The sequence below is a fragment of the Lethenteron reissneri genome, chromosome 53, assembly GCF_015708825.2.
Source record: "Lethenteron reissneri isolate LAM-NWPU_2019-01 chromosome 53, ASM1570882v1, whole genome shotgun sequence".
In the NCBI taxonomy this organism is placed as follows: Eukaryota; Metazoa; Chordata; class Hyperoartia; order Petromyzontiformes; family Petromyzontidae; genus Lethenteron; species Lethenteron reissneri.
Window position 1 is genome coordinate 11334731 of NC_083831.1, and position 72089 is coordinate 11406819.

Sequence of the window (72089 nt, forward strand, 5' to 3'; positions counted from 1 at the left end):
TACTAACATGTGTAGTAGATACTACATGTGTAGCTACGCATGTGTAGTACTACATGTGTAGCTACTGCATGTGTAGCTACATGTGTAGCTACTACATGTAGTAGCTACTACATGTGCAGCTACTACATGTGTAGTAGCTACTTGTACTACGAGGATAATCCGACATTGGTACCACCCATCACTAACTACCTCCTCCGATTCGTGGCAGGTATAAACCACGATATCATCCTCCACGTTCTCCTCTGAACCTCCAAGTGCTTGCCCCCCACGTGGCCAAGATAATCCCTCGATAGAAGCTGCGTGCCTCTATAAAGTACTGAAAGACCAATGACCCCCCCCCCCCACCATCACTTACACAGCAGCCTGATGATTGATGAGTGTTGGAGGTAATTATGACAGTGATTTCAGATAAAACGGTAATAATTACCAGGTTAACACCTTTATTGAGTAATGATTATGAAGATGAGTGATGATCGTGATCACACCACTATCAATGAGCATACTAATTGATCAGTGAGGATTGGCAGTTAAAATAAGTGACGATTACGATGATAACGTATGATGATCATCATAATCAGTGAAGATCATAACAGTGATCATGATCATAATCAGTGAAGGTCATAACAGTGATTATGATCATAAGTGATCATAACAGTGATCATGATCATAATCAGTGAAGGTCATAACAGTGATCATGATCATAAGTGATCATAACGGTGTTTATGATCATAATCAGTGAAGGTCATAACAGTGATCATGATCATAAGTGATCATAACAGTGATCATGATCATAAGTGATCATAACAGTGATCATGATCATAAGTGATCATAACGGTGATTATGATCATGACCGTGATTATATAATTATGATCATAACCAGTGATGACGATTACGTCACTGACGAGGATGGTGGTGGTAGTAGTGATGGTGGTGGTAGTGGTGATGGTGGTGGTAGTGGTGGTGGTAGTGGTGATGGTGGTGGTGATGGTGGTAGTGATGGTGGTAGTGGTGGTGGTAGTGGTGGTGATGATGGTAGTGGTGGTGGTGATAGTGGTGGTGGTGATAGTGGTGGTGGTGATGGTAGTAGTAGTAGTAATGGTGGTAGTAGTGGTGATGGTGGTAGTGGGTGTAGTGGTGATGATGGTGGTGGTTGTAGTGTTAGTGGTGGTGATGGTGGTGGTGGTAGTGGTGATGGTGGTAGTGATGGTAGTGGTGGTGATGATGGTGTTAGTGGTGATGGTGTAGTAGTGGTGATGGTGGTAGTGGTGGTGATGATGGTGGTAGTGGTGGTGATGATGGTGGTAGTGGTGGTGATGATGGTGGTAGTGGTGTGTGATGGTGTTAGTGGTGATGGTGGTGGTGATGGTAGTAGTAGTGGTAATGGTGGTAGTAGTGGTGATGGTAGTAGTGGTGATGGTGGTAGTGGTGGTGGTGGCAGTGGTGGTGATGGTTGTGGAGGTGGTGATGGTGGTAGTAGTGGTGATGGTGGTAGTTGTGGTGGTGGCAGTGGTGGTGATGGTAGTAGTAGTGGTAATGGTGGTAGTAGTGGTGATGGTGGTATGGTGTTAGTGGTGGTGGTGATAGTGGTGTGATGGTAGTGGTGATGGTGGTAGTGATGGTGTTTGTGATGGTAGTGATGGTAGTGGTGGTTGCTGTGGCGCAGTTATTTCCACTGCACTCCCCACCCCATCCCGGGCCCCCTTCCATCGTTGCTGCCCCCCACTACCTCCCCCCCACTACCTCCCCCCCACTACCTCCCCCCCACTACCTCCCCCCCACTACCACCCCCCCACTACCACCCCCCCACTACCTCCCCCCACTACCACCCCCCCACTACCTCCCCCCCACTACCACCCCCCACTACCACCCCCCCACTACCTCCCCCCCACTACCTCCCCCCCACTACCACCCCCCCACTACCTCCCCCCCACTACCACCCCCCACTACCACCCCCCACTACCACCCCCCCACTACCACCCCCACTACCCCCCCCCACTACACCCCCCACATACCACCCCCACTACCACCCCCCCACTACCACCCCCACTACCACCCCCCACTACCACCCCCCCACTACCACCCCCCCACTACCACCCCCCCACTTACCCGACCACTTGGAGGAAGCCCCCGCGAGACGGTTGAACATGAACATGGTGGCTCAGAGTGGGGAGAGAGCGCGAGGCGTCAGCGAGCTACAGAGTTGTGGTCGTGGTGGTGGCCGTGGTGGTCGTCGTGGTGGTGGTGCAATAGGCCGTAGTGGGTTGACACTGGGAGTGGCGGGGGGAGGGGCCAGGGGGAGATGGGAGGGGCCAGGAGAGATGGGAGGGGCCAGGGGGAGATGGGAGGGGGGAGATGGAGGGGCCAGGGGAGATGGGAGGGGCCAGGGGGGAGATGGGAGGGGAGATGGGAGGGGGGAGATGGGAGGGCCAGGGGAGATGGGAGGCGATTGCCGGTTCCGATCCCTCCCCCTTACCCCCTAACCCCTCCCCCTCGCCCCCCCTCCCCCTTACTCCCCATTCACTCGTCACCCGCATGATGTGTGTACACGTGTTTGTGTTGCGTGTTGGGGGAGCGGTGGCGCACTGGTTAGCGCGCCGTGCTGCGCTGCAGGAGCAGACGGTGGCTATGAGATGTTAACTACCTCGCCTGGTGTACAGGAGGTCGTGGGTTCGATCCCGACCCTCACGCCTGCTGCTGCTGTGTATTTGGAGTTTGCGTGTCTCTCTCATCATCATCATCACGGTGGCTAGGAGATGTTGACTACCTCGCCTGGTGTACAGGAGGTCGTGGGTTCGATCCTGACCCTCACGCCTGCTGCTGTATATTTGGAGTTTGCGTGTCTCTCTCATCATCATCATCACGGTGGCTAGGAGATGTTGACTACCTCGCCTGGTGTACAGGAGGTCGTGGGTTCGATCCTGACCCTCACGCCTGCTGCTGTATATTTGGAGTTTGCGTGTCTCTCTCTCTCTCATCATCATCATCACGGTGGCTAGGAGATGTTAACTACCTCGCCTGGTGTGCAGGAGGTGGTGGGTTCGATCCCGACCCTGATGCCTGCTGCTGTATATTTGGAGTTTGCGTGTCTCTCTCTCTCCCTGTGATCGCGTAGATTTTTCTCCGGGTCCTCCGGTTTTCCCCCTCCACATTTAGAATCAACACCACGCGTTTTAGATTAGTTGGCTACTGCATTAAATATCCACGTGATAAGCCACCACTCCGTTGAGCTATCTTTTGTGACGGGGCCTTGCCTGGTCAAATTAAATTTTTTTAAACATTTTTTTACATTTTATTTTGAACAGTTACAGCGAATATCCAAACCGGTCCTCTGGGCTTCCCCTAGGTCGACTCAGCCCTAGCAACGACGGTCACTGCATCATCGTGCGCTTTCAAATGCGCTTTTGCGGCCGTCTGGAACGCTCTTCCTTACGATATTAGGCAATCACTGAGAACGATGCACATTGAAACCATCAACATTTAGATTTAAACTTGATTTGGAGCTTTCGTGACTGCAGGAATTATTATTTGGTTCTTTCGGTAAAGTCACGTATAAAGATAAAATAATAAATAAAATACTAGCATACGACGTTTCGATTGCAACACAAGCAATCATCATCAGGTATAAATGAAATAGAAACACAAATCTAGTATACTTAGAAATGTAATGTTAGTAGTAGTATACTTAGAAATGTATGTAACACAGGGTGTTGACTGTTATGTTATCCGACTCTCTGTTGTATTACATTACATTTTCTAAGTATACTAGATTTGTGTTTCTATTTCATTTATACCTGATGATGATTGCTTGTGTTGCAATCGAAACGTCGTATGGTAGTATTTTATTTATTCTTTTTTTCTTTATACGTGACTTTACCGAAAGAACCAAAGAGTATTTCGATTTAAAACTAATTTCTTTAGAGCAGTGTGCAGTGACCATCAGCACTGGGGAGACAAAGGCGGCCGAGCGTGGTGCTGGGTCATCCACACCATCCTGCGCTGTGCCGGCCCCTGTAATTCGCAAAGCGCAACAGTCTGTGGCGGGCCACACGGGGGGGGGGGGAGCTTTGTGTGGGTGACAGGGAACGAGACCACACCCTTGCCATGACTCATGCCCAGTGATGAGAGCCTTTGTGTATGCGCATGGCTGTGTGTGTGTGTGGTTGTGTGTGGGCTGTGTGTGTCTCTGTGTGTGTGTGGCTGTGTGTGTGTGTGGCTGTGTGTGTGTGTGGCTGTGTGTGTGTGGCTGTGTGTGTGTGGCTGTGTGTGTGTGTGGCTGTGTGTGTGTGTCTGTGTGTGTGTGGCTGTGTGTGGGTGTGGCTGTGTGTGTGTGTCTGTGTGGGTGTGGCTGTGTGTGTGTGACTGTGTGTGTCTCTGTGGCTAGGTGCTCGCTAACAGCACTTGCCCCTACAGTCTGTTAAGGCTAAACGGGGGATCTTTGTCTCTGTGGCTGAACACTGAGCCGGCACGCGGCCGACCACCTGGGTTCGAATCCACGTTGCAGCAGTGGCGTTGCGGCGAACTTATCAGCTTCGGGCACGGTGGGGGGCACGGGGGGGGGGGGCCACGGGGGGGGGCACGGTGGGGGCACGGGGGGGGCACGGGGGAAGGCACGGTGGGGGGGGAATCTGGGGACCCCCCCCCCCCGCCCATTATTTTATATGCGCAATTTTCGGAAGCCAAATTAAATGAATTTTTTTTTAAAAAGTGGAATGGTAAATGATAGCATTTTCGTGAACGTAATTTAAACCGCGTTATAAATAGGTGTTTGTTTTCTTAGGTTTTTTGGGTAAAGTCACGTAGGTAAAAAAATTAAATTAATAAAAGTAAAATAAAAATAAAATAAAAATCACGACGTTTCGGAGGCAACACAAGCTTCCGTCTTCAGGTGGAACCGTCACAGCACGGTAGCTGTATCAAGCAAGGTAGCTGTATCAAGTAAGAGAAATTCCAAGAAAACAGTCCTTTCTTGGAATTTATCTCACTTGATACAGCTATCGTGCTGTGACGGTTCCACCTGAAGACGGAAGCTTGTGTTGCCTCCGAAACGTCGTGATTTTTATTTTATTTTTATTTTATTAATTTAATTTTTTTACCTACGTGACTTTACCGAAAAAAACCTAAGAATATGAATCCTTGCAGTCACGAAAGCTTCGAATCTAGAATTAGGTGTTTGTTGTTGTTCTTTGAACGCAACCTGTTTGTTGAACAGGAATCTCACCAAGGTGATTGTAAAGAGGGGGGGGGGGGAGGGGGGTCCCGACTTGTAGCTTTGGCCACCAGGGGAGAGGGGGGAGGGGCAAGGCACCCGCCCTGCCCCCCACACTCGTCACTGCCGTGTCAGACAAGGCCTGGGATGGCATCAGGCTCTCAAGCGCGGCCCGGTCTCCAATGAACAATAGAAACCCCATAGACACAGACACCCCATAGACATATAGACCCCACAGATATCGAGACCCCATAGAGACCCCATAGACATAGAGACCCCATAGACATAGACACCCCATAGACATATAGACCCCACAGATATCGAGACCCCATAGAGACCCCATAGACATAGAGACCCCATAGACATAGAGACCCCATAGACATAGACACCCCATAGACATAGAAACCCCATAGACATAGAGACCCCATAGACATAGAGACCCCATAGACATAGAGACCCCATAGACGTAGAGACCCATAGAGACCCCATAGACATAGAAACCCCATAGACATAGAGACCCCATAGACATAGACACCCCATAGACATAGAGACCCCATAGACGTAGAGACCCATAGAGACCCCATAGACATAGAAACCCCATAGACATAGACACCCCATAGACATAGACACCCCATAGACATAGAGACCCCATAGAGACCCCATAGACATATAGACCCCACAGATATCGAGACCCCATAGAGACCCCATAGACATAGAGACCCCATAGACATAGACACCCCATAGACATAGAGACCCCATAGACGTAGAGACCCATAGACATAGAAACCCCATAGACATAGAGACCCCATAGACATAGACACCCCATAGACATAGAGACCCCATAGACGTAGAGACCCATAGAGACCCCATATACATAGAAACCCCATAGACATAGAGACCCCATAGACATAGACACCCCATAAACATAGAGACCCCATAGACGTAGAGACCCATAGAGACCCCATAGACATAGAAACCCCATAGACATAGAGACCCCATAGACATAGACACCCCATAGACATAGAGACCCCATAGACGTAGAGACCCATAGAGACCCCATAGACATAGAAACCCCATAGACATAGAGACCCCATAGACATAGACACCCCATAGAGACCCCAAAGACATAGAAACCCCATAGACATAGAGACCCCATAGACATAGACACCCCATAGACGTAGAGACCCCATAGACGTAGAGACCCATAGAGACCCCATAGACATAGAAACCCCATAGACATAGAGACCCCATAGACATAGACACCCCATAGACAGAGACCCCATAGAGACCCCATAAACATATAGACCCCACATATATCGAGACCCCATAGAGACCCCATAGACATAGAGACCCCATACACAGAGACCCCATAGAGACCCCATAGACATAGAAACCCCATAGACATAGAGACCCCATAGACATAGACACCCCATAGACGTAGAGACCCCATAGACATAGACACCCCATAGACATAGACACCCCATAGACAGAGACCCCATAGAGACCCCATAGAGACCCCAATAGACATATAGACCCCACAGATATCGAGACCCCATAGAGACCCCATACACATAGAGACCTCATAGAGACCCCATAGACATAGAGACCCCATAGAGACCCCATAGACATAGAGACCCCATAGACAAACGTAGACGGGGTTGTGACTAAACCGGTTTCTCAAGTCTGACGAGTCGCTGGTGTCAGCTCTGTGAACTCTGCCTGCCATGCTGCCTCGAGTGACGTGTCACTTGACAGCTGTAAAAATAGTTTTTAAAAAGAGCTTCATAGCTCATCGGATTTCTCCAGGATGAAAATTCTGATTCTGAGTAAATTGTCGTTGTTGTTGTTGTCACCCCCCCCCCCCCCCGCCACCTTCGACTATCACGGTTGGTACACAAAAAATGTAACATACACACTAGACATAGACTCAACACTGCCCATAGACTCAACACTGCCCATAGACTCAACACTGCCCATAGACTCAACACTACCCATAGACTCAACACTGCCCATAGACCCAACACTACCCATAGACTCAACACTACCCATAGACTCAACACTGCCCATAGACTCAACACTACCCATAGACTCAACACTACCCATAGACTCAACACTGCCCATAGACTCAACACTACCCATAGACTAAACACTGCCCATAGACTCAACACTGCCCATAGACTCAACACTACCCATAGACTCAACACTGCCCATAGACTCAACACTACCCATAGACTAAACACTGCCCATAGACTCAACACTACCCATAGACTCAACACTACCCATAGACTCAACACTGCCCATAGACTCAACACTACCCATAGACTCAACACTACCCATAGACTCAACACTACCCATAGACTCAACACTGCCCATAGACTCAGCACTGCCCATAGACTCAACACTGCCCATAGACTCCACACTGCCCATAGACTCAACACTGCCCATAGACTCAACACTACCCATAGACTCAGCACTACCCATAGACTCAACACTACCCATAGACTCAACACTAACCATAGACTCAACACTAACCATAGACTCAACACTGCCCATAGACTCAACACTACCCATAGACTCAACACTACCCATAGACTCAACACTGCCCATAGACTCAACACTGCCCATAGACTCAACACTACCCATAGACTCAACACTGCGATACAAAAGCAAAGTAAATAATCCACTCCATTAATAACACTGTGTAAAAAATATAATATTATTTTTGTTCCTGGGCAGTAAAAGGTTTATTTCCTAATTGCTTATGCCTCAGAAGTACAGGAAGTGGTAATTATTCCCCACAGACTTTGCTTTTGTGACCAGGACAGTGATATTTAGAAATTTACCAATTTTCAATGAGAAAACGCGGTGTGCATTTGCGTCTTTCGTTCACGTAAAGTCCTGGTCACAACAGCAAAGTTTGTGGGGAATAACAGCCATTTTCTATACTTTTTAGGCATAAGCAATTAAAAAAATAACACTTTGTACCCAGGATCAAAAATTGTGTTACATAGTGTGATGATGACGACGTTGATGATGACTGATCATGACGATGATTTGATGGTATTCGAACTTTCTGTTTTTGCTCATTCAAGTAAACTACCACCACCATCATCGTCGTCGTTATCATCGTCGACCGCAGTTCGCTACGTACTTGGCACTTGTGCCAGGCTAGGTGCACCTGTGAGGTGACGTTCGCACTGGACTGTAATATGTATAACCATCACCGATTAGCACTGTTGGCTACGTACGGTGCGAAAGAAGCTCAACATACATGATGTAATCAGAATCATCACATCGTATTATCACATTCATCATCACCATCACCATGCATCGTAGTAATACTGTAATTACAATCGTCACATCATCCCCTACACCACAACGACAACCACTTACCCCACATAGTTAAAGAAGCCAGACGCAACCTTGTTAATCATGAACATGATGATGCTGCTGCTGGAGACGATGTCGCTGCTGCTGATGATGATGGTGGCGGTGGTGATGGTGATGAAAGGTTTTGTGAAGGCAGAGAACGCCTGGTAGGGGAATGAGACCCGTCCCACGCAGACACACCCACACACACCCACGCTCACACGCACACTGACACACACTCACACACAGCCACACCCACACACACACACTGACACACACACCCACGCTCACACGCACACTGACACACACACTGACACACACACACCCACGCTCACACGCACACTGACACACACACACTGACACACACACTCACACAGACACAACCACACACACTGACACACACACACACGCACACACACACTGACACACACACTCACACAGACACACCCACACACACCCACGCTCACACGCACACTGACACACTCACTCACACACAGACACACCCACACGCACGCACACACTGACACACACACACTCACACACACACTGACACACACACTCACACAGACACACCCACACACACTGACACACTCACACTCACACAGACACACCCACACACACTGACACACACTCACACACACACTGACACACACACTCACACAGACACACCCACACACACTGACACACTCACACTCACACAGACACACCCACACACACTGACACACACTCACACACACACTGACACACACACTCACACAGACACACCCACACACACCCACGCTCACACGCACACTGACACACACACACAGACACACCCACACGCACGCACACACTGACACACACACTCACACAGACTGACACACACACTCACACCCACACAGACACACACACACGCACACTGACACACACACACTCACACACTGACACACACACTCACACCCACACACACACTGACACTCACACACTGACACACACCCACACACACTCACACACACTGACACACACACTCACACACACTCACACTAACACACACTGACACACTCACTGACACACACACACACACTCACTCACACACACACACTCACACACTCACACACCCACACTGACACACACAGACGGACCCCCACCTCCACACACCACACACACCACACACACTGACACACACTCTCACACACTCACACACCCACACTCACACACCGACACACACACTCAGACGCACCCCCACCTCCACACACCACACACACTGACACACACTGACACACACTCACACACTCAATTACATCATGTAATCGTGCCAGCGATACAGACACACTGGAACAACAAAGACACCGCCTTTGTGTTGCGCGTGTCGAGTTTCTTGTCCTTCCACGGCACCTCCGATTAGCACGGTTGGCTAGGTACGGCGCGAAAGAAGTCCCACATACACACAATACAGTACATACATCAACATACAGGTGCTGTTCGCGAGCACCTATGAAGGCCGGCACGGCACAGGAGGGGGTGGGTGGACATCAACACCACTCCCGGCCGCCTTTGTCTCCCCAGTGGCGATATTTACACAGAGCACCAGATACTCATTCGAGGCCGAGTCGACCTAGGGGAGGCCCAGGACCGGTTCAGATTAATCGCCATTGACGGTGTTGGTGGCCGTGAGCGGGAATCGAACCCGGGTCTGCCGAGTTTGCAGGCGCAGAGTTGCGCTAACCGCTGCGCCACCGCTCCCCACTCGCACACAGACACACGCACACAGACACACACACACACAGACACACACATAGACACACGCACACAGATACACACACACAGACACACGCACACAGACACACGCACACAGATACACACGCACACAGACACACACAGACACACACACAGACATACATACAGACACACACACAGACACACGCACACAGACACACGCACACACTCACACAGACACACACACAGACACATACACAGACACACGCAGTCAATGTCAGCACGTGCTGTGTGATATAACCACGCAAGCGGTAAACACACACTGGAACAACAAAGACAACGATCCCCCGTATAGCCTCGCCAGGCTGTTGCGGCAAGTGCTGTTAGCGTGCACCCTTGAAGGCCCCAAACACACAATCTGAACATCTCGATCTTACATAATGCATTCATCACAAAGTGTACACAAAGATAAAAGTTCCCCATATAGCCTCAACATACGTTTGGGGCAAGTGCGGTTAGCGTGCACCTATGCAGGCCACACACACACACAATCTGGACATCTCGATCTTACATAATACCGTACAGTAATCACAAGGTGTGCACAAAGATAAAGGTTACCCAGCCTCGCCAGGCTGTTGGGGCAAGTGCTGTTAGCAAAGCGCCTTGTGAAGGCCGGCACGCAAAGCTGTCAATCCCGTACGGTCTACCCCGTATTCTTGTGCAGGGGAATTGAGTTTTCAGGTCCATACGGTGTACAGCCGTTTCAATGCGGGCACACAACAAATATATGTTGTCTATTTGTTTGTGTTTCTCCCTTGTGATGGGAACTTTGTAGGATGAACGTTGAGATGTATAAGGGACCACGGGGTGACCACTAAGGTCTGTATAATTGGTGTGTAAGAGAGGGCACTGATAAGGGGTTGACAGGTGTTGACACACCACTCCCGGCCGCCTTTGTCTCCCGAGTGGTGATGCTGACACACCGCGTAACGCGACCACGATGCTGACAGCCTCAGCCGGGGACACGCGGTGCAAGGCGGAGGGGGATGTCACTCCCCTCGCCAAGGTACCCAGGTTGGGAGCGTGGGTTCGATCCCGAACCCTGACGATGCCTCTCCAAATATACGAGATGCCACTGGTTCTTCACATTCTGCAGATGTAGATGCCACTGGTTCTTCACGTTCTGCAGATGTAGATGCCACTGGTTCTTCACGTTCTGCAGATGTAGATGCCACTGGTTCTTCACGTTTTACAGATGTAGATGCCACTGGTTCTTCACGTTCTGCAGATGTAGATGCCACTGGTTCTTCACGTTCTGTAGATGTAAATGTCACTGGTTCTTCACGTTCTGCAGATGTAGATGCCACTGGTTCTTCACGTTCTGTAGATGTAGATGCCACTGGTTCTTCACGTTCTGCAGATGTAGATGCCACTGGTTCTTCACGTTCTGTAGATGTAGATGCCACTGGTTCTTCACGTTCTGCAGATGTAGATGCCACTGGTTCTTCACGTTCTGCAGATGTAGATGCCACTGGTTCTTCACGTTCTGTAGATGCCACTGGTTCTTCACGTTCTACAGATGTAGATGCCACTGGTTCTTCACGTTCTGCAGATGTAGATGCCACTGGTTCTTCACGTTCTGCAGATGTAGATGCCACTGGTTCTTCACGTTCTGCAGATGCCACTGGTTCTTCACGTTCTGCAGATGTAGATGCCACTGGTTCTTCACGTTCTGTAGATGCCACTGGTTCTTCACGTTCTGCAGATGTAGATGCCACTGGTTCTTCACGTTCTGTAGATGCCACTGGTTCTTCACGTTCTGCAGATGTAGATGCCACTGGTTCTTCACGTTCTGTAGATGTCACTGGTTCTTCACGTTCTGCAGATGTAGATGCCACTAGTTCTTCACGTTCTGCAGATGTAGATGCCACTGGTTCTTCACGTGCTGCAGATGCCACTGGTTCTTCACGTTCTGCAGATGTAGATGCCACTGGTTCTTCACGTTCTGCAGATGTAGATGCCACTGGTTGTTCAGAAAAGCTGTCTCGGGTGTGGACCAATCAACTTCAAGGACGGTGCATATCATTATCATCATCAGAGTTGTTTCTTTTTGTTTGCATTTTGACTGCTTGTGTTGTGGTTATTGCAAACATGTTACCTTGTATAAAGGTGTCAGTTTTTGTACCAGTTGAAAGGATAAAAACCTACTACTATATTGTGCCACTGGTAAAGCAGATGTCTCATAGCGGTAAAGGAGATGTCTCACAGTGGTAAAGGAGATGTCTCAGTGGTAAAGGAGATGTCTCATAGTGGTAAAGGAGATGTCTCAGTGGTAAAGCAGATGTCTCATAGTGGTAAAGGAGATGTCTCAGTGGTAAAGGAGATGTCTCACAGTGGTAAAGGAGATGTCTCAGTGGTAAAGGAGATGTCTCATAGTGGTAAAGGAGATGTCTCAGTGGTAAAGCAGATGTCTCATAGTGGTAAAGGAGATGTCTCAGTGGTAAAGGAGATGTCTCATAGTGGTAAAGGAGATGTCTCAGTGGTAAAGGAGATGTCTCATAGTGGTAAAGGAGATGTCTCAGTGGTAAAGGAGATGTCTCACAGTGGTAAAGGAGATGTCTCAGTGGTAAAGGAGATGTCTCATAGTGGTAAAGGAGATGTCTCAGTGGTAAAGCAGATGTCTCATAGTGGTAAAGGAGATGTCTCAGTGGTAAAGGAGATGTCTCATAGTGGTAAAGGAGATGTCTCATAGTGGTAAAGGAGATGTCTCAGTGGTAAAGGAGATGTCTCAGTGGTAAAGGAGATGTCTCAGTGGTAAAGGAGATGTCTCAGTGGTAAAGGAGATGTCTCATAGCGGTAAAGGAGATGTCTCATAGTGGTAAAGGAGATGTCTCAGTGGTAAAGGAGATGTCTCAAGCGGTAAAGGAGATGTCTCATAGTGGTAAAGGAGATGTCTCATAGCGGTAAAGGAGATGTCTCATAGCGGTAAAGGAGATGTCTCATAGTGGTAAAGGAGATGTCTCATAGCGGTAAAGGAGATGTCTCATAGTGGTAAAGGAGATGTCTCATAGTGGTAAAGGAGATGTCTCATAGTGGTAAAGGAGATGTCTCATAGTGGTAAAGGAGATGTCTCATAGTGGTAAAGGAGATGTCTCATAGTGGTAAAGGAGATGTCTCATTAGTGGTAAAGGAGATGTCTCATAGTGGTAAAGGAGATGTCTCATAGTGGTAAAGGAGATGTCTCATAGTGGTAAAGGAGATGTCTCATTAGTGGTAAAGGAGATGTCTCATGTGGTAAAGGAGATGTCTCTAGTGGTAAGGAGATGTCTCATAGTGGTAAAGGAGATGTCTCATAGTGGTAAGGAGATGTCTCATAGTGGTAAAGGAGATGTCTCATAGCTGGTAAAGGAGATGTCTCATAGTGGTAAAGGAGATGTCTCATAGTGGTAAAGGAGATGTCTCATAGTGGTAAAGGAGATGTCTCATAGTGGGTAAGGAGATGTCTCATAGTGGTAAAGGAGATGTCTCATAGTGGTAAAGGAGATGTCTCATAGTGGTAAAGGAGATGTCTCATAGTGGTAAAGGAGATGTCTCCTAGTGGAAAGGAGAGGTCTCATAGTGGTAAAGGAGATGTCTCATAGTGGTAAAGGGATGTCTCATAGTGGTAAGGAGATGTCTCATAGTGGTAAAGGAGATGTGCTCATAGTGGTAAAGGAGATGTCTCATAGTGGATAAGGAGATGTCTAGTGGTAAAGGAGATGTCTCATAGTGGTAAAGGAGATGTCTCATAGTGGTAAAGGAGATGTCTCAGTGGTAAAGGAGATGTCTCATAGCGGTAAAGGAGATGTCTCAGTGGTAAAGGAGATGTCTCATAGTGGTAAAGGAGATGTCTCATAGTGGTAAAGGAGATGTCTCAGTGGTAAAGGAGATGTCTCATAGCGGTAAAGGAGATGTCTCAGTGGTAAAGGAGATGTCTCACAGTGGTAAAGGAGATGTCTCATAGTGGTAAAGGAGATGTCTCATAGTGGTAAAGGAGATGTCTCACAGTGGTAAAGGAGACGTCTCATAGTGGTAAAGGAGATGTCTCATAGTGGTAAAGGAGATGTCTCATAGTGGTAAAGGAGATGTCTCAGTGGTAAAGGAGATGTCTCATAGCGGTAAAGGAGATGTCTCATAGCGGTAAAGGAGATGTCTCATAGTGGTAAAGGAGATGTCTCATAGTGGTAAAGGAGATGTCTCATAGTGGTAAAGGAGATGTCTCATAGTGGTAAAGGAGATGTCTCATAGCGGTAAAGGAGATGTCTCATAGCGGTAAAGGAGATGTCTCATAGTGGTAAAGGAGATGTCTCATAGTGGTAAAGGAGATGTCTCATAGTGGTAAAGGAGACGTCTCATAGTGGTAAAGGAGATGTCTCATAGTGGTAAAGGAGATGTCTCAGTGGTAAAGGAGATGTCTCATAGCGGTAAAGGAGATGTCTCAGTGGTAAAGGAGATGTCTCATAGCGGTAAAGGAGATGTCTCATAGCGGTAAAGGAGATGTCTCATAGTGGTAAAGGAGATGTCTCATAGTGGTAAAGGAGATGTCTCATAGTGGTAAAGGAGATGTCTCATAGTGGTAAAGGAGATGTCTCATAGCGGTAAAGGAGACGTCTCACAGTGGTAAAGGAGATGTCTCATAGTGGTAAAGGAGATGTCTCATAGTGGTAAAGGAGACGTCTCATAGTGGTAAAGGAGATGTCTCATAGTGGTAAAGGAGATGTCTCATAGTGGTAAAGGAGATGTCTCATAGTGGTAAAGGAGATGTCTCATAGCGGTAAAGGAGATGTCTCATAGTGGTAAAGGAGATGTCTCATAGTGGTAAAGGAGATGTCTCACTAGCTGGTAAAGGAGATGTCTCATAGTGGTAAGGAGATGTCTCATAGTGGTAAAGGAGATGTCTCATAGTGGTAAAGGAGATGTCTCAGTGGTAAAGGAGATGTCTCATAGTGGTAAAGGAGATGTCTCACAGTGGTAAAGGAGATGTCTCATAGTGGTAAAGGAGATGTCTCAGTGGTAAAGGAGATGTCTCATAGTGGTAAAGGAGATTTCTCATAGTGGTAAAGGAGATGTCTCATAGTGGTAAAGGAGATGTCTCATAGTGGTAAAGGAGATGTCTCATAGTGGTAAGGAGATGTCTCATAGTGGTAAAAGAGATGTCTCATAGTGGTAAAGGAGATGTCTCATAGTGGTAAAGGAGATGTCTCATAGTGGTAAAGGAGATGTCTCATAGTGGTAAAGGAGATGTCTCATAGTGGTAAAGGAGATGTCTCATAGTGGTAAAGGAGATGTCTCATAGTGGTAAAGGAGATGTATCATAGTGGTAAAGGAGATGTCTCACAGTGGTAAAGGAGATGTCTCATAGTGGTAAAGGAGATGTCTCATAGTGGTAAAGGAGATGTCTCATAGTGGTAAAGGAGATGTCTCATAGTGGTAAAGGAGATGTCTCATAGTGGTAAAGGAGATGTCTCATAGTGGTAAAGGAGATGTCTCATAGTGGTAAAGGAGATGTCTCATAGTGGTAAAGGAGATGTCTCATAGTGGTAAAGGAGATGTCTCATAGTGGTAAAGGAGATGTCTCACAGTGGTAAAGGAGATGTCTCATAGTGGTAAAGGAGATGTCTCAGTGGTAAAGGAGATGTCTCATAGTGGTAAAGGAGATGTCTCATAGTGGTAAAGGAGATGTCTCATAGTGGTAAAGGAGATGTCTCAGTGGTAAAGGAGATGTCTCATAGTGGTAAAGGAGATGTCTCAGTGGTAAAGGAGATGTCTCATAGTGGTAAAGGAGATGTCTCAGTGGTAAAGGAGATGTCTCATAGTGGTAAAGGAGATGTCTCATAGTGGTAAAGGAGATGTCTCAGTGGTAAAGGAGATGTCTCATAGTGGTAAAGGAGATGTCTCATAGTGGTAAAGGAGATGTCTCATAGCGGTAAAGGAGATGTCTCATAGCGGTAAAGGAGATGTCTCATCGCGGTAAAGGAGATGTCTCACAGTGGTAAAGGAGATGTCTCATAGTGGTAAAGGAGATGTCTCACAGTGGTAAAGGAGATGTCTCATAGTGGTAAAGGAGATGTCTCATAGCGGTAAAGGAGATGTCTCATCGCGGTAAAGATGTCTCATAGTGGTAAAGGAGATGTCTCATAGTGGTAAAGGAGATGTCTCATAGTGGTAAAGGAGATGTCTCATAGTGGTAAAGGAGATGTCTCATAGTGGTAAAGGAGATGTCTCATAGTGGTAAAGGAGATGTCTCATAGTGGTAAAGGAGATGTCTCATAGTGGTAAAGGAGATGTCTCATAGCGGTAAAGGAGATGTCTCATAGCGGTAAAGGAGATGTCTCATCGCGGTAAAGGAGATGTCTCACAGTGGTAAAGGAGATGTCTCATAGTGGTAAAGGAGATGTCTCACAGTGGTAAAGGAGATGTCTCATAGTGGTAAAGGAGATGTCTCATAGCGGTAAAGGAGATGTCTCATCGCGGTAAAGGAGATGTCTCATAGTGGTAAAGGAGATGTCTCATAGTGGTAAAGGAGATGTCTCATAGTGGTAAAGGAGATGTCTCATAGTGGTAAAGGAGATGTCTCATAGTGGTAAAGGAGATGTCTCACAGTGGTAAAGGAGATGTCTCATAGTGGTAAAGGAGATGTCTCATAGTGGTAAAGGAGATGTCTCACAGTGGTAAAGGAGATGTCTCATAGTGGTAAAGGAGATGTCTCATAGTGAGGCTTCTAATGTCTCCGGGGAAGGAGACCGATGGTTCGACCGGGGCCGGCGAGCGGCAGCTTGCGCCCCCAACGCCGACCGCGGCAAAACCGCCGGGACGGTTGTCAACCACCGCACTCTCGCGCCGCCCGTGCCGGTGCTCGCCGGTGCTCGCCGGAGACCCTTGGCTTTCCCCGCCCGGTGGAACCGGCGGCGGCCTGTGCACAGCTGCAGCGGCCGCACTGCGTCGCAACTCAAACCGCGGCGACACGGGCAGTCGCCCGACCGGTGGAGGGGGACGGAAAACCAAAAGTGGCAAGAAGAGACGTTTATTGGGGGCTCGGTAAACACGACAAACTTTCAAGAGCCGCACGGACAGATCCTCCAGTCACGTGACTCGTCACACACACACACACAAGAGATGCTCCGGTCACGTGACTGTGGGAGGCCAATCGGGTAGAGCTCGTGACATCACTTGGCTGGCACCTCAAACAGGAATGACATTTGTTGTGATGCTGCTGCTGCTGCTGTTGGCAGTGGTGCACAAATTAACAACTCAACCACATTTTGAATAACCCAAACCGGTAATGGATATACATTTGTAATTTATATGCATACATCAACCCTCGCTGACCCCTCTTCTGGCATTTGCACTCGATGGGCTCACAAGCGACGACATCACATGCATCCCAGCCCGTGTCTATTTGAGACCTCAACAGCAGAGAGGATTTCTCCACATCTCTCTGGCTCTCACCCAATGATGCTGCTGCTGCTGCTGCTCGTCATTGTACTGGTAGGAACCTCCTGGTTACACCAGCCCACAGGGGATCATTGTGTCCGTCAGTTCGTCGTGCATCCAAAAATGGGAGGAGTGGGGCTGGGTGGGGGTGGGAAGGGTGGGGCTGGGTGGGGAGGGGCTGGTCACCCCGTGGTGCCCTTATAAAACTCAAGGTTTAACCTACTCACGCCGGCTTGTGCCCGCCCTCAGTCGGCCATATTTGTGGAATAGACCACGCCGCCGTTGACCCTGGCCATTGACCGAGCAACCCAACGTTCCTACCAGCTCCCTCCGCAGGAGGAATGTGTTAATTTCCGGCAAAACGTCACGGCTACCCGAATTGTAAATGTTGTAGCGGCTTCACTCTCCAACACGCAACGGGTGAGTGCTGAACGAGTAACGAATTGGCACGCTTCGTTTTGTTTACGTGACAAAGCTTTCTAATTGGCTGTGTGTCGGGTCTGACGACACATTCATATTTACCTGATCTAACCTACAAACCTACGATGGATCAATCACATCCGAGGGAACAAAATATCTCAGGCAAAAAAAAGGTTTCAGGAATCTCTTCTTGACAGCAGTAATAAAAAAGCCATCGCCGCATATTTTTGCGTCGGCTGTTGCCATTGCCCGACACGTCGCTCAAACAGTTCTGGTTTTTGTTGTTGTTGTTGTTTACCTTTAACGACAAAGTCACCGAGGTGCTATCGACGAAACGCGTTGAGTTTGCGCCCGGGGCAAAGCAGCCGGGGAGGGGAGTCACGATTGAGGGAGCAGCAGCAGCAGCAGTCACTGCTGAGTCACCTCGTCTGCCCCGAGGGCGAGTGACACGTGGCGTCGGGGTGAGGCCGTAGCCTGGCGATAACGCGATGGTAACGTGGCCGTAGCCTGGCGATAACGCGATGGTAACGTGGCCGTAGCCTGGCGATAACGCGACGGTAACACGGCGGTAGCACGGCAGTCGCGGGGTGAGGCAATGGCAACTCTCTCGACGTTTGGCACTTGCTCAGTTTGACTCTTGCTGTCGGAAAAACGCCGGCCGCCCCCCCCCCCCCCTCGCCCCCCTCACCCATCCCACTACCGAAATTCTCTCCGAGACGTCTCTTAATATTTACAATGGTGGGCAACGACTCTTGACGCACGCCTCCTCGCTTCAAACGAAGAGCGCTAGCCCGCACGTCGGTGCGGTCTCAGTGCTCGCCGTGTCCCTCCAGTCACCACCATCGACCCCTCGCCTCTCTCCCTCTCTCTCGTCTCTCCCCCTCTCTCGTCTCTCCCTCTCTCTCGACCTTTAAAATCCCATTTAACCAGAGGCGGCTGAAACTCACGACCTCGGTAATGGCCGCGGTGGTCACGTGACCATCGCGGTGGTCACGTGACCATCGCGGTGGTCACGTGACCCGGCGAATGACGTGTAAGCTTACGAGCACGAATGATGAGAGCGTGCGGAGTGTACGTGTTTGTGCGCGCGCGAGAGCGTTTTTCCGCACTGCATTAGGCGCATGCAACTGACTGCGTGCGTCTGTAAGCATTTAGCTGCACGTGTGAATGTGTGCGTGTGTAACGGTGTGTGTCCGTGTGTCCCTTCAAAGATGCTCGCTAACAGCACTAGCCCCAACAGCCCGTTAAGGCTATACGGGGGATTTTTGTCTTGGTCTTTGTCCGTGCACACGCACTCACAGAACAGTGGCGCAGTGGTTAGCGCACTGCACTATGAACTCGGTAACCCGAGCTCAGAACAATAGCAATTATCCAAACCTGTCCTGAGCCTTAAATTAGTAACCTGGGGATACAAAGACGGCCAGGCGTGGTGTTGACCACCCACCCCGTCGAGTGCCATGCCGGCCTTAATAGGTGCTCGCTCACAGCTCTTTCCCTGACTATACGGGGGATATTTTCTTGGTTCTTTCGGTAAAGTCACGTAGAAGGGAAATAATACAATAAAATAAACATATTAAAATACAATTTTACTTTCATTCTTTTATTATTTCCCTTCTACATGACTTTACCGAAAGAACCAAGAAGATGAATCCCTGCAGTCACGAAAGCTTTAAATCGACATTTACGCGGGGGATGTTTGTCTTTGCGTGTGCCTGCATACAATATGTACGTGCGTAAGGATATCTTTGCCTGTCTGCGTCTTAACGCGTGTACGTATCCGTGCGTGTCCGTCGCCGTGCATGTGTGTGTGTACGTGTGTGCACGCGTACGTGTGTATGTGCGTGCGTGTGTATGCGCGTGCGTGCAAGCATGTAGCTGTGTGTGCGTGTGTGTGTACGTGTGTGTGCGCATGTGTACGTGTGTACACGCGTACGTGTGTATGTGCGTGCGTGTGTATGCGCGCGCGTGCGTGCGTGCATGTAGCTGTGCGTGCGTGCAGATGGCGGACCTCCTGGCCACTTGCTTCGGGGCGGCCATGGTGCCGCCCCCCTCTCCCCTGCCCCCCCCCCTCTCCCCGTGCCTCCTCCTCTTCAGCGGCCCTCAGGCGTACATGGTGAGCTGCAGCCACTGTCGACGACACACGGGAGTCCACGTCAGCACTTGGGCGTTTTCAGCCACAGACAAAACGTTTGTCGCAGGGCACAATGACGACACCGGTGAAGATGGCGATGAGACGCTGACGATGATGACACCGGCTGTGATGGTGTGCACGTGTGTGTGTGTTGAACTTCTTTGGTGCCGTACGTAGCCAACCGTTCTAATCGGAGGTGCGGCGGGGGGTTGGGGGGGGAAGGACAACAAACTAAACACCAAAAGCGTTTCTAAAGAAATGAGTTTGTCAATCTCGATGATTTAACACATTCCTGCGGAGGGAGCTGCTGGTAGGAACGTTGGGTTGCTCGGTCAATGGCCTGCAGGGTCAACGGCGGCGTGGTGTATTCCGAAAATATGCCCGACTGAGGGCGGGCACAAGCCGGCGTGAGTAGTTTAAACGTTGAGTTTCACAAGGGCACCACGGGGTGACCAGCCCCTCCCCACCCAGCCCCACCCCTCCCACCCCCCACCCTCCCCACCCAGCCCCTCCCCACCCGGCCCCTCCCCATCCAGCCCCACCCTCCCCACCCAGCCCCTCCCTGCACGACGGACGGACGGACACAATAATCCCCTGTGGGCTGGTGTGACCAGGAGGTTCCTACCAGTACAATTTCCATAGCCCGCAGTGGCTTCCCAATATCGCGAGGAAGAGCGTTCCAGACGGCCGAAAAAAGGGCATCTGAAAGCGCCGTGCGTCGCGGTGACCACCGTCTTTGCTCGACGGTGAGCCCAAAGCCGCTACGAGGATGGCCGGAGTTTGCGTGATGATTTAAGCTCCTTGACGAGCTGATGATGATGATGGTAATCATGACGGTAATGATAGTGAAATGCTGATGATGATGAGACATAGATTATAATGATGATGAGGCATTGATGGTGATGATGATGAGACACCGATGGTGATGATGATGAGAGAGATTATGATAATGACGATGCTGATGATGATGGATACACTGACGATGGGTCGCTGATGATGCTGATGAGAAACAAACAAGCGGATCCCCTCCCCCCCCTCCCTCCCCCCCCCTGTCCCTCACCTCCAGCACGTTCAGCTTGATGGTGCCGTCCCCATCCCGGTTGTGAGCTTGGAAGGCGCCTGCGGCACAAACACGCGGTCACACGGGACGACGTCGCCACGCTGGCGCCACGGTCCGCAACTCTAGTCCCGAACTATCAGGAACTCTGTCAGGAACTCTGTCAGGAACTCTATCAGAGACTCTGTCAGGAACTCTGTCAGGAACTCTGTCAGAGACTCTATCAGGAACTCTATCAGGAACTCTGTCAGGAACTCTATCAGAGACTCTGTCAGGAACTCTGTCAGGAACTTTATCAGGAACTCTGTCAGGAACTCTGTCAGGAATTCTGTCAGGAACTCCATCAGGAACTCTGTCAGGAACTCTGTCAGGAACTCTATCAGGAACTCTGTCAGGAACTCTGTCAGGAATTCTGTCAGGAACTCCATCAGGAACTCTGTCAGGAACTCTGTCAGGAACTCCGTCAGGAATTCTGTCAGGAACTCTGTCAGGAATTCTGTCAGGAACTCCATCAGGAACTCTGTCAGGGACTCTGTCAGGAACTCTGTCAGGAATTCTGTCAGGAACTCCATCAGGAACTCTGTCAGGAACTCTGTCAGGAACTCCGTCAGGAATTCTGTCAGGAACTCTGTCAGGAACTCTGTCAGGGACTCTGTCAGGAACTCTATCAGGAACTCTGTCAGGAACTCTGTCAGGAATTCTGTCAGGAATTCTGTCAGGAACTCCATCAGGAACTCTGTCAGGAACTCTGTCAGGAACTCTGTCAGGAACTCTATCAGGAACTCCATCAGGAACTGTCAGGAACTGTCAGGAACTCTGTCAGAGACTATCAGGAACTCTGTCAGAGACTCTGTCCGGCACCGGGCCGCTTCTCTAATAACGATCGCGTTATCTTTCGCGATCGTTATTGGGACGAGCCTGCATGCGATCGTCCACCCGGGGGCTGCCCGGGTGGACGCTCTCGGTAAGCAGACGGGTTCCCCAACCAACCTCGACCCCAGACACCACCTGCTCAGCAGGCCCAAAGCAATCCACTGCTACAACATCGGTGCTCACGCTCGCGACGCACGCAAGCGGGGTGGGGAGCGGTGCCGTAGCTGCCCTACGGACATCTCTCACGGCCAACACCGGTGACGATTATCTGAACCAGTCCCGGGGCCTCCCCTAGGTCGACTCAGCCTCAAACGAGTACCCGGTGCGGCGTGTAGTAAACATCGCCACTGGGGAGACAAAGGCGGCCTCAAGTTTCAAGTTCATGTATTAGGTGTAGCCCTGTGAGCCATTCGGCTCTTGAATCGGGTGCAACCGCAACAAACAGAAAACAAAAACATGAACAAGAAAACATCTTAAAGTGACTATGTGCAAACAGAAAATCCAAGAAAAGACAGCAAAATATTGCAGAAAAATCACCGTACACCAACACCGTGTGCAAAAATCCCAGTGGATTGCAAGTCAAGCAACAATAACAACTACAAGACAACTTAGATTAAGGCCATCAGTCTAACTCTGTACTACAACAAACAAACATGGCCAAACCAAAACACTTTTCGGCGTTGTGCCGGCCACCGATCCCCTCGCGTGCCACGGTGCCGGCCTTCACAGGCGCTGCTACTCGCTAACAGCACTTGCCCCGACAGTCTGTGTGAGGCCGCACGGGGGGGTCTTTGTCTGTGCGCGTACGTACGGAACATGCCGTGCCAGCCTTCACAGGCGCTGCTACTCGCTAACAGCACTTGCCCCGACAGTCTGTGTGAGGCCGCACGGGGGGTCTTTGTCTGTGCGCGTACGTACGGAACATGCCGTGCCAGCCTTCACAGGCGCTGCTACTCGCTAACAGCACTTGCCCCGACAGTCTGTGTGAGGCCGCACGGGGGATCTTTGTCTGTGCGCGTACGTACAGAACATGCCGTGCCAGCCTTCACAGGCGCTGCTACTCGCTAACAGCACTTGCCCCGACAGTCTGTGTGAGGCCGCACGGGGGGGTCTTTGTCTGTGCGCGTACGTACGGAACATGCCGTGCCAGCCTTCACAGGCGCTGCTACTCGCTAACAGCACTTGCCCCGACAGTCTGTGTGAGGCCGCACGGGGGGTCTTTGTCTGTGCGCGTACGTACGGAACATGCCGTGCCAGCCCTCACAGGCGCTGCTACTCGCTAACAGCACTTGCCCCGACAGTCTGTGTGAGGCCGCACGGGGGGTCTTTGTCTGTGCGCGTACGTACGGAACATGCCGTGCCAGCCCTCACAGGCGCTGCTACTCGCTAACAGCACTTGCCCCGACAGTCTGTGTGAGGCCGCACGGGGGGTCTTTGTCTGTGCGCGTACGTACGGAACATGCCGTGCCAGCCCTCACAGGCGCTGCTACTCGCTAACAGCACTTGCCCCGACAGTCTGTGTGAGGCCGCACGGGGGGGTCTTTGTCTGTGCGCGTACGTACGGAACATGCCGTGCCGGCCTTCACAAGCGCTGCTACTCGCTAACAGCACTTGCCCCGACAGTCTGTGTGAGGCCGCACGGGGGGGTCTTTGTCTGTGCGCGTACGTACAGAACATGCCGTGCCAGCCTTCACAGGCGCTGCTACTCGCTAACAGCACTTGCCCCGACAGTCTGTGTGAGGCCGCACGGGGGGTCTTTGTCTGTGCGCGTACGTACGGAACATGCCGTGCCGGCCTTCACAAGCGCTGCTACTCGCTAACAGCACTTGCCCCGACAGTCTGTGTGAGGCCGCACGGGGGGGTCTTTGTCTGTGCGCGTACGTACAGAACATGCCGTGCCAGCCTTCACAGGCGCTGCTACTCGCTAACAGCACTTGCCCCGACAGTCTGTGTGAGGCCGCACGGGGGGTCTTTGTCTGTGCGCGTACGTACGGAACATGCCGTGCCGGCCTTCACAAGCGCTGCTACTCGCTAACAGCACTTGCCCCGACAGTCTGTGTGAGGCCGCACGGGGGATCTTTGTCTGTGCGCGTACGTACGGAACATGGCCTCCAGGCGGACGAGGCAGCAGATGAAGTTGTCGAAGTCGACGTTGCCGTCCTCCTCCGCGTAGCGGAGCGTGATGACGCGCAACAGCTGATCGTTCAGCCTGAAGCCTGGGCAACAGTCACACACACACACAGTCACACATACACACACAGTCACATACACAGAGTCACACACACACACAGTTACATACACAGAGTCACACACACACACAGTCACAGAGTCACACACACACACACACAGTCACAGCGTGATGACGCGTAGCAGCTGATCATTCAGCCTGAAGCCTGGGCACAAACATAAAGACGCAGAGTCACACACACACACAGTCACACACATACAGTCACACAGAGTCACACACACAACAACCGCCATTCGCCACTTAGTGGCGAATGGCGGTTGTTGTTGTTGTTGCGTGCGTGCGTGTCTGCATATATACGTGCGTGCGTATGCTTGTGCGTGCGTGTACATGCGTGTGTGTACGTGTGTGCGTGTAAGTGTGTGCGTGCGTGTCTGCATGTGTGCGTGCCATCCCGTACCGGCGGCTGCCAGGGCGGGTCCCAGCTCCGATGCCGACATGGCACCACTGCGGTCTGCGTCGTACTGCTTGTACAGAGTCTGCAAAGACAAAGATCCCCCGTATAGCCTCGACATACCGTTGGGGCAAGTGCTGTTAGCACCTATGAAGGCCGGCACGGCACACGAGGGGGTGGGTGGTCAGCACCACGCCCGGTCGCCTTTGTCTCCCCAGTGCCGATGTCTACAACACACCGCTCCAGGTACTCGTTTGAGGCCGAGTCGACCTAGGGGGAGGCCCACGACCGGTTCAGATAATCGTCACCGGTATTGGCCGTGAGCGGGTCGACAGTGCAGCTGCGGCACCGCTCCCCACACGCGCGACGCGCTCCCCGAGTGCGTCGCGCAAGTGGATCGCGTTCGGCCTGCCGACCAGATTGCCTGCGGGAATCCGACTCGGGCCGCCGGGAACGTAGCGCGGCGCGCCAACCGCTGCGCCACCACTCCCCGCGACATTCGCACGCACGAACGCACGCACGCACGCACGGCCTCACCTGCCAGCCCTTGATCTTGTTCCACAGGATCTTGAACTCCTCGTAGCCCAGCTTCCCCGTGCCGTCCGACTGCGCTCGAAGGTCAAGGGTCAATCGGCTTCACGACGGCAGGGAGCCGCCACCGCCACTCGGGGCTCTCCCATCGAGCTGTGCCGCCGCGTCGCGCGTCACGCCGATTTATCCGCCCCTCGCTGTCGCGTCGTTCGCGTTACTCAGCGCGCGCGCACGCTCTGTGTCGCGACGAGTCTTGGCAACGTCACGCGTCGTTGAGTTGTTTTGTGTAGCGTTGTGTCACGTGGTGCCGTGCCGTGCCATTTTGTGCCGTGGCATTTTGTTAGGGTGAGGGTTGTGGGCATGTCATTGCGTCACGTCGTGTTGTGTCGTGTCGTTATGTCATGCCGTGTCGTTGTGCCATGGTGTTGTCGTGTTGTTGTCGTGTTGTTGTGTCGTGTTGTTGCGTCATGCCATGTCGTTATGTCATGCCGTATTGTTGTGTTGTCGTGTTGTATCGTTGCCGTGTCGTTGTGTCGTGTTGTTGTGTCATGCCGTGTCGTTGTGCCGTGTTGTTGTCGTGTTATTGTGCCGTGTTGTGTTGTTGTCATTGTGTCGTGTTGTTGTGTCATGCCGTGTCGTTGTGCCGTGTTGTCGTGTTGTGTCGTTGCCGTGTCGTTGTGCCGTGTTGTTGTCGTGTTGTTGTGCCGTGTTGTGTTGTTGTCATTGTGTCGTGTTGTTGTTGTGTTATCGTGTGTTGTCGTGTTGTGTCGTGTCATCATGTGTTGTGCCGTGTTGCCGTGTCGTTGTCGTATTGTTGTCGCGTTGTTGTTGTGTTGTGCCGTGTTGTGTTGTTGTTGTTGTGTTGTCGTGTTGTTGTTGTGTTGTTGTGTCCCCGCTGAGTCAGGATACGTCCATGAGCGCCACCATGCTGCGGCACGACTCGATGCTGAACCCGTCCGTCTTGAGGTCGCGGTCTGAATGAACACGAAGACGACCGCACGGTGACATCGAACACCCCTGGACTCAGCCAGAGCGATCAACTTTAGCGCTCCGGCACCGTCACTTTGCTCCTCAGCAAGTCACCGTTGAGCCTCATCTTTTCCAAAAAAATTGTTATTATATCTTTTTCATTTTTTTATGCAATTTGTTTTTGATACGTTGAATACGCACGCATGTCCGTACGTTGAACTTTATAAGTGCTCGTGAACCGCACCTGTCTGTTGATGTATGTATCGTGTGTATGTGGGACTTCTTTCGTGCCGTACGTAGCCAAACCGTGCTAATCGGAGGTGCGGGGGAAGGACAACAAACTATGGGTGGTGAGTCTGTGGGTCTCTGTGCGATGAGTCTGTGGGTCTCTGTGTGATGAGTCTATGGGTCTCTGTGTGGTGAGTCTGTGGGTCTCTGTGTGATGAGTCTGTGGGTCTCTGTGTGATGAGTCAATGGGTCTCTGTGTGGTGAGTCTGTGGGTCTCTGTGTGGTGAGTCTATGGGTCTCTGTGTGGTGAGTCTGTGGGTCTCTGTGTGATGAGTCAATGGGTCTCTGTGTGGTGAGTCTGTGGGTCTCTGTGTGGTGAGTCTATGGGTCTCTGTGTGGTGAGTCTATGGGTCTCTGTGTGATGAGTCAATGGGTCTCTGTGCGATGAGTCTATGAGTCTCTGTGCGATGAGTCTATGGGTCTCTGTGTGGTGAGTCTGTGGGTCTCTGTGCGATGAGTCTATGGGTCTCTGTGTGATGAGTCTATGGGTCTCTGTGCGATGAGTCTGTGGGTCTCTGTGCGATGAGTCTGTGGGTCTCTGTGTGATGAGTCTATGGGTCTCTGTGTGATGAGTCTGTGGGTCTCTGTGTGATGAGTCAATGGGTCTCTGTGTGGTGAGTCTGTGGGTCTCTGTGTGGTGAGTCTATGGGTCTCTGTGCAATGAGTCAATGGGTCTCTGTGTGATGAGTCTATGGGTCTCTGTGCGATGAGTCTATGGGTCTCTGTGCGATTAGTCTATGCGTCTCTGTGCGGTGAGTCTGTGGGCCTATGTGCGATGAGTCTATGGGTCTCTGTGCGATGAGTCTATGGGTCTCTGTGCGATGAGTCTATGGGTCTCTGTGTGGTGAGTCTGTGGGTCTCTGTGCGATGAGTCTATGGGTCTCTGTGCGATGAGTCTATGGGTCTCTGTGCGATGAGTCTATGGGTCTCTGTGCGATGAGTCTATGGGTCTCTGTGCGGTGAGTCTATGGGTCTCTGTGCGGTGAGTCTATGAGTCTCTGTCCGAGGAGTCTATGGGTCTCTGTGCGATGAGTCTATGGGTCTCTGTGCGATGAGTCTGTGGGTCTCTGTGCGATGAGTCTATGGGTCTCTGTGCGATGAGTCTATGGGTCTCTGTGTAATGAGTCAATGGGTCTCTGTGTGGTGAGTCTGTGGGTCTCTGTGCGATGAGTCTATGGGTCTCTGTGCGATGAGTCTATGGGTCTCTGTGCGATGAGTCTATGGGTCTCTGTGCAATGAGTCTATGGGTCTCTGTGCGATGAGTCTATGGGTCTCTGTGCGATGAGTCTATGGGTCTCTGTGCGATGAGTCTATGGTTCTCTGTGTGATGAGTCTATGGGTCTCTGTGCGATGAGTCTGTGGGTCTCTGTGCGATGAGTCTGTGGGTCTCTGTGCGATGAGTCTGTGGGTCTCTGTGCGATGAGTCTATGGGTCTCTGTGCGATGAGTCTATGGGTCTCTGTGTGATGAGTCAATGGGTCTCTGTGCGATGAGTCTGTGGGTCTCTGTGCGAGGAGTCTATGGGTCTCTGTGCGAGTGAGTCTATGGGTCTCTGTGTGAGGAGTCTATGGGTCTCTGTGCGAGGAGTCTATGGGTCTCTGTGCGATGAGTCTATGGGTCTCTGTGCGAGGAGTCTATGGGTCTCTGTGCGATGAGTCTGTGGGTCTCTGTGCGATGAGTCTGTGGGTCTCTGTGCGATGAGTCTATGGGTCTCTGTGCGATGAGTCTGTGGGTCTCTGTGCGATGAGTCTGTGGGTCTCTGTGCGATGAGTCTGTGGGTCTCTGTGCGATGAGTCTATGGTTCTCTGTGTGATGAGTCTATGGGTCTCTGTGCGATGAGTCTGTGGGTCTCTGTGCGATGAGTCTGTGGGTCTCTGTGCGATGAGTCTGTGGGTCTCTGTGCGATGAGTCTATGGGTCTCTGTGCGATGAGTCTATGGTTCTCTGTGTGATGAGTCTATGGGTCTCTGTGCGATGAGTCTGTGGGTCTCTGTGCGATGAGTCTGTGGGTCTCTGTGCGATGAGTCTGTGGGTCTCTGTGCGATGAGTCTATGGGTCTCTGTGCGATGAGTCTATGGGTCTCTGTGTGATGAGTCAATGGGTCTCTGTGCGATGAGTCTGTGGGTCTCTGTGCGATGAGTCTATGGTTCTCTGTGTGATGAGTCTATGGGTCTCTGTGCGATGAGTCTGTGGGTCTCTGTGCGATGAGTCTGTGGGTCTCTGTGCGATGAGTCTGTGGGTCTCTGTGCGATGAGTCTATGGGTCTCTGTGCGATGAGTCTATGGGTCTCTGTGCGATGAGTCTATGGGTCTCTGTGTGAGTGAGTCTATGGGTCTCTGTGCGAGAAGTCTATGGGTCTCTGTGCGAGGAGTCTATGGGTCTCTGTGCGAGGAGTCTATGGGTCTCTGTGTGAGGAGTCTATGGGTCTCTGTGCGAGGAGTCTATGGGTCTCTGTGCGATGAGTCTATGGGTCTCTGTGCGAGGAGTCTATGGGTCTCTGTGCGAGGAGTCTATGGGTCTCTGTGTGATGAGTCTATGGGTCTCTGTGTGATGAGTCTATGTGTCTCTGTGCGAGGAGTCTATGGGTCTCTGTGTGAGGAGTCTATGGGTCTCTGTGTGAGGAGTCTATGGGTCTCTGTGCGATGAGTCTATGGGTCTCTGTGCGATGAGTCTATGGGTCTCTGTGTGATGAGTCAATGGGTCTCTGTGCGATGAGTCTGTGGGTCTCTGTGCGATGAGTCTATGGTTCTCTGTGTGATGAGTCAATGGGTCTCTGTGCGATGAGTCTGTGGGTCTCTGTGCGATGAGTCTATGGGTCTCTGTGCGATGAGTCTATGGGTCTCTGTGCGATGAGTCTACGGGTCTCTGTATGGTGAGTCTGTGGGTCTCTGTGCGATGAGTCTATGGGTCTCTGTGCGATGAGTCTATGGGTCTCTGTGTGAGTGAGTCTATGGGTCTCTGTGCGAGAAGTCTATGGGTCTCTGTGCGAGGAGTCTATGGGTCTCTGTGCGAGGAGTCTATGGGTCTCTGTGTGAGGAGTCTATGGGTCTCTGTGCGAGGAGTCTATGGGTCTCTGTGCGATGAGTCTATGGGTCTCTGTGCGAGGAGTCTATGGGTCTCTGTGTGATGAGTCTATGGGTCTCTGTGTGATGAGTCTATGTGTCTCTGTGCGAGGAGTCTATGGGTCTCTGTGTGAGGAGTCTATGGGTCTCTGTGTGAGGAGTCTATGGGTCTCTGTGCGAGGAGTCTGTGTGTAAGTTTATGTATGTTATGTTCAACTTCTTTCGGTGGCATATTGGTTAGCGCGCTGCACTACGATCCCTCGCCATGGCCAGCATCATCCGTGAATATTTGAACTGGTTCTGGGCCTCCCCTAGGTAGACTCGGCCCTAAACGAGTAGCTGGTGCCGCGCGTAATCTTCAGCACTGGGGAGACAAAGGCGGCCGGGCGTGGCGCTGGTCACACCAACCCCCCGTGTGCCACGGCGCCGGCCTTCACAGGTGCCGCTCGCTAACAGCACTTGCCCCAACAGTCTGTTGAGGCTACGCGGGGGACCTTTGTCTGCGTGTGTGCGGTCACTCACGTTTGGTGACCACCTTGTTCAGGACTCCCTGCAGCTCCCCAGGGCTGATCTCCATGTCCTAGGGGATGCCCAGGAGATGGACACAGCAGGTCGTTACGCAGACCAAATCAAATCGATGAGTATGGACAGTCCCCGACTTGCAAACATCCACGCTTACGAAAGAGCGTCCAGAAGATATTTATTTTTAACAATCCGTGTGTGTGCACTGCATGTGTGTACCGTGTGTGTGTGCACTGCATGTGTGTACGTACCGTGTATGTGTGTACCGGGTGTGTGTGTGTACCGTGTGTGTGTGTACCGTGTATGTGTACCGTGTGTGTACCGTGTGTGTGTAACGTGTGTGTGTGTAACGTGTGTGTGTGTACCGTGTGTGTGTGTACCGTGTGTGTGTGTACCGTGTGTGTGTGCACTGCATGTGTGTACGTACCGTGTATGTGTGTACCGGGTGTGTGTGTGTACCGTATGTGTGTGTACCGTGTATTTGTACCGTGTGTGTACCGTGTGTGTGTGTACCGTGTGTGTGTGTACCGTGTGTGTGCGTACCGTGTGTGTGTAACGTGTGTACCGTGTGTGTACCGTGTGTGTGTGTACCGTGTGTGTACCGTGTGTGTGTGTAACGTGTGTGTGTACCGTGTATGTGTGTACCGTGTGTGTGTGTAACGTGTGTGTGTGTACCGTGTGTGCGTGTACCGTGTGTGTACTGCGTGTGTGTACTGTACCTCCCCGGCGAGCTGGGTGAACACGCGACGAAACTGAGCGTCTTCATCGCTCTGCAGGGTCGGCTGAACCTTCGGGGGCTGCAACAATGTAAACGACAGACATTGACACAAAGACAAAGATCCCCCGTGTAGCCATCACAGACTCTCGGGGCAAGTGCTGTTAGCGAGTAGCACCTATGAAGGCCGGCACGGCACACGAGGGGGTGGGTGTTCAGAACCACTCCCGGCTCCCCAGTATGTGTACCGTGTATGTATTTACCGTGTGTGTGTGTAACGTGTGTATGTGTGTACCGTGTGTGATTCTGTCACTCCGCCACGGATGGCCGAGCCACCTAGAGCTGCCACGGGCTCTCGAAGTTGAAGTGACCGTGGCGCCCTCTGGCGGCAGCCGTTACTCTCACCTGACGATGCTGAATTGCAATCTCCAGCAGAGGTCGCAAACGGGTTTTGATTCCTTACCCGTACTCGGCCGCACCAGGGTCGCAAACGGGTACCCGTTTCCTACCCGTACCCGTACCCTACCCGAAATGAGTGACAAACGGTAACTCGCCGGTGACTCACAGCCTACCCGTACCCGGCCGCACCAGGGTCGCAAACGGGTACCCGTACCCGTCACGGGTATCGGGTAGGGTACGGGTATCGGGTACCCGGTTGCGACCTCTGATCTCTAGCAAAACGTCGTCCATGAGTACAACTGTCAAACATTTTGCTGGGATTCATCTTCTTGGTTCTTTCGGTAAAGTCACGTGACTTTACCGAAAGAACCAAGAAGATGAATCCCTGCAGTCACGAAAGCTTTAAATCGAAATTTTGCTGGGGCTTTTGCACGCCCCTCCTGTGCGTACGTACGTTGACCGTCTTACCCACCGTACGTAGCCGATGAACCGCATCAACGGACGCGCTGCATTTGCCCCATCAGGCGGCAACTTGATTAGATTGGCTCTGTCGGCTGGTGGAGGTTTATCGCTATAAATTAATCCGTAAAAACAAAGTTTTTCACTATAAATCCTTTATATGCGTGGCGGCTAGAGTCCTCTCGTCCTCTGGCTTGAGATGGCTGCCACCTATGGGTCAGATGATTGCCTGCCACCATTAAGCAATTGGTAATTAAATATTTTAAAAAATTTCCTAAAAGGTCTAACATTTTGGAAAAGAATGTTCACGAAAATAAATTGTCACGCACAACGAGTCTGTGTGCAAAATGTCAGCTCGATTGGATCACGGGAAGTGGGTTAAAAAACGACCGAAAGATTTGCACGGTCGTAAGCGCGCAAGCAAGCAAGTGAACTTAATATAAAGGATTTAAAAAAAACAGTCAAGATACATACACTACGATCCAACACAAAAGGGTCAAATTGTTCAATCGTCACTGCCATCATTTGCAGTACGTCAATAAACCCATTCTAACACTCTTGAGATGAGACGCATTAGACAGACAGTGCGTGCAGTCTGCAAGCAAATACGAGTAATATTAAAGCAAAATTATTGCAACTATTGTGTGTGGGTCATTCCTTCATTTTAATAGGATATTGTCGGCACTACGATAGCTACAGCACCAAGCGCAGTGCATTGTGGGACGCGACATTATAGCTCCATCACACACACTGCATTGTGGGAGGCGGCACTACAGCTACATCACCAAGCGCTGTGCATTGTGGGAGGCGGCACTACAGCTACATCACCAAGCGCTGGGCATTGTGGGAGGCAGCACTACAGCTCCATCACACACACTGCATTATGGGAGGTGGCACGACAGCGACATCACCAAGCGTGGTGCATTGTGTAAATAACCAAGCTCGGTGCATTGTGGGAGGCAGCACTACAGCTCCATCACACACACTGCATTATGGGAGGTGGCACGACAGCGACATCACCAAGCGTGGTGCATTGTGTAAATAACTAAGCTCGGTGCATTGTGGGAGGCAGCACTACAGCTCCATCACACACACTGCATTATGGGAGGTGGCACGACAGCGACATCACCAAGCGCGGTGCATTGTGTAAATAACCAAGCTCGGTGCATTGTGGGAGGCAGCACTACAGCGACATCACCACACACAGTGCATTGTGAGAGGCGGCACTACAGCGATATTATCACACGCACTGCATTATGGGAGGCGCACATGTCAAGCCAACAGCGGGCAGCGAGCGCCAGGGAATTTCGGAAATGTTAACTACCTCGCCTGGTATACAGGCGGTCGTGGGTTCGATCTCAATCCTGACGACTGCTGCTGTATATTTGGAGTCTGCGTCTCGATCTCATCATCATCACGCTGGCTAGGAAATGTTAACTACCTCGCCTGGTCTACAGGAGGTCGTGGGTTCGATCTCAATCCTGACGCCTGCTGCTGTATATTTGGAGTCTGCGTCTCGATCTCATCATGATCACGCTGGCTAGGAGATGTTAACTACCTCGCCTGGTATACAGGAGGTCGTGGGTTCGATTTCAACCCTGACGACTGCTGCTGTATATTTGGAGTCTGCGTTTCGATCTCATCATCATCATCACGGTGGCTAGGAAATGTTAACTACCTCGCCTGGTATACAGGAGGTCGTGGGTTCGATCTCAATCCTGACGCCTGCTGCTGTATATTTGGAGTCTGCGTCTCGATCTCATCATCATCACGCTGGCTAGGAAATGTTAACTACCTCGCCTGGTATACAGGAGGTCGTGGGTTCGATTTCAACCCTGACGACTGCTGCTGTATATTTGAAGTCTGCGTTTCGATCTCATCATCATCATCACGGTGGCTAGGAAATGTTAACTACCTCGCCTGGTATACAGGAGGTCGTGGGTTCGATCTCAATCCTGACGCCTGCTGCTGTATATTTGGAGTTTGCGTGTCTCTCTCATCATCATCATCACGGTGGCTAGGAGATGTTAACTACCTCGCCTGGTATGCAGGAGGTCGTGGGTTCCAGGTGACTAGGAGATGTTAACTACCTCGCCTGGTATTCAGGAGGTCGTGGGTTCCAGGTGACTAGGAGATGTTAACTACCTCGCCTGGTATTTAGGAGGTCGTGGGTTCGATCCCGACCCTGACGCCTGCTGCTGTATATTTTGAGTTTGCGTGTCTCTCTCACCATGGTCGTGTGGATTTTTCTTTGGCTCCTCTGGGTTTTCCCTCCACATTTAGAATCAACGTGCGCTCCAAGGGTATTTGGCTGCTTTAAGTTTCGCTGAGCTATCGTTTGCGATGGCCAGGTCACTTCCGAAATGCCTGTATAGCTCAGCGGAGCCTTACCTGGTGAAAATAATTTGTGATATGCACTACATTTCGATTTAAAGCTTTCGTGACTGCAGGGATTCATATTCTTGGTTCTTTCGGTAAAGTCACGTAGAAAGGAAACAATAAAATAATATAAATATAACATTTTCTTGCTGTGGATTTCACACCTGATGACGATTGCTTGTGTTGCAGTCGGAACGTCGTGAGAATTTTTATTGTTTTATATCAATATCATTTTATTATTTCCCTTCTACGTGATGACTTTACCGAAAGAACAAAAAATATATATGCGCTACAGTTAAACCCCGCGGCGTAGTGTAATCGGCGTGGGCTCCGGTGCATTCCCCGGCACCTGAACCCCTCCGGCCCGTGGGCCCTGGTGCAGTTGCACCGCCTGCACCCTCGCCGGCTACGACGCCGCTAGGGGAGGGAGCCGGGCAAGGAGGGAGCTTCACGTACCCAGCTGTCTTGATTGGAGGAGTCGGCAATCATCTGCTCGTTGGTGGAGGTGGCGACAGGCGACAGGCGGAGAAGAGAGGCAGAGGGAGAGGGGGAAGTAGGGGGGGAGTGGGGGGAGCACAGTGTCGAGAGACAGAGACATGCACAGACAGCCATGCAGACAAAGATCCCCCTTATAGCTCACACAGACTGTTGGGGCAAGTGGTGTTAGCGAGTAGCAGCGCCTATGAAGGCAGGCACGGCGCACGAGGGGGTGGGTGGCCAGCGCCACGCCCGGCCGCCTTTGTCTCCCCGGCGACGATGTTTACTACACACCGCCCCGGGTACTCATTTGAGGCTGAGTCGACCTCGGGGGGGGGGAGGGAGCCCAGGACCGGTTCAGATAATCGTCGCCGCTGTCGGCCGTGAGCGAGAATCGAACTCGGGTCGCCGGGTTCGTAGCGCTAACCGCTGCGCCGCCGCTCCTATACAGACACACACACAGACGCCCGCCCACCAACGGAGAAAGGATACAGCAGAAACCAACATCAAGAACCTCCAGCAAAACCAAAAAGCCAAACAGCAACGAGAGTAGGAACCAGATCCCAAGCTCAGCTCAGCAAGCAGCAGCTGCTCCACCAGGGCGGGCGATGAGGCGGGCGGCCAGGGACCCAAAGCTGCACGGAGCGCCGCCGAAAGTTCGTCACGAGTTCCGTTGAACGCGTCAACAAATCATGCGAGTCATCAAATCATCATCAGCATCAGCCGGCCAGCCTCGATCGATCATCCACCGATTGATCTCTTCGACGGCAGACGATCCAGCGGGCAACTGCGCACGGGCGGATTTCACCGCTCCGTCTCCGGCGATGGGACGTCCTCCGGGGCACGCCCCGTCGCCTCGGCTGCCACTCCCCTCGTCAGCAGTCGTCACCCACGGCAACAGTTCCCCCTCTCGCCCCCTTCTACCCGCCGTGTGTGCGGCATTCTCACAAAGCTTGACGCGATCCTCCTATCCGCCGGAGCCTCCAAAGCGCCGGATCACCAGCATCCCCGATCGATACGCCCGGGTTTAGATGCTCAGTTGTGCCGGACGTGTCAGTTGTGCTGGCCGTGTCATGTCAGTTGTACCGGCTGTGTCAGTTGTACTGGCCGTGTCAGTTGTACTGGCCGTGTCAGTTGTACTGGCCGTGTCAGTTGTACTGGCTGTGTCAGTTGTGTCGGCCGTGTCAGTTGTACTGGCCGTGTCAGTTGTACTGGCCGTGTCAGTTGTACTGGCCGTGTCAGTTGTAACCAGCCATGTCATGTCAGTTGTAACGGCCGTGTCAGTTTTACCTGCTGCATGGCCTACATCAACTACATCAGTTGCGTGTGCGCGTCGACTTTGCTATATCGGCTGTTGTGGCTTTATCGGCCGTGTCACCTCTCGTTGGCTCCATCAGCCGCATGAGGAGCTGCACTTGAGTGAGTTGGCCGTGTCGGCTGCGTTCGCCGTCAGCTACGTCGGCTGTGCGAACTCGCACGCGCGATTCACCTACGTCGGCCCTGCTCGCCTGCGAGAGCCAAGCCAGGCTGACGTGCGGCGTCTCGCACAGACTGCTGCGACGATATTAGTCTCCGTGCGAAGGTCTGACCGCTCACCTGAAAGAACTGCTGCCCGATGTTCCCTCCAATCTCCCTGCGTGGAGAGGGAAAAAGGTGGGAGGGGTGGGCACAGCGGTGTGGGAGAGAATGCATGAATTATGGTACGACGTCGCGCATCCGACCGTGACCGATTAACCGACCGCACGGAGTGGGGGCTTTGTACGTGATAGTGTCAGCGCCCATTTCTACAGACGCTCATGAATCCATAAAACCGAAAATATTCTCACGCCAGGGCCGTATTAGCCAATTATAATGATCAAATAGGCACAGTAGGTATGAAAACTGAAGGGCCTACGAAAAAAGTGACCATGTTTTTTGTTTGTTTTATAAGAAATGTAACCAAGATACCTTCCTCGAATAAATATATTTATAAATAGCAAGGACAGGCACAGTGTTTACACAAAGAGGCAGAGTCATGTCAATCGCTGGTTTTTTTCGTAAGGCGAGAGAGAAATTAAACACCGGAGGATGAAGTTTGAGAAAGAAAAAAATTCCGTTCCAAAATCAGCAAAATAAACATCTCGAAGTGCTGTTTTTTTGCACAATCAAGCGGAGTAACAGTCGTGATTCTACAGAGTTGCCATCGTCAAAACAAAAGTGCCCAAGCCCCTACAACAGGAGTGGGGGACCTTATTTCTGCCAAGGGCCATTTGGATATTAATAACATCATTCGCGGGCCATACTAAATTATCAACTTAAAAATTTGCCGGTTATATTTGGCCAAACATTTAAACACATTCCTGCGGAGGGAGCTGGTAGGAACGTTGGGTTGCTCGGTCAATGGCCAGGGTCAACGGCGGCGTGGTGTATTCCGCAAATATGGCCGACTGTGAGGGCGGGCACAAGCCGGCGTGATTAGGTTAAACGTTGAGTTTTATAAGAGCACCACCGGGTGACCAGCCCCTCCCCACCCTCCCCTCCCCACCCAGCCCCTCCCCACCCTCCCCACCCATTTTTGGATGCACGACGGACGGACACAATAATCCCCTGTGGGCTGGTGGAACCAGGTGGTTCCTACCAGTATTAACTCATCCCTAATGTGATGGCTGGAACTGCTTCTCTTTGGCGAGGCGTGTGATGATGTTAGCTGGTGTTGATGATGTTGCTGCTACTCGCAACTGCTTTTCCAGGTTTGCTCCTAGATTTATTGAATTTCGAGTCCTGCCTGTGGTTGCCTTGGCAGGGCCAGACCAGACCAGATGATTTCGCGGGCCTCGTACGGCCCGCGGGCCAGACGTTCCCCACCCCTGCCCTGCAAGAACTTTAATCCCACCCTGGTCTCACCCAGCCACGGATTTGCGTTTGTCTGTGTGGGATGGGATCATCCCCCACTCCCCCCGTGTCTAGTTTTGATTCGTGTTTTGCCTTCTCCAATGACTCATGAGTCAGCCACGGCTGCCTCGTCGCCTGCTGTCATTGGCAAGAGCTTTGTGGTTTGCTTTGGTTTGCTTGCGATACAGTTTAAGGCACGTGACGACGCATCCATCCGAAGACGAGATAGAAAACAGCAACAATGTTCGGCTCACACAACTGCGTTCGTGCGTTGCGTCAAGCGGAGACGCTGCACAGGTTTAAAATGTAGCGATCAGCCAGCGCAGGTTTGGTGAAACAAAGCATCACAACAGTTTACAACTTTGGATACGTTATGGGTAACTAACATTACATGCTGTGAGAAAAATAAGAATAGTTTTCTACCCTTTCTGGCAATAAAACAGGATGGTGTTAAGGTGTTCAAACCACATGGTACTTTTATGGTGAACAACGCAAACCAACAAGGCTCTAAATTTCGATTTAAAGCTTTCGCGACTGCAGGGATTCATATTCTTGGTTCTTTCGGTAAAGTCACGTAAAAGGGAAATAATAAAATAATAAAAATATAAATGTGTAGTGTATAGTGGTGTAGTGTATAGTAGTGTAGTGTATAGTAGTGTATAGTGTAGTGTGTATAGTGTAGTGTATAGTAGTGTATAGTGCAGTGTATAGTGTAGTGTGTAGTGTATAGTGTAGTGTATAGTGTAGTGTATAGTAGTGTAGTGTATAGTAGTGTATAGTCTAGTGTATAGTGTAGTGTACAGTGTAGTATAGTAGTGTAGTGTATAGTGTAGTATATAGTGTAGTATACTAGTACAGCACTAACCGGTGTGTTGGAGAGCCAAGCCACAACATTCACAATCGGAGCACGACGTTTCGCCAATAATTACAACCAGCTTCATCAGGCGACAGCCAGATATGTGGAGAAGTCCACCTGTTTCCTTCCTTATATAGAGGCGTGGATGTGCCGAGTTTAACGACACGTTCATATATTTACGCGATCCAACCCCACAATTATGGATGATATTGGTCGCGAACACACACGCACACACGCGTGTGCGTCCACATGCAAAGTGCACTTACAATTCTAGATTTGAAGCTTTCGTGACTGCAAGGATTCATATTCTTAGGTTTTTTTCGGTAAAGTCACGTAGGTAAAAAATGTAAATTAATCAAAGTAATTTTTTTTTTCATTTAACTTTTATTAATTTAATTTTTTTACCTACGCGACTTTATCGAAAAAACCTAAGAATATGCACTTACAATGCCTGCGTAATTGTGTGGATTGTTTTGAGTTGAGGGTGGGCGTGGGGGCATTGCTGTATAAAGCAATGCCCTGGGCTATGAACGCCAGGTTCTCTTGACAAGCCCAGCAGGACTTACGATGCTAAACACGTAGCCACAAAGACAAAGCTCCCCCATATAGCCTCTAACAGACTGTAGGGGCAAGTGCTGTTAGCGAGTAGCAGCACCTATGAAGGCCGGCACGGCACACGAGGGGGGGGGTGGGTGGCCAGCACCACGCCCGGCCGCCTTTGTCTCCCCAGTGGCGATAGTTACTACACACCGCACCAGGTACTCGTTTGAGGCCGAGTCGACCTAGGGGAGGACCAGGACGGGTTCAGAGATAATCGTCGGTGATTTTGGCCGTGAGCGGGAATGGAACTCGGGTCGCCAGGTTCGTAGTGTAACACTAACCGTTGCACCACCGCTCCCCACACACACAGACACACACAAAGATCCCCCGTATAGCCTTAACAGACTGTAGGGGCAAGTGCTGTTAGCGAGCACCTATTAAGGCCGAGTCAACCTAGGGGGGAGGCCCAGGACCGGTCCAGAGATAATCGTCGCTGTTGGTGGCGAGACGTGGCGAGCTAACCACTGCGCCACCGCTCCCCGCGTTTGCCAATGTCTATTAATGCCACACACGTACACACACACACACACGCATGTTACAGTACAGTACACATGTTACAGTACAGTACACACACAGCAACCCACGAGTTTGCGAGATCCTATTAAGGTGACACGCACACACGCACACGCGTTACAGCACGGCACGACCAACACCGTTAGCGAGCTCCTATTAAGGTCGCGTCAATGGCACAGAGACGCAAACTCACCCCGCCACCGCCTGGATCAAGTTCCCAGCGAAGCGCCCCAGACCGAACATCTTGGCGGCTGAAGGAGGAGGAGGAAGAGGCGATAACGACGAAGATGAAGACGCACGGCGGGTCACTGAACTGGGTATGAGCACGCCCCCACCAACAGCACAAACACCCCCCCCCCCCCAGGGCGCAAGCAAATGGATTCGTCCATGAGCTATGAGTCTTAGCACAAACACCCCCCCCCCCCCAGGGCGCACGCTAATGGATTCGTCCATGGGCTATGAGTCTTAGCACAAACACCCCCCCCCCCCCCCAGGGCGCACGCAAATGGATTCTTCCATGGGCTATGCATCTTAGCACAAACACCCCCCCCCCCCCCCCAGGGCGCACGCTAATGGACTCGCCCGGCACGATAAGATGACCACAACAACTATGTGCTGCAAGAACCCCCCTAAGAAGGGAAATGGACTCTTCCATGGGCTATGCATCTTAGCACAAACACCCCCCCCCCAGGACGCACGCAAATGGACTCGCCCCCACTATAACGACCACAACAACTGTGTGGGTGGCGCCTGATGTGCTACGAACACCCCCCCCCCCTCCCTAAGAAGGGAAATGGACTCGTCCGTTGGCCGTTGATCTTAGATGCTTGTTCATAATTATTCAACGACAAAAATGGTTTGCGAAAGACGCCTCTCCATCAAAAAAAAAACACGCGCTCCCTGCTCGCGGGGCAAATGAACTCGCCCTACGAACGAGTCAACATTTTGGTATGCGAACGACTAAGAAACACCCCCGCGGGAGTAATGAACTCGTCCTTGGGCCGTACTGATTATGGCTGCGAACGGCTAAGAAACACCCCCGCGGAAGTAATGAACTCGCCCTAGTGCCGTACTGACTATGGCTGTGAACGACTAAGAAACACCCCCGCGGGAGTAATGAACTCGTCCTTGGGCCGTACTGATTATGGCTGCGAACGGCTAAGAAACACCCCCGCGGAAGTAATGAACTCGCCCTAGTGCCGTACTGACTATGGCTGTGAACGACTAAGAAACACCCCCGCGGGAGGAATGAACTCGCCCTTGGGCCGTACTGAATATGGCCGTGAACGACTAAGAAACACCCCCGCGGGAGTAATGAACTCGCCCTTGGGCCGTACTGATTATGGCTGTGAACGACTAAGAAACACCCCCGCGGGAGGAATGAACTCGCCCTTGGGTCGTACTGATTATGGATGTGAACGACTAAGAAACACCCCCGCGGGAGGAATGAACTCGCCCTTGGGCCGTACTGATTATGGATGCGAACGACTAAGAAACACCCCCGCGGGAGGAATGAACTCGTCCTTGGGCCGTACTGATTATGGCTGCGAACGACTAAGAAACACCCCCGCGGGATGAATGAACTCGCCCTAGTGCCGTACTGATTATGGACGTGAACGACTAAGAAACACCCCCGCGGGATGAATGAACTCGCCCTAGTGCCGTACTGATTATGGACGTGAACGACTAAGAAACACCCCCGCGGGAGTAATGAACTCGCCCTTGGGCCGTACTGATTATGGATGTGAACGACTAAGAAACACCCCCGCGGGATGAATGAACTCGCCCTAGTGCCGTACTGATTATGGACGTGAACGACTAAGAAACACCCCCGCGGGATGAATGAACTCGCCCTAGTGCCGTACTGATTATGGCTGCGAACGACTAAGAAACACCCCCGCGGGATGAATGAACTCGCCCTAGTGCCGTACTGATTATGGACGTGAACGACTAAGAAACACCCCCGCGGGATGAATGAACTCGCCCTAGTGCCGTACTGATTATGGACGTGAACGACTAAGAAACACCCCCGCGGGAGTAATGAACTCGCCCTTGGGCCGTACTGATTATGGATGTGAACGACTAAGAAACACCCCCGCGGGATGAATGAACTCGCCCTAGTGCCGTACTGATTATGGACGTGAACGACTAAGAAACACCCCCGCGGGAGGAATGAACTCGTCCTTGGGTCGTACTGATTATGGACGTGAACGACTAAGAAACACCCCCGCGGGAGGAATGAACTCGCCCTTGGGTCGTACTGATTATGGATGTGAACGACTAAGAAACACCCCCGCGGGATGAATGAACTCGCCCTAGTGCCGTACTGATTATGGACGTGAACGACTAAGAAACACCCCCGCGGGAGTAATGGACTCGCCCTTGGGCCGTACTGATTATGGATGTGAACGACTAAGAAACACCCCCGCGGGAGTAATGAACTCGCCCTAGTGCCGTACTGATTATGGCTGTGAACGACTAAGAAACACCCCCGCGGGATGAATAAACTCGCCCTTGGGCCGTACTGATTATGGATGTGAACGACTAAGAAACACCCCCGCGGGAGGAATGAACTCGCCCTAGTGCCGTACTGATTATGGCTGTGAACGACTAAGAAACACCCCCGCGGGATGAATAAACTCGCCCTTGGGCCGTACTGATTATGGCTGTGAACGACTAAGAAACACCCCCGCGGGAGGAATGAACTCGCCCTTGGGCCGTGCTGATTATGGCTGTGAACGACTAAGAAACACCCCCGCGGGAGGAATGAACTCGCCCTTGGGCCGTACTGATTATGGCTGTGAACGACTAAGAAACACCCCCGCGGGATGAATAAACTCGCCCTTGGGCCGTACTGATTATGGCTGTGAACGACTAAGAAACACCCCCGCGGGAGGAATGAACTCGCCCTTGGGCCGTGCTGATTATGGCTGTGAACGACTAAGAAACACCCCCGCGGGAGGAATGAACTCGCCCTTGGGCCGTGCTGATTATGGCTGTGAACGACTAAGAAACACCCCCGCGGGAGGAATGAACTCGTCCTAGTGCCGTACTGATTATGGATGTGAACGACTAAGAAACACCCCCGCGGGAGGAATGAACTCGCCCTTGGGCCGTACTAAGTACGACTACGGGGGGGGGGTGTGTGACCAGAATGCTTTTTGGTGAGCGGTGGCGCAGTGGTTAGCGCTACCCGACGACCCAAATTCCATTCCCGCTAATGCCCAACACCGGTCACGATTATCTGAACGGGTACTGGGCCTCCCCGAGGTCGACTCAGCCTCAAATGACTACTTGGTGCGGTGTGTAGTAAATATCGTCACCGGGGAGACAAAGGCGGCCGGGCGTGGTGGTGGTGCTGTCCACCCACCCCCTCGTGTGGCGTGCCGGCCTTCATAGGCGCTACTCGCTAACAGCACTTGCCCCTAGGTGCTTGTAGAGTCTTTACGGGGGATCTTTGTTTTTTGTGTGAATGTTTAAGAACACCCCTGCGAGAGGAATGGTCTCGCCCGCGCCGTGCGTGTTTATAATTAGAGGAACACATCGTGACTCTGCAGTGTTTCGACTTAGCGTGGGTGCATAAATTATGCAAACTATATTAAAAAAACGGTGACACATTGCGTCGCTACCATTCTAACGATCCTGTACAAGTAATGGAGTTATACTCGGTACAGTACAGCGTGGTCCAGATGTCTTGTGACCTCCCCCCCCCCCCCCCCCCCCCATTGAGATTCAATTATTTGAAACGTGATACTTTATGGTTTATTTCAAACAGTGGCGGCTCCTGCAAAATCTCTCAGGGGGGGCAAATGTCTGGATGATTGATAAGGATAAGGTCCACCCATGCAATGAATAAATTAACAGCTTAAGCATGTAAAGGCAACTTCACTTCTTTAATATTAATGAAAAATAAAGTGACTCTTACAATACATCTTGTTTGTTTCTATACTCAGTATTAATACAATCCACTCAAGTTTCTTTTATTAAAGATTCCACTAGGTGGCGACAAATTATATTGTTGGATGAAACGTGCTTACGTATGATGACGTTAGCACGTATGATGACGTAAGCACGTTAGTGCATGCCCTCCCGGAAGCCATAGAGAATGCATTGGAGCGCCTCCGTTCGAAAAAAAACATCTTTCAATGTAAGTCTATGGGGCCACTCGGGGCGATTCTCAGCCGTAGTGAAATCGCCCAAAAAGAGGCGGTACTCCACAGAACGTGACATGACGCTGATTGGACTATATCCAGAGGCTGACAGTGACGGCTAGCGTAACTCTGTGGTTGAATGACATTGGTGGTGCGTCGCCCAATCGCCCTAATGAAGAAACCGCCCCTGATCTCAAACATAAATTTATATTCAAAGGGGAAACATGTTACGCGTCGATTTACAATCTGAGTTCGACGTTTCGCCAGTAATTACAACTAGCATCATCAGGCGACAGCCGGATTGTAAATGTTGTGGATATACTCTCCAACACACCGGTGTGCTGTACTAGTATACTACACTATACACTACACTATACTCTACACTATACACTACACTATACACTACACTATATACTACACTATACACTACACTATACACTACACTATACACTACACGACACACTACACTATACACTACACTATACACTACATTATACTATACACTATACACTACACTATACACTACACTATACACTACACTATACACTACACTATACACTACACAACACACTACACTATAATTGTAAAGGTTGTGGCTTGGCTCTCCAACACACCGGGTAGTGCTGTACTAGTACCGAATTGGCCACGTTCTGTTTACGTGACAAACCTCACTGATTGGCCGTGTTGGGTGGTGGCGGGTTTAACGACACATGTATATATTTACGCGATCTAACCCCCCAAAAAAGCACCTGTATTATGACTACAAAACGAGTTTAGTTTGTAGGTTGAACTTCTTTCGCACCGTACGTAGTCAACCGTGCCCATCGGAGGCGCTGCTGGAGGGGATGGACACGGAACTGAACAGCTTGGACCACGGCTCTCTGCGCTTAAACAAACGCTGATTGGCTTCAAAAGTTGAGCCAAGAACGCGGACAGGGGAGGGGAGTCTGATGCTCGGGGGAGTCGATAGGATTCATACTGGTAGGAACCTCCTGGTTACACCAGCCCACAGGGGATTATTGTGTCCGTCGTGCAGGGAGGGGCTGGGTGGGGAGGGTTGGGTGGGGCTGGGTGGGAAGGGGCTGGGTGGGGAGGGTGGGGCTGGGTGAGGAGGGTGGGGCTGGGTGGGGCTGGGTGGGGAGGGGCTGAGTGGGAAGGGGCTGAGTGGGGAGGAAGGGGCTGGGTGGGGAGGGTGGAGGGGAGCTGGATGGGGAAGGGAGGGTGGGGAGGGGCTGGGTGAGGAGGGTGGGGCTGGGTGGGGCTGGGTGGGGAGGGGCTGAGTGGGAAGGGGCTGAGTGGGGAGGAAGGGGCTGGGTGGGGAGGGGCTGGGCGGGGAGGGTGGGGCTGGGTGGGGAGGGCTGGGTGGGGTGGGGAGGGGTGGGGCTGGGTGGGGAGAGGCTGATCACCCCGTGGTGCCCTTATAAAACTCAACGTTTAAACTACTCACGCCGGCTTGTGCCCGCCCTCACAGTCGGCCATATTTGCGGAATACACCACGCCGCCGTTGACCCTGCAGGCCATTGACCGAGCAACCCAACGTTCCTACCAGCTCCCTCCGCAGGACAATGTGTTTGGTTTTAGACTGTGTTGCGTGCAACTCTTGTTTTGTGTCCAGGGAGTGGTGGCGCAGTAGTCAGCGCACTGCGTAACCATACCCCGACCACCAGTTCACGACCAAGAGCAGTGGAGAATGTTTGAACAAGGTCTGTGGGTCTCCCCCTGGGTTGACTCAGCCATAAGTGAGTTTACCTGGTACGGCGTGGAAACATCAGCACTGGGGGGGCGGGGGTTGGAGGGGAAGATCGATTATAATTATCAGGCATTGTCCTGACAGAACCAGATGTACGCGACAAGATTGCAGAGTTCAGAATATCAGAATATGTATTCGTGCCGGAGGAATCCGATGATCTATGAAGCTCTTTGATCCACACATTGTCCACTAGTTTTCAGAGATGTCGCATTTCCCGATGAAGAGGAGGCCTCCAAAATAGCCACGTGGCTCTGTTGTGACGTGTCCAGGCAAACGACAGCCGAGTCGAGCGACTCCTCGACTTACGGACGAGTTAGGTTACGGAGGTCTGTTCGTAAGTCGATTTGTTTGTAAACTTTACTCCTGTCGATTCAAAGCGTGTTGTACGGCGTGTACACTAAACACGGGGAATGGCTTTAAAAGTTGTATAATCTCCTGTAGATGTAGATGCCACTGGTTCTTCACGTTCTGCAGATGTAGATGCCACTGGTTCTTCACGTTCTGCAGATGTAGATGTCACTGGTTTTTCACACTCTGCAGATACAGATGCCACTGGTTCTTCACGTTCCACAGATGCAGATGCCACTGGTTCTTCACGTTCGACAGATGTAGATGCCACTGGTTCTTCACGTTCTGTAGATGTAGATGCCACTGGTTCTTCACGTTCTGCAGATGTAGATGCCACTGGTTCTTCACGTTCTGCAGTTGTAGATGCCACTGGATTTTCACGTTCTCCAGATGTAAATGTCACTGGTTCTTCACGTTGTGCAGATGTAGATGCCACTGGTTCTTCACGTTCTGCAGATGTAGATGCCACTGGTTTTGCAGATGTAGATGCCACTGGTTCTTCACGTTCTGCAGATGTAGATGCCACTGGTTCTTCACGTTCTGCAGATGTAGATGCCACTGGTTCTTCACGTTCTGCAGATGTAGATGCCACTGGTTTTGCAGATGTAGATGCCACTGGTTCTTCACGTTCTGCAGATGTAGATGCCACTGGTTCTTCACGTTCTGCAGATGTAGATGCCACTGGTTTTGCAGATGTAGATGCCACTGGTTCTTCACGTTCTGCAGATGTAGATGCCACTGGTTCTTCACGTTCTGCAGATGTAGATGCCACTGGTTCTTCACGTTCTGCAGATGTAGATGCCACTGGTTCTTCACGTTCTGCAGATGTAGATGCCACCACCGCCGTCTATTGCGCGGCGGTTGAACTTACGACTCTCGGTCTGAACAGGAATCTGGACATACGGACCGGGTTTGTTCGTATCTCTGAAAGTTCGTAATCCGAGTGTTCGTGGATGTGAGTCGTGTTGGTGCGAGGCGTGAGCAAACCAAGCCCAAGTTTTAAGGGGACCCAAACAACCCAAGGGGCTCCAGGTTCGTTAGCAAACAGGGGAGTGGTGAACCAAATATCGGCTCCACTTCAAATCCTGACAAGCAACGCGTCAATCAACACGAATCGAACAAAGATGGACAGTGCGTCGCGCGCTTTCAGATACGCTTCTGCGGCCGTCTGGAACGCTCTTCCTTCCGAGATTTGGAAGCTACTGGGAGCTACGGACTTTAAAATCATCATCATCATTATCTATAATATAGTTTTTTAGGTCAGATCGCATTATTTATAAATGTGTCGTAACCCTCCACCACCCGACACGGCCAAATAGTAAAAAATATGTCACGTTTTTCAAAGGACAAAATAATTCACTTCTTTAGCCCACCGGTGTGCTGAAGAGATAATCAACAGCATTTTTAATTTGAGTAGCACGACGTTTCGCTGATAGTTACAATCAGCTTCATCGGGCAAGAATGGTGAAGCTCTCCTGTTGCTTCCGGTCTTAAATAGAGCAGCATCAGGGTGGTGGAGGGTTACGACACATTTATAAATAACACGATCTGACCTAAAAACCTATATTATGAATAATATTGGTAGCGAAAGCCTACGTGTTAAATTCTTCATCATCTAGATTGATAAAAAAAACTCATTTCTTTAGAACTGCTTTTTACGTCTGTAGTTTGTAGTCCTTCCCCACCCCGCACATCCGATTAGCACGGTTGGCTACGTACGGTGCGAAAGAAATTCAACGCATATCCACACAAACACGTCAGTCAATATTCTTAGGTTTTTTTCGGTAAAGTCACGTAGGTAAAAAAATTAAATTGAAATTAATAAAAGTAAAATAAAAATAAAATTAAAATCACGACGTTTCGGAGGCAACACAAGCTTCCGTCTTCAGGAGGAACCGTCACAGCACGATAGCTGTATCAAGTGAGATAAATTCCAAGAAAGGACTGTTTTCTTGGAATTTATCTTACTTGATACAGCAATCGTGCTGTGCCGGTTCCACCTGAAGACGGAAGCTTGTGTTGCCTCCGAAACGTCGTGATTTTTATTTTATTTAACTTTTATTAATTAAAATTTTAATTTTTTACCTACGTGACTTTACCAAAAAAACCCAAGAATATGAATCCTTGCAGTCACGAAAGCTTCAAATCTAGAACGTTAGTCAATCTCTGTCGTCTCTGTCTCTTCCACACCACTCTCCTCTCACCTCACCGCATCTCTCTTCGTGTCTTGCTCTCTCGTTTCCACTCACTAACATCTCTTGCCTCTCTCCACTCTTGTCATCTCACGACAGAGATTGATTAACTCTGTGTCTATTTTATTTTACTTGGACCCAGTGCCGGATTAAGCTAGTGCGGGGCCTGTAGCACATGTTAGAAATGGGCCCTAAATAAAAAAAAAACACGTAAATATTAAAACACAATTTTTTACTTGCATTGTAAAGTAATTGCATTTTTCAATTTGCTATACAGCCAGATAATACGACAAAGCGCTAACCATAAACACCCGGTCGTTCATAAAAGTTGAAGGCGGTATAGTACTATAGTAATAGAGCAAGTGCAGAATCACTGAACCGGAATTGATAGCTCTAAAGCATTTAGCTCGGGGCCTTTAAAAGTGCGGGGCCCGTAGCTACATGTGTAGCTACTGGTGCTACTAGGATATAACCTGGCACTGCTTGGACCCCAGCCCACCCCACACCTAATGGACCTGTCACCGTGGTGGTGAGCTGCCAACCCCAAGAAGCATCCCGGGACCCCCCCCCCCGCCCCAGACCTCGGGGCCCGGGTCACGCCGACACCCAAATCCAGTGGCACGGAGAGTGTGGAACAACACCAATAAGCGACTGGGATGGGGGTGGTGGTGGTGTCATGCTCCGTGTTCTACACTGACACATTGCATAGCTGCTGCTGCTGCTACCTGTGTGATGGTGGTGGTGGTGTCATCCACCGTGTTCTACACTGACACATTGCATAGCTGCTGCTGCTGCTACCTGTGTGATGGTGGTGGTGGTGTCATGCTCCGTGTTCTACACTGACACATTGCATAGCTGCTGCTGCTGCTACCTGTGTGATGGTGGTGGCACGCAACCTGTTGCTCAGTCTACTCCACTGAAACATTTAATAGCTGCTGCTGCTGCTACTACTACCTGTGTGCCTACCCTATAGGCCAGTGGTTCTTCTTCTTAACCTGAGGTCCACGCTGCATCCCCTGGGGGTGGGAGACGCCATTTCTGGGGGTGCCAGACCCGGTCACGTTTCGTTTTAAAAGGAAACACAAATTGAGCGTGAGCACGTAAGAACACCTTTGTTTTGATCAAACCTGTTTATTTATTAATTAACATTTTACTTTGTTTAATGATTGAGAACCAAAAGGAGTGCAAGGCTCCAGTAAAGATTAAGAACCACTGCGACATAGCTGCCATTGGTGGCTAGGAGATGTTAACTACCTCGCCTGGTATACAGGAGGTCGTGGGTTCGATCTCGACCCTGACGGCTGCTGCTGTATATTTGGAGTTTGCGTCTCGATCTCATCATCATCATCACGGTGGCTAGGAGATGTTAACTACCTCGCCTGGTATACAGGAGCGCGTGGGTTCGATCCCAACCTGCTGTATATTTGCCACGGAAGCTCTCTCTCCTATTTCAGCAACAAAAACAAATCTTGCTGTGGTTTTCCCACCTGATGATGATTGCTTGTGTTGCAATCGAAACGGCGTGATTTGTTTTACTTTATTTTATTTCTAACTACGTGACTTTACCGAAAGAACCAAAGAGTATATATATTTAGAGTTTTGCGTGTCTCTCTCTCTGTGGTCGTGTGGATTTTTTCTCCGGGACCTCCGGCTTTTCCCTCCACATGGCAGCTCTAAATTCCCACGTGATGATGATGATGATAAGCCACTTCATTGTGGCCAACCAAGTTGCGTGCAACTGATCGCTCAGGTGTTGTTCCCACAAATCAATATAAATGTCCACACGATGATAGTCCACTTTGTTGAGCGATCATTTTTGATAGCCAGGCCGATTCTGAGAAAAAACAAGTGAAACATCGGTGGGCTTTACCTGCGAAGATAACATATAGTTTAGTTGTATATGTATATTTTAAAGTGATTTGTTTACCTTTGCTATACTTTGCTACTCCTAACACATTCCTGCGGAGGGAGCTGGTAGGAACGTTGGGTTGCTCGGTCAATGGCCAGGGTCAACGGCGGCGTGGTGTATTCCGCAAATATGGCCGACTGTGAGGGCGGGCACAAGCTGGCGTGAGTAGGTTAAACGTTGAGTTTTATAAGGGCACCACGGGGTGACCAGCCCCTACCCACCCAGCCCCATCCCTCCCACCCCCCACCCATCCCTACGTTCCCCACCCAGCCCCTCCCCACCCTCCCAACCCAGCCCCACCCCTCCCATTTTTGGATGCACGACGGACGGACGGACACAATAATTCCCTGTGGGCTGGTGGAACCAGGTGGTTCCTACCAGTATTATGTGTTTGTATTGTTTGTTGTTGCGATGTTCCGACTCTCGTGTCTCTACTCGACATCTGTGAGGGAGGGGGTGGAAGAGCTTCATAGCTCATCGGATTCCTCCTGCAGTATAAATACAGATTCTGACTTCTCAACAGAGACGGCCTGAGTGGTTAGAATCTATTTGAAGTCCACACAGATACGCGCCCAGGCAGGGCGTTTAAACAACACATCGTCACGATTGTGTGAGGTTGATAAAAATACATTCTGACTATCACCCCCATGAGTAACGCAAGCCGCCTTGGGGGGGGATTGCATACATTCTAGATGTGAAGCTTTCGTGACTGCAAGGATTCATTCTCACTATACACTACACTATACACTACACTATACACTACTATACACTATTATACACTACTATACACTACGCGATACACTACTATACACTACGCTATACACTACTATACACTACACTATACACTACTATACACTACGCTATACACTATACATTACACTATACACTACACTATACACTACGCTATATACTATACACTACTATACACTAGACAATACTCTGATGTGCACAACTTCAGCATATTGTCACTATAAGAGAGAGAGGAAAATGGAAATAAATGACTAAATCTGCGGTGGCTGATGATGGTGAAAAATCAGCAATCAAAATAACAACAATAGCACGCTCGTGGCCAGCTTTACAAAGTAAACATTGTAAACATGTCTGCACCCATTTATATTTTGTCAAATAAAAATGCAATTGTAGGATTGGAGTGGTGGTGCAAGTGATTAGGGCACTTGCGTTATGGACTCAGAATCCCGACTTTTGTTGATATTCCGGCCACAGCTGGTCACAGGCACTGTACCACATCTATGTACAGTACGTTGAACTTCTTTCGCACCGTACGTCTGCCAACATCAGCACGGGACCACAGATTCACTCCGCTGTTGATCCTACAGATTTACTCCAAGCAGCTTCGGGGCTGCTGGACCGTACATCTTCAGCTGTTGAGCACGCGGAATCTTGCCCAGGGGGGTGGGGAGGGTGGATGATTGATGTGAGGGGGGTGTGTTTGGTGGTCTGTGAATGAATGAATGATAACTGGACCATCCGGATTCTAGTCGCTGTCACACAACCACGTGCTGGGTAGGAACGAAGCCCCCTCCTCACCCCCCACTCGCCCCCCCTCACCCCGCCCCTCCCACTCCCCCCACTCGCCCCCCCCCCTCACACCCACTCCCCCCACTCGCCCCCCCTCACTCCGCCCCTCCCACTCCCCCCACTCGCCCCCCCCCCCTCACACCCACTCCCCCCACTCGCCCCTCCCCCCAATCGCTACCCCTCCCCCATTTTCCCCCTCCTCACCCCTACCCCTCCCACTCCCCCCACTCGCCCCCCCTCACCCCGCCCCTCCCACTCCCCCCACTCGCCCCCCCTCACCCCTACACTCCCCCCAAACATAATAAAATAATAATTATTTATTATGTTTTATTTTATTATTTTATACACTACACTATACACTACACTATACACTACTATACACTACACACTACACTACTATACACTACTACACTATACACTACACTACACACTACGCTATACACTACACTATACACTACACTATACACTACACCATCCACTACACTATACACTACTATACACTACACTACTATACACTACACTACTATACACTATTACTCTATACACTACGCTACACACTACACTATACACTACACTATACACTACACTATACACAATAAAATAAAATAATTATTATTTTATTATGTTTTATTTTTATTATTTTATTACTTCCCTTCTACGTGACTTTACCTAAAGAACCAAGAAGATGAATCCCTGCAGTCACGAAAGCTTTCAATCGAAATTTACCCGGTGCAGAGTTTTTATTTTAAATGTGCACAACTCCCAGAAGATGAATCTTGATTTGAAGCTTTCGTGACTGCAGCAATCCACACGAAAAGCTGCTGATGGCAGTACAGCAAGTGGGTCCGTGCAGGGGCAGCACTGCCTTCAGTATTACTACATGCCACGGGGCGCGTTTGATATGTTTTCATACGTGTACAATCCTCCGTAAATAATAATTGTTTTCATTTATTTCAGATACTTTTCATATAATAATGGAAACTTATTTCCATCATCATCATCAGCATCATCAACAGCAGCCCCTCCTCCTCAACCTCATCCCGTTCCTCTCTTGAAGCTTCACCCCTCCTCTCAGTCACTTTAAGATGTTTTTTGTTTGTTGCGGTTGCACCCGATTCAAGAGCCGAATGGCTCACAGGGCTATACTTAATACATGAACTTGAAAAACGTGATATGTTCACAGAGCTCAGCAAAGGCAGAAAAAGTATTTTATATCATGGGACCTCCTTTGCCAGAACCAAAATATACTAATAGGGGTTTTCAACTGTTTTCTGGCAACAAAAACTGACACCTTTTGCAAGGAATCATGCTTACATTAACCACAATACTTGCAGTCAAATACAAACAAAAACAACAGCTTTCTTTAGAGCCTAGTCTCATATGGTGTTCGACCAGATGACGCCAAAAGGCGCACGTCAGTTTTTGTTGCCAGAAAAAAGGGGAAAAACCCTATTAGTAAGTACTTTATATTTGTTTAAAGGGGGGAACTTAAATGACACGCCACCCAACCCACCCCCGGTACGCACAACAGAGGGCGCACTTGGACCACGGCTAAGTGGCGTGTTCGCGATTTCGAGGACAGACACAAAAGATCTCCACGTGGATCTCTAAGAGAGGTCATCGGAGCCAGGCGCTGTTGTTATAGCGAGCACCACGCCCGGCCGCCTTTGTCTCCCCATGGGGCGACGTTTATACCAGAGGTCGCAACCGGGTACCCGATACCCGGGTAGGCCGTGAGTCATTGGTGAGTCACCGTTTGTCACTCATTTCGGGTAGGGTACGGGTAGGGAATGAGTACCCGTACCCGGCCGGGTACCCATTTGCGACCCTGGTGCGGCCGGGTACGGGTAAGGAATCAAAACCCGTTCGCGACCTCTGGTTTATACCCCGTAAACCGGTTCACTCGTTTGAGGCCGAGCCGACCTAGGCGTAAACGCCCACAACACGTGCACGAACGGCGCCGCTGTCGATCCGCTGCTAGATGAGGCGCCTTTCCCTCCAAAGCGGTGCAGGACACGGTGTGTGTGTGTGTTGGGGGGGGGTGGATGACCATACTTCACCACGCTGGATCCCAGCGCGGGTCTGCGATGCGCGTAGACGCGGCTGCGCGCACGGAGTTCGGCTCACTTAAGGCCGAGGCGACCTAGGGGAGCGCCAGTTCGAATAATCTCCAGTTGCATTGGACGTGAACGAGGAATCGATCCGGGGTGCGTCGGGGTCCACGGCGCGCTAACCGCTGCGCCACCGCTCCCCCCAAGTCCCTCCAACAACACCAGCCAGGACACACAGATAAAGGTCCCACCCCGGCCCGGGTAGCCTCAACAGACTGTTGGGGCAAGTGCTGCAAGCGATGGCACGGCACACGAGGGGTGGCAAGCACCACGTCCGGCCGCCTTTGTCTTCCCAGTGGCGATGTTTAAACACGCTCGCATGCACCGGGTAATCATTTGAGGCTGAGTCGATCTAGGGGAGACCCTGGACCGATTCGGGTAAATCGTCGTCACTGGGGCATCTTGCCCTGGCGTCCGGGGCTCGCTTAACCACTGCGCCACCGCTCCCCCTTGATAGCCTGCCAACAACAACAGCTGGGACACACACACACCAACACACAGTGTACACACACATCCCATGTACACACACATCCCATGTACACACAGTGTAAACACAGTACACACACATGCCCTACGCCCTACACACACACAGTGCACACACACACAGTGTACACACACACACAGTATATACACACACACACAGTATATACACACACACACAGTGTACACTACACACACATTGTACACAGTGTGTGTAGTGTACACACACAGTGTTTGTGTACACACACAACACACTGTGTACACACTGTACACACACACAGAGTACACACACACAGTGTATACACACAGTACACACAGTGTATGTACACACACACTGTCTACACACACTCAGTGTACACACACACGCAGTGTACACAAACACACAGTGTACACACACTGTGTACACACACACACACACAGTGCACACACACGCCGTGTACACATACACAGTGCACACACACACAGTGTACAGTGTACACACTGTGTACACACGCACTGTGTACACACACACACACCGTACACACACACAGTGTACACACAGTACACACACAGTGTACACACACGCACCGTACACACACACAGTGTACACACAGTACACACACTGTGTACACACACACAGTGTACACACAGCACACACAGTGTACACACACACCGTACACACACACAGTGTACACACAGCACACACACACAGTGTACACACACAGTGTACACACCGTACACACACACAGTGTACACACACACAGTGTACACACAGCACACACACAGTGTACACACAGCACACACACAGTGTACACACACACCGTACACACACACAGTGTACACACAGTACACACAGTGTACACACGCACAGTACACACACACAGTGTACACACAGTACACACCGTACACACACACAGCGTACACACACGCAGTGTACACACCGTACACACACAGTGTACACACACACACCGTACACACAGTACACACACAGTGTACACACACGCAACGTACACACACAAAGTGTACACACAGTACACACACTGTGTACACACAGTACACACACTGTGTACACACACACAGTACACACACAGTGTACACACACTGTGTACACACGCACTGTGTACACACACAGTGTACACACAGTACACACACAGTGTACACACACACACACCGTACACACACACAGTGTACACACAGTACACACAGTGTACACACACGCAGTGTACAGTGTACACACTGTGTACACACGCACTGTGTACACACACACACCGTACACACACACAGTGTACACACACACACCGTACACACACAGTGTACACAGGCACTGTGTACACACACCGTACACACAGTGTACACACAGTACACACACAGTGTACACACTGTGTGTGTACACACACAGTACACACACAGTGTACACACACACCGTACACACACACACCGTACACACACACAGTGTACACACACACGCAAGCTCTGCTCTCCCCCTGGACCCCTGCAACACCCACGAGGCTACTACAGTCGCCAGCCTCTCCCCGTGTCGCTCACACGACGTCTCTCGTCTCCTCGTGCATCGAAACCAGTCCCTTGGTCTCTTTCTCCCGTGTCTAGAACGTGTCTCTGTGCGTGTCTGCGCCTTCGTGTGTCTCTGTTGGTGGGTCTGTGGATGTCTGCTATCAGCTGTTTCTCTTCTGTCTCTCTGTCCACGTGTCTGCCCCCCCACCGTCTCCACACGTCTCTCTGTGTGGCTACTTCTGTGATGTCTGTGTACATCTGATCGTCTCTTTGGATATCTATGCCCGTATCCCACCGATTCTGCACTTTGTCTCACGCACACACGAGGCTGACACACGTGTTGCCGTGCGGTGAACCGTGGTGGATCGTTGGACTGAACTTCTATGCTTCCCCGCTGTACCCAACCCGCACTGAAGTGCGTTGAGATCTGGCCCAACTGTTGATCATCATCATCATCATCTGGACGAGGCTTCCACACCCCTCCCCCTCTCACCCACTCTGCCCAGGGTGGTGAAGTATGGTCAAACAACTCCGACGAGAACTAACAACGCGCACGCACAGAGGGTGGCGAGGCTTTCATTCTGCGGTGGATTTGCACGCGCGCTGGAAATTATTTTAAAATAAAATAAAAAAATACAATTACAATGTAGCCGCTTCTCTTCCAAACGTTTGCTGAACAAGACTGTGGACGAATCCATTTGGAACGGAAAGGGGGTGACGAGGTAGGAGATTGTTCCAGAAAAAAAAAAACACGTGTCGCCGTGTACTGTACGTACAGTACGTCACGTGGCGTGTCACGGTTGTTCGTCCCCACCCCTCACGACGCGGGTCACGTGAGCTCAGGGGTCGGGAGGCTCGCGAAGGAATCGATTCCTCTTGGACACGATTAGAAAAACAGCGGAGCATGGATCGATTCCTCTATTGTGTTATTGTCGATAATTCTAGATTTGAAGCTTTCGTGACTGCAAGGATTCATACTGCTAGGTTTTTTCGGTAAAGTCACGTAGGGAAAAATAAATAATAAAAATAATAGAAATAATAATATAAATAAAATATTAAATCATTTCTATTATTCCTATTATTTTTATTATTTATTGTCGATAAAAAAAATCTATTTTCAGGCACCTTGCACTATCATACTAACTCTGCACTATCCATACTAACTACTATCCATACTAACTCTGTACTATCCATAATAACTCTGTACTATCCATACTAACTCTGTACTATCCATACTAACTCTGTACTATCCATACTAACTCTGTACTATCCATACTAACTCTGTACTATCCATACTAACTCTACCATTCATACAAACTCTGTACTATCCATACTAACTCTGTACTATCCATACTAACTCTGTACTATCCATACTAACTCTGTACTATCCATACTAACTCTACTATCCATACTAACTCTCTACTATCCATACTAACTCTACCATTCATACTAACTCTGTACTATCCATACTAACTCTGTACTATCCATACTAACTCTACTATCCATACTAACTCTGTACTATCCATACTAACTCTACCATTCATACTAACTCTGTACTATCCATACTAACTCTGCACTATCCATACTAACTCTACACTATCCATACTAACTCTACACTATCCATACTAACTCTGTACTATCCATACTAACTCTCTACTATCCATACTAACTCTGTACTATCCATACTAACTCTACTATCCATACTAACTCTGCACTATCCATACTAACTCTGCACTATCCATACTAACTCTGCACTATCCATACTAACTCTGTACTATCCATACTAACTCTACCATTCATACTAACTCTGCACTATCCATACTAACTCTGTACTATCCATACTAACTCTGCACTATCCATACTAACTCTACCATTCATACTAACTCTGCACTATCCATACTAACTCTACTATCCATACTAACTCTGCACTATCCATACTAACTCTGTACTATCCATACTAACTCTGCACTATCCATACTAACTCTACCATTCATACTAACTCTGTACTATCCATACTAACTCTGCACTATCCATACTAACTCTACTATCCATACTAACTCTGCACTATCCATACTAACTCTGTACTATTCATACTAACTCTGCACTATCCATACTAACTCTACTATCCATACTAACTCTGCACTATCCATACTAACTCTGTACTATCCATACTAACTCTGCTATCCATACTAACTCTACTATCCATACTAACTCTGCACTATCCATACTAACTCTGTACTATCCATACTAACTCTGCACTATCCATACTAACTCTACCATTCATACTAACTCTGCACTATCCATACTAACTCTACTATCCATACTAACTCTGTACTATCCATACTAACTCTACTATCCATACTAACTCTACTATCCATACTAACTCTGCACTATCCATACTAACTCTGTACTATCCATACTAACTCTGTACTATCCATACTAACTCTGTACTATCCATACTAACTCTGTACTATCCATACTAACTCTGCACTATCCATACTAACTCTGCACTATCCATACTAACTCTGTACTATCCATACTAACTCTGTACTATCCATACTAACTCTACTATCCATACTAACTCTGTACTATCCATACTAACTCTACACTATCCATACTAACTCTGTACTATCCATACTAACTCTGCACTATCAGAATTGAAATTATTTTATCACTTCGTGTGACCGGAGTTTGATTCACGGCCATTTGGGTAGCTGGGGGAGGTGGAGAGAATGATGGTCTTCATTCTCTCCATCAAGACCGATGAGATGGAGGTGTAAGATAGAGGTAGTCGAGAGTGAAGGTTAATGGTGGTTGAGGAGGTGGTTACGTTGGAGGTGCAGGTGGTGTCATTGAAGGTGGTAAAAGCGAGGAAATATGAGGAGAGTGGTTCTCGAAGTGGTAGTTCTGGTCCAGAGGTGAAGACCGATACAGTGGTTATGGTGCGGAGATTCAGCAAAGAAAAAGTGGTTGAGGTGGTGATAAAGAGGTTAAGAGAAAGTTTTTGAGGTGGTGGTGGTGATGCTAGAGGTGGTTGTGGTGTAGAGGTGCAGGAAGTGAATGTGATTCATGATGTAAACACATTCCTGCGGAGGGAGCTGGTAGGAACGTTGTGTTGCTCGGTCAATGTCCAGGGTCAACGGCGGCGTGGTGTATTCCGCAAATATGCCCGACTGTGAGGGCGGGCACAAGCCGGCGTGAGTAGGTTAAACGTTGAGTTTTATAAGGGCACCACGGGGTGACCAGCCCCTCCCTACCCAGCCCCTCCCACCCAAAACTCAACACCACCCAGCCCCTCCCCACCCTCTCCTCCCTACCCTCTCCACCCAGCCCCACCCCTCCCATTTTTTGATGCACGACGGACGGACACAATAATCCCCTGTGGGCTGGTGGAACCAGGAGGTTCCTACTAGTATTAACGTCTGCTGTAACGTCACCCGAGGTGACAGCTGAAGCCCCCTCCAAAGCGGATGTGGGCAAAAACAAGAGACACAGGCCCATAGCAGAACCTATACACACGGCAAATACAGCAACAGGCTTTTGGCGTGTGTTAAGAGCTTTACAACTCGTCGGATTTCTCCAGTATACATATTCTGGGAAATTAATATTGATTACAACTCAGCAGTTGCATTCAAAACGTGAAAAATAAAGTTTAATTTTAAATGGGCACGCACACCTAGGCTGGTTATGTGTGTCCCACGCGTGTGAACGGATTAAAAATGGGATTTTGTTTTTTAATCTTACGAATGAACAAAGGGCTGAGAATATGAAGGGATCGTAGGCAGAGTGTGAACTCGGTGTTTGATAATCACAGCTCAGTTGCGTAAAATGCCCCGAGTGAAATTATCCAATTAGTTCACCGATTTACACTGCAAAACTAAAGGAAATATCCCTTCAGAGACGATTTGTTGTTTTAGCCGACCAGAATACACTGACAAAGCGGGCGAAACTCCGTTTGTTTAACACGGAGGCTTTCGCGACCAATATTATTCATAATCAACGTTTTTGGGTTTAGATCGCGTTATTTAAATTGTAAATGTTGTGGTTTCACGCTTCAAGACACCGCTGGGCTAAAGCAGTGAACTATTTGTCTTTTGTCAACGTGACACTTTTTTTACTGATTGGCCGTGTCGGGTGGTGGAGGGTTACGACACATTTATAAATAACGCGATCTAAACCCAAAAACGTTGATTATGAAACTCCGTTTAACACGGAGGCTTTCGCGACCAATATTATCCATAAGATGTTTTGGGGTATTTATATGAACCCATTAACCAACCTCCCCCCTCTTGCCTTCGCACCTGATTGACCCTCAAGTGACGACATCACATTTATCCCAGCCCGTGTCTATTTATTTATATTTTTGTATTTTAAGATTGTTTAATACGGCTAATTAACATTTTACATTTCGTATTTTATAAGGTCTACTTATTCATAATTTTAAAGATTTTAGCCCTTTAGTATTACTTATACTTTGCAACGTTAGTATAGTTAGAGTGTATACCTTTTACATAAGTTAAGATTCCTACTTGTTCAATGTATGCACCGTCCCGCCAGAGTGAATTCCGTGTCTGTGCAAACTTACATGGCGATTAAAACCGTTTCTGATTTCTGATCTGATTCTGATTTAAGACTAAAACACGAGAATTTCGCCACAAGTCCTCTCTGGCTGTCGCCTGATGATGCTGCTGCTTGGTGTTGTTGTAATTACTGGTGAAATGTCACGGGACTCGAATTCTCCAACACACCGGTGCGCTGTACGAATTGGCACATTTCGTCTACGTGACCAACCTTACGAATTGGCTGTGTCGGGTGGTGGTGGGTTTAACGACACGTTTATATTTGCGCGGTCTCACCACAGAAACTCATACATCGCGTTGAAAATTTGCCCCAATGTTGATGGAATTTTTTTTTAGCAAACATTTGGGACAGAAAGAGACATTCCTGAGAAGCAGAATATTTTATTTATTCTGGAGAAATCCGATGAACTATGCAGTTCTTTTTCACAGATGAATCGGGCTGCTGTATAACGCACCTAATAACTTAAGTGTATAAGCCCTCTTCCTTAACCCACTGCTGAATGAAACCCTTCCCATACCTGAAGCAGTCGTGGAGAATATCTGACCATACTTCACCACACTGGTCAGTGCAGGTTGTGTACGTGTGGGAGTAGCAGGGCACCGCTCCCCCTAACACGCTCCTGTATTACACAATTGGTCAACGCTTTGCCAAAATAGGCGACCTAAGCCCCTGTTCGCGTGACTCGAAGCGCCGTGTTTTTTGTAAAAACTTGAAATCACTTTCGCCAACCGGGGAACTTAAAAAAACTGCATTAAAACCTAGAGTAGCTCATGGTAGGTACGCTACTTTTATCTCTAAAGTAACATACATTACTAAATTTGGTGTTTTATGTTAAGTAATGTGACGCATTGGATTGCAAACAATGCCCATCCCGTTTTTTGCACTCCACTACTGGATGAGGGTCTCTGCCTGTGTGGATCACGGGAGCTGTGACCATACTTTACCGCGCCGATCAGTGAGGGATGGTTTAAAGGAGGGGGCAGTCGAATTATTGTAGAATCACAGTACAATAAACACATTCCTGCGGAGGGAGCTGGTAGGAACGTTGGGTTGCTCGGTCAATGGCCAGGGTCAACGGCGGCGTGGTGTATTCCGCAAATATGCCCGACTGTGAGGGCGGGCACAAGCCGGCATGAGTAGGTTAAACGTTGAGTTTTATAAGGGCACCATGGGGTGACCAGCCCCTCCCCACCCAGCCCCACCCTCCCCACCCAGCCCCTCCCTGCACGATGGACGGACGGACACAATAATCCCCTGTGGGCTGGTGTAACCAGGAGGTTCCTACCAGTATTAATGTTGCTGCACTGCTCTGTGGCCCAGCACACATCTCTGCAGCCTATAACATCCATTGTCCGAGCACTGTTCAGGCTCAAACCTTAGCCTCCGAGATCGGTGAAATTATTGGTGATTTGGTCAGAAGCACGTAGTAATGTGCATCGATAAAAAAAAAACACAAATGTTTACCTCCATGCTCAGCAGTCGCACACACACGGTGTCAGTAAACACTTCCCTGCCGCAAGTGTTGCAATTCATTGTTGTCGCAAATATGATGGCTCAGTTGTAACGAATCGGGAGAGGGGGGGGGGGTCCCGAACCGCGAGTTCACTTGGTTCAAATCCATACCAAGGTCCACTCGACCTAACCAATGTCCCTCCAAGGTTAGGAAACGAAAAACCTCAATGAAGACTCACCGCCACTTGCAAACTGACGTGGTACTGCGGCTAAAACTCAGGCACTGCCCAAAGACTCGCATTTGCTCCACCAGTACAGGGCGAGTCGAGATTAATAAATAATTGTGACAGTGCGTTGATTGCAGCGCATAAGCACAAATAATAACTCAAAATATGTTTCCAGAACACTGCTCTAAATAAACAAAAACTAGAAAATTTATATTCTTAAGTTTTTTCGGTAAAGTCACGTAGGTAAAAACATAAAAAAGTAAAATAAAAATCACGTTTCGGAGGCAACACAAGCTTCCCGTCTTCAGGTGGTACCGTCACAGCCACGACAGCTGTATCAAGTAAATGAGAGATTGCAGGAGCTACCACTCCGTTTATCTAATGGTTGGAGTGGTAGCTCCTGCAATCTCTCATTTACTTGATACAGCTGTCGTGGCTGTGACGGTACCACCTGAAGACGGAAGCTTGTGTTGCCTCCGAAACGTCGTGATTTTTATTTTATTTTACTTTTTTAATGTTTTTACCTACGTGACTTTACCGAAAAAACCTAAGAATATGAATCATTGCAGTCACGAAAGCTTCAAATCTAGAACTAGAAAATGTACTTTTCGGGCAATGATCCTTCTGAAAAGCAGAGAAAGTCCAATGCCCAAACTACTAAGCGTACCATTTAAGGCAGCATTATATTGTCAAATGCTTCAACGGCGGCGATGATCACTAACGAACATGCGTTACAATAGGACAGAGCAATGATGGGAGGCTTTGAAGTCTAACGTTAAGTTGGAAGAACCTTTTAAACATCTCGTATTATTAGTGGCCATCGCTTGCTTTTGTACAGCAGTTCACGTTCGTATTAAAGATCCCCCGTTTTTATAGTTTATGCCAAAAACTAACATAAGTAGTCTACAAGGAAGGCTTTAAATAAAATTAATAAGTAACTACTTACACCCACGCCTGCTATAGGAGCAGACAGGAATGCAGCCCGGTCAGACCCAAAACTCCCCCAACCCACACAGCCCCTCACTCCCAAGCGCTCAGTCACCCAACACTGAGCGCATACCCGACACGCAGACACACACGGCGGCATAGCCACCACCACGGGAACACTGCTCCACGACCGCAGAGATTCATTACGGGGGGGATGGGTGTGTGTGGAAGTTTTAAAAGGAACAAACCCACTTTGGCAGCGGACGAAATCCGAGACGGGGTCCGAACGAGCGAGGCAGAGTCGTGATGTGCGGTTACCTACGGGACTTGGGACTTGCGCACAGTGGAGCCGTTCTTAGATGATTTAACCGACCAGGTTAACCCAAAGGTTGACCCCAACCTGCACACAGGTGACTGAGGCTCCAAGGTTGACCCACACCGCTGCATTGACTTTCGAGAAAGACCTAGGCTGCTTGGTTGACAAAGACTGCCAGGCTGACACGCTGACTACAGCTGCCACGTGAACCCAAAGGCTGACCCTGGAATGCTGGGTTGACGTAGGTTGTTGGTTTCATCCAGGCGACTGGGCTGGCCAGAGTTTGGCCCAGGTTGAAAAGCTCACCGATGCTAAGGGGTTGAGTCCATACTGACCTCCACTTCCAAACTTTCTTCAGCTACCAAAACTGAGTCAAAGTTACAAGATTGACCAAAGGCTGACCTTCGCTGCCAGGCTGACTGAGGCTGCCTGGAAGTCACACAAGCTACGGCAATTATTTTTTGAAGCTGTGGTGAGTGAGTCTGCTTGCTCGCCTACAAAGATTACATCACAAGAGAGACATTCATCACGCTGGGAAGCCGAGTGTGGTCCACAGGACAGCCAGTTACCGTGCGGTTCTGTTAGGGCATGTGTTGCGTTTTATTGTTTGTTTGCAAACACAGTACAAGACAGCCCCCCCCCCACCCCTCACAAGCCACCCGCCTCCAATCACACTCGAAAAGCGCGAAGGGATCTGGGAGCTGGAACAAAAAAAACCTCATTTCTCCGAAAAATACGAGACCCGGTGTGGAATTTCAATTGGAAGTGGTGGGAGAATTAAGACTGTAGCGTGTAAAGCTTGAATCAGACTCGTGTGGAATTCCGATGAGATTGGTGCGAGACTCAAAGCCAGACTGAGACTCTGGTAAGAAGAGTTGTGGTCGGAACACCATCACTACAATGAGGTTAAACTCACACGCGATTACCGCAACTCAAATTGTTAAAAACAGAGTCCACGTGCGATGACTGCGTTCCATGCGGCGGTTAACCACGACCCCGGCAGTCTCTTTTTTACGGATAGTGAGGTTTCCTTGCATTACAGCACCATAGTACGTAGTGATCACACCAACTTTACAACCTACCACTGTTCACCTTTAAAAGCACGAAACGAAAAAGATCACTCGAAATGCTGCCCAAGGTCTCATTACGCCGCCGATCGTGCGATCGCGTAGCCAACCGCAGAGTTCCAACTATCGCGGGAGTGCAAATCTACAACTAAATGCACTTTAGACGCAAACACACGCACAACGACTGCATTCTTCAATCCCACCCCCCTCCCCCTCGGGGCCTGTGCCAATTACCTTTCTCTGTTGGATTTGTTGAAACTTTTTCCTAAACATGCATTTCCTCCTCCTCTTTTAAGCAAACCCTCGGAAACGAAAAAAAGAAAAACAGAAATGTACAAAGTTCGCGCAGCGCGGTGCGGCGTGACCTCCGCCACCCTCGACATCGCCGAGTTTGTTGCCTGGCGCTTCCTGCTCGCGAGACCACCCCCCTCAAGTACCTAGACACTGCCAAACAGCGCTCTCTAAAAACCGTACAAACGAGTTTCATCTCTCCAAGCCGAGTATACGTACAAAAACAAAACTCAAGAATACGTGGGCAAAAAAAGATCATCGACGATTATACAGGTGGACGAGCTAAAACAACATTAATAACCCTAAGACCCGGATAGATCCGTGTAAACCCTACATCACACCCGTGAGGTTTCTTTTCGCGCTTGACGTTGCCGTGTTTCACCGGGGTAGAGAGCCAGTCCATTCCTCCCCGTGTGTCACAGCCGCGGGACGTCGAGCGACGCGGGCCACCCCGGGACGGGCGTTACTGAAAGGGAAAATTCTTCTTTTCAAGTAAAAAAAAAAATCATGGTGACGACGACGGTGGAACGTGCACGGGCATTGGGGGCGAAGTATGCAGCAGGGGGGCTCTGTCGAGGCAGGCGGGTGAAACCGGAGCGGCTGGTTTCCGTGCCCCTTGTCACCGCCTTTTCGGCCACCGGCTGTCGTGCATGGAAGCGTGTGCGCGGTTAGTGTTACAGCATGCGCACGTCGGCAGCGGCACGACACGGTCTTGCCTCACAAAGGGGACAATGGCATTCGCGTCCTGGCGTCCTCGCCCCCCTCTCTTGGCCGACCGTTCAGACTGCCCCCCCCCCACCGCCCCCCTCGGCAACGTCCCAATGGACCAAGGCCTGCTGGCAGCCGCTCCCCAGGACAACGCAGGCGATCTGCGATGCCGGCGCCGCCGCACGCTCCTCCTTGCTCTCCTGCAGGGCCTGGTTCACTCGAGAGGAAAGCCTCACTCTGCCGCGGTTTCCTCAAGCGCGCGCGCAGCACGGCTTATCTGATAGGGCCGTGAAGCGTCTACACGTTTCTAGAATTTGCCAGGGGGTGTTGCCTAGGCGACGGTGGAGGGCGGGTGAATTTGTCTGATGGCGGTGCTGTCGAGTTGCGTCGTACTGGTGCGGCGTGGGGGGGGGGGCCTCGCGAGTGCAGATGGGACAACCACTTTCGTCGTCTCAGGCGGAGGGGGGCCCCCCCCCCCCCCCCCCCCCGCAAGGCGACGACAGTACACGAGGCCACCCCGTGCCGTCAATTTGCCCCCCCCCCCCGCGCTTTGTCAATTGGCACCAATTTGGAACTTTCGTTCTTTAAAAAATTTTCAAAACGAAAAATATATGTGTTTATGTACAGCATAGATATATATTTATTTTTTCATACTTTATAAAAACGTTCCACTTACGGGCTTAGTGGGCGGCTCAGTGGAATTATCATCAATGGAGAGGTTGTCTTCTTCGAAACGGTGCCCCCCTGCGTACTCGGGTAAAACTCGGTCATCTCCCACAGGGCTCCTCCTTTACGCTGCCGCCAATCCGTGAACCAAGAGGCAGAAGGGACGGCATACTAGAAGCACACTAGACCTGCTCTAAATGTGATGTTGGCATAAACAATAATACACACACGTAGTTTAAAAAGGAGCAACAAATTAAAGACACGTGACGGGCAGAACAGCAAACTTAACCACCAATGTTTTTTTCTCTCCTCTCGACGGCGAACGCGTTCCACCGTCGTCGCCATCACGGGTCGCGCTCCTTTTTGACGCGAACGTCGCCGGCCAGGATGGTGCCGATCTCCCCTTGCATGAAGGCCCACGGCACGGTCGAGCCCACCAGGGGACACTTCTCCCCGCTGGGGCAGTACACCTCGCCGCCCGCGCCCTGCGCCTTGATGCTCTCGCGCGAGCACGGGAAGCAGAAGCGGTGCGACGCCACCGAGGGGCACTGCACAAAGTGCGTGTCCTCCAGCCGCTCGCGACACAGCGTGCAGCACAGGGGCGACGCCGCGCCCGCCCCCGCCAGCGCCACGCTCATGCCCACGCCCGCCTGCGAGTCCGGGATCTGCTGCCCGCCGGAGTTCAGCAAGCCCTGGTCGCCGCCGCCGCCGCTGCTGCGCACGCGCAGCTCGCTCGGCGAGCCGCTCCCACCGCCGCCGCCGCCGTCGTGGTGGCCGTTGCTGTTGCGGCGCGAGCTGGTCGAGTGCACCTGCGGGATGCCGTTGTCTTTCGGCGATTGCGTTCCGCCGCCGCCGCTGTTGGCGTGGCCGGCGTTGGTGCTGCTGCTGGCGAGGTTGTCGGTGGCCGAGATGAGGGCCGCCATTGGGGAGGGCCCCGAGGGTGGCGGGTAGGCCACGGTGAGCCGCATGCCGTGGTCGGGCGGCGCGTGGAGCCAGTGCGCGTGCTGCGCCGACAGGCGGAGGCCGCCGCCGCCGCTGCCCGACTCGTCGTGCTTCGAGGGGTCCGGCGTTGGGTCCGGGGACACGCGCCGCTTACGGGAGAGGCGCGACCCTGCGGGCAACGACACACACACGACACGCGGGGCGACGAGTGTCAGAGGGCGAGCACGGCACGTGGGCGCCAGCGGCACAGCATGGCTCAATGGGCATTTGGCACAGTTGCACAGACAGAAGCGTGCATAAAACAACACGCACACAATAGTATAGTTGTCACGACAGCCAGTAATAGAATGCACCAGTGAACAGTACACGTGTGAAATGACCGTAATTATAATCTTTCCATTTGGAGCGCAAGACAACAATGAACCACCGAGTCATCAATCATCTCTCGGAGGTTTACAGAATGTTGAAGGCAATAGCCCACCAAATATTTGTACCCTTGCTTATTCGAGATCGGTTTCCCTGCCCCCCTCCCCCAGGGGACACGACTGAGAAAAGAAAATCTAAAATGTATTTTATTTCTAGTTCAACAGCCGCTAAAATGAGACCTTCCCCACCCGCATTGCAGCCTGCCCCAGAGCCCTGTGCTTTAGTGACCGACGATGCAGCCTGCCCAGCATCTGAGACGTGACCGGCGAGCGAATCATTCACGTCGTGGGGCAACGCGCCCGCAAGCCGCCGCCGCCACTGACAGACACATCCCCCCCCCACCCACCACGTCACGATTAGCATGCCAACAAACGCACAACCCTTGTGTGCAAGCCCAGGTTTTGTGTTTCCCCTTTTCAGCCCAACGAGCTCTCTTTGCTCCGCGTCTACGCACTCGTGCAACTGCAACGGAACGACTGCCGTCAACACGACCACTTAGACAACCGCTACGCTAATTTATAATGCAGCCAGTAAAATTCAAAACGAGCTGTGAAATAATTCATCGCCGAAGTGGCTTCAATTCACTCTTGCTATTCGGAGTCGCGATTCATCGCAGGAATACAATTATTTTTTGTCCCGTTTTTAGGGTCTTGTGTAAGTCTCTCATTTCTCGTCAAGCTAGTCCAGTTCAATTGCGCTACTACCCTTTATGCAACCTCAGCATTTAATATCCTAATAACTTGCATGAATCGCACCATTCCAACGCATTACTCATGAATGTGGAAATCGTGTTAAACGATCGTGCCTATTTAAAGCAAGGTAAACACATTTCCTAATGAACACAGAAACTGCAAGCCCGCTCTTACACCGATAATGTTTTAAACAGAATGACAATACAAGTTTAACACAGTGGTTGTACAGTGCAATGGTCTTTCACACCCACCATTTTTGCCTCTCGATTTCACCTGATCTACATTAACTACAAGGTGCACAATGTCGCCAGGAATTGGAACACGTGAATAATACAATTCGGCTGTTTGTAGCACCATCTTCTGCAAACTTGAGGTCCCTTGACCGAGACTCGCATGGCTGCGTTCACTTTTGAGCGACTCGTTAAAAGACGCAGGTCACACGCCACATGCAAATGGAGATAACCCCCCTCGGCCTTGCTGGATGCCACTCAAAATATTCTGATCACTCGGCAAGTTTCAATCCGAGCCTTCCTCTGTTCTGAGTTAAAAGTCCCCCCCCCCACCCCCCGTTTGTTATTTAAAATAACACTTCTTCGAGAAAAAAAACCTGCAGTCTGATAATTAAAAAAACATTTATATTCACTGCCGATTAGTAAGCATTTGACGTAATCCAGCCACCTCCACAATTAGATGAAATGCCACCATTTGTTATTACGATTAATTTCTATTAAATTATTCTCTTTTGCCAGGATGAAGCATGCAGTTACCGTAAACTTTCAATAAACTTGGGGGGTATCCGTGAACCAGTCACACAGAGTGTAAATATATATTGTAAATAAAGCAAAACTTAACTCACGTACACACGTATTGTGAGCATAAAAATAATATTGAGTACCCGTAATTGAACTGTTACACTCATTAGTAAAGTCACGTGACTGATTTTCAAAATATACTTCACAAACTAATCTTTGGCCTCCAAAAAATACGTGTAAAAATACATAATTTTTACTCCTGAAAGTGACAAAGCCATGGCGCAGTGTTTAGCACATGAACTCGGCAATCCGAGATCGATAATAACCAGACGAGGCCAATCAGTGACAAGTGATATCTAAACAGATCCTAGTCTCCCCTACCCCTTGACCAGGGGCCGGCAACCAAAATAACAAGAAGAGCCATTTCTTTCCAATTCGGTACAAAATTCAGTATTTCAAGAGCCGCAATGCATCTGAGTACATACTGTACATACGTACATATCGTCAAGAAGCAGCCCGTAAAGAGCCGCATGCGGCTCCGGAGCCGTAGGTTGCCGACCCCTGCCCTTGACTAATCCTCACCGACCTGTTGGGTGAAGTATGGTCAAACTATCTCCATGACCGACATGTGTGAAGGCCTTCATCCAGCAGTCTGCGTTATAGTAACGGATGTATATTTCACAGTGAAACACTAACTCAGGCCTAAGGGGTGTGCGGATTGTAGGAATCTGTAGCTGAAATTAACAGCTCTGTACTATGGGCTGGGATTCAAAGAAAGGATAATTAATATTTTAAAAAGCATCAGCAGAGATTAAAATGTTCTGGTAAGCCCCGCGAGACTGCCAATGGACCTTAACCTTTGCCTCGAGGCTGCAAAATACAGCAGGCGGTTAGTGCACGTCAATTATTCACAGGAGCGTAAACATATATCTGTGGAATCAGAGCAGAGCAGGAACTGCCCATTTATTGCTTTGTGTCGTTAAGTACCACAGTCCAAAGCGGGCAATGAGACGCACGCAAAAGTGGACAAAATCGAACATAAACAGATTAAATGTGGACATATATACAGAAACGTAAGGCCAATGTATAAATAACAATAGTTTTGGAGAATGTTCATACAAAAAAATTCCTCTCCACGTAAACCTATTTTGTTTTACGAAATCCATTAGACGCATGTTCTTTCGGGAGTGCATCTTATCAGCAACATGTACACATTTACATTTAAAGGAGCTGCACAAGCCCTTGAAACGTAATTTATTTCCACCTCAATGTTATTGACGTAACATCCAACACAGCCGACGAGATCATTGTCTGTCTCCACATGTGGACCTCAAGGTGAGATGGCGTCAAAGAAATCAGGTGGCGGCCGCATGGTTTGGGTCGCGGGGGGGGGGGAAGTGGACATCTTGCATCACCCGGTACAGTGACCATGACGTCAAACAGACCTCCGTGACATCACCGCCCACCCCCCACGGCCACGCCGCTGCACTTTAGCCTACTGTAGTAGCCCCCATTCGCAACATCGCTCGCTTCTTTTCCCCTCCCCGCCACCGACGCTGGGCGTTATGAAACTCCAACCCAACCGGCCATGCGTGTAAAATGGTGCCAAGTCTGCACACGCACGCGCACACACACGCGGCATTGTGTTTATTCACCTCTGCCACACACACGAAGACTGCAAAAACTGTACACACAAGAGAAAACGAGCAAGGAAGCCTCCATTTTGGAACGGGTTTTTTTTGCTAAATCGTGGCTCACAAACAAGACACGGTCGGATCTTTGTCGGTGTCAAAGGACATTTTTTTTCAAGACACACGGACGTAAATGCTACAACAGCCTAAAAAAACTTATTTCCGAACCCTAGTCTGTATATTTCCATTACCTTTTAAAAGTCTAAAGTGTGACCAACTTCCTGTATACAAGATGCGGGAGACTACCTGTCCAAATAACGCAGATTTTTACATAGATCTCTAGAAAGGAAATACAGTATACACTAAGAGACCTCCTTTACCAGTGGCAAAATATAGTAATAGGTTTTTACCCTTTCAACTGGTACAAAAACTGACACCTTTATACAAATACAGTATGTTGCGAGTACTCGTGGGCTGTACAGCATAGTTTTTTAACCATCATTAACAACCGCATTGGAGAGAGTTCACATGTTTTGGGCACAAAAAAAGCCCCGTTCTCACAAAGGGGGCGACGAGACAACTGCGGCGGCGTTCATCCTTGGGAAGAAAAAAAACTCCACGATGCAGCAGTAGCAGCAGCAAGCAACGCTGGCAATAATGGCTTCAGCATGCTGCTGCTGCTGCTATCGTCTGTCCCATCAGCTTAAAGCGCGCGCTTTCACAATCCTCCTTCCTTCCTTCCCCCCGTGATTAAATGCCCCCAATAAGCCTCGCGCTATTACTGTACGTGCTGCTGTGTGCATTTTTGCGGGCAGCTCACATGGGTGGTGGTTGGTTGGTTGGTGGTTGCTTGCACATCGCCGTGTGGGTGATGGGCACAACAAACGCCACCCTGGCGGCGCTTCTACGCGATCACTCGCGACGAGTTGTAACCCACCGCATTCGATGCATTACAGCACCTAATCCATTATCGAGGACGTTCACATTTCTCGCATAAAATATAAATATACGGTACACGAGGGCTCTTTCCATTCCGGCATTCAGCTGTGCCAGCATCCTTTTTGAAGAAAGAAAAACCGGCAGTCGCGTGAAATATTTATAGAAGCCTACGTCACTCCGGCGCTGCCACATATCCTGGGTTTTATAATGGAAAAGCAACCCCAGGGAGAAGCGGGGGGGGGGGGGGTAGAATACTCGGCATTGAAGGACGATGTCACGTCGACAGAGAAACTGTCCAGGATTCACAAACAGCGCGCACACACACACAAGACAAAGCGACTACTCTCACGGTATAGCCGACACAGATTGTAGGGGCAAGTGCCGTTGGCGAGCACCTATTAGGGTCGTCACGGTGCATACAATAGGGTGGTAACCAAGAGCCGGCCGCCCTCAGTGCCGATGTCTACACGCCACACAAAGTACTCATTTTAGGGTTGGTGGTTAGTGCACTAACCACTGGTGCCTACCACTCAAATATCACAGGCACCGCATGCATGACAGGCGATGGCGGGCACCACCCCATTAAACACATCGTTGGCACTAAAAGGAATCATGGCCAAAGAGCTGCACATATCATGGCCAACAAGTGATACAGAACAGGAGTTATATATATCATGGGGAACAAGCGATACAGAACGGGGGTTCTGTTTCACATGGGATACCAAACCACATCACAAGACACCACACACATCACAGGCACCACAGCAGCATCAGAAGCACCATCATCATAATTCACCACACAAGTGTTTTGGCAACACTACACACACAAAAAAAAATGCTCACCATTGCCACACAATGCATAACACTGCAAACCACATGAATCCCCCTGAACTGAAAACATTACCACTCCGAACGAAACACCACTTTACACACCAGCCGCATTTATGGGTACACCAACTATCAAACTATTTGCAGGATCTCGTGTCATCATGGCCAAAG

General features: G+C 50.1%; 2 protein-coding genes across 4 annotated transcripts in view; both read right to left on the bottom strand.

Moving 5' to 3' along the window:
• Nucleotides 1–17317: 17317 nt before the first annotated feature.
• LOC133356163 (calpain small subunit 1-like) lies at nucleotides 17318–39848 on the bottom strand. Of its 2 annotated transcripts, XM_061573532.1 has the most exons (11): nucleotides 39696–39848; nucleotides 36259–36295; nucleotides 34642–34674; nucleotides 30953–31030; nucleotides 30234–30291; nucleotides 26304–26368; nucleotides 25401–25469; nucleotides 24870–24948; nucleotides 24324–24440; nucleotides 21355–21413; nucleotides 17318–20290 (listed from the first exon to the last, which is right to left on the bottom strand). In XM_061573532.1, exons 1-11 carry the CDS (start codon nucleotides 39743–39745, stop codon nucleotides 20264–20266), a joined length of 672 nt encoding a protein of 223 aa, XP_061429516.1. In that variant the 5' UTR covers nucleotides 39746–39848; the 3' UTR covers nucleotides 17318–20263. The 2 variants fall into 2 exon arrangements, with proteins under 2 accessions (XP_061429516.1, XP_061429518.1); XM_061573534.1 differs by lacking the exon at nucleotides 34642–34674 and having other exon boundaries at nucleotides 39696–39847.
• A 22960-nt stretch (nucleotides 39849–62808) lies between these two features.
• Nucleotides 62809–72089, bottom strand: part of LOC133356382 (interferon regulatory factor 2-binding protein 1-like) — a 20492-nt gene continuing 11211 nt past the window's right edge. For both annotated transcript variants that reach the window (XM_061573861.1, XM_061573860.1), the window contains exon 3: nucleotides 62809–66819. In XM_061573861.1, coding sequence (XP_061429845.1) covers nucleotides 66053–66819 — 767 coding nt within the window. In that variant the 3' untranslated portion in view covers nucleotides 62809–66052. The remainder of the gene's footprint in view (nucleotides 66820–72089) is intronic.

Bases quoted from the DNA above. Each gene is read 5' to 3' on its own strand.
- LOC133356163 (XM_061573532.1), bottom strand. From the start codon at position 39,745: ATGTTCGGTCTGGGGCGCTTCGCTGGGAACTTGATCCAGGCGGTGGCG. The intron at 34,675-36,258 runs GTGAGCGGTCAG...ACCAACGAGCAG, and splicing joins TCGGGCAGCAGTTCTTTCAG to ATGATTGCCGACTCCTCCAA. The intron at 26,369-30,233 runs GTGAGTGACCGC...GTGTTCATTCAG, and splicing joins GAACAAGGTGGTCACCAAAC to ACCGCGACCTCAAGACGGAC.